Source organism: Rissa tridactyla, unplaced genomic scaffold (genome assembly GCF_028500815.1).
Source record: "Rissa tridactyla isolate bRisTri1 unplaced genomic scaffold, bRisTri1.patW.cur.20221130 scaffold_33, whole genome shotgun sequence".
In the NCBI taxonomy this organism is placed as follows: Eukaryota; Metazoa; Chordata; class Aves; order Charadriiformes; family Laridae; genus Rissa; species Rissa tridactyla.
In genome coordinates this window covers 2,872,899-2,944,610 of record NW_026529545.1, presented here as the reverse complement: position 1 = coordinate 2,944,610, position 71,712 = coordinate 2,872,899, and the positions used below count along the sequence as shown (strand labels likewise).

Here is a 71,712-nt window from a genome sequence, read left to right as displayed (position 1 = left end):
GGCCGCTCTGCACCAAGCCCCATGGGCACAGGGTGACATTGGGGACGTGACCTCACACCCTTCCTACTGCCCAAGCTGTGTGTTCGTGGGTTATACTGACGGTGACCTCACACTCTCCTACTTCTGCTGCCGTGTGCTCATGAGTGGTACCGACAGTGACCTCACGTCCCTCCTGCTGCCACCACCGTGTGCTCAGGGGTTACAGTGACCATGACCTCACACCCTCCTGCTGCTGCTGCTGCGTGCTCAGGAGTCCCGCTGTCACGTGTGTGTGTGTGTGTGTTGTGTACGGGCTTCTGATGACGATGGTTCTTCCAAAAAGCCATATTGGGGTGGGGTCCAAGTATTATTGTAATGGCATCAGAAGCGGCCACACAAGCCATATGCCTGCTCCTTGCCCAAAAGCTACACAGGCAGCGGTGAAATCACAAGAGCGACATTCACAAGCCACGTTCCTGCTCCTGGCCTATCAGGTATTCAGACACCAATGACGTCACAAACACCTACATAAACTACTGCTTGGCTCCCAACCTGTCATCTACTCGGGCACCCGTGACACCACAACACCCTACACCACCCATGTTCCTGCTCCTGCCCTACCAGGTACGCGGGCAGCAGTGACTTCACCAGCTCCTACACAACCCATGGGCCCCTTCCTGGCCTGTCAGCTGAGCGGTCACAGGTGACCCTGCAAACACCTACACAAGATGGGGGCTTAGTCCTGGCGTACCAGCTTCTCAGGCACCTGGGACCTCAAAACACCCAACAGAAGACACGTTTCTCCTGGGCTCCTCAGGCACCAGTGACATCGCAGAGACATCCACAAGCCAGGTGACAGCTCCTGGCCTCTCGTCTGCGCAGGCACCAGTGACCTCCAGGCACCTACACAATCCCTAGGCCTGTTCCTGGCCCACTGGCTACTCAGGCGTGAGTGACCTCATAAGCACAGACGCAGGGCGTGGCCTGCTCCTGGCCTGTCAGGTGTCCAGACATGAAGGGTCTCACCAAACCTACACGATCTGTGGGTCAGCTCATGGCCTGTCAGCTGAGCGGGACCTCACAAGTGCGTATCTGCCCGTTTGCCACGTACTTGCCAGTGAGGGACTCAGCCACCAGTGACCTCACAGGCACCTACACGAGCTGTGCACCTGGGCCTGCCTTATCAGCTACTCAGCCAAGAGAGACATCACAAGGACAAGCCCGAGCCACGTGTCTCCTATCAGCTACACCAGCACCAGTGACCTCACCAGCCCCTACAGGAGCCCTGGCCTTGCTCCTGGTCTATCAGCTACTCAGGCACCAGAGACCTGACCCCCACATCTCCCCCTGCTTGCTGTCTGCTCACCTCTGAGATACGACTCCTCACAAGCTCCTACACAGACCAGAAGCCTCCTCTTGGCCTGTTGGCTACTCAGGCAGCAGCTCCTCACAAGCACATACCAACCTATTTGCTGCGTGCTCGTCTTTTGGGGGGACCCAAGCCAGTACTGACCCCCCTCTCTGTCACTTGCTCACCCCTCCTAGAAGGGGGCCGTAGCCCCTGGGCATGTTCCAGCGTGTCCGTGCCCCACCACCTTTCGGGCACCCCTCCGCCCTCTTGAATTCCCCCCAGCCCACCCTGTCAGGGCTTGTTCTGCAGCCTGGTAAAGTGGGGGACCCCCACCCGGCCTTTTCCTTCTGCTTCCGTTCACATTTAAACTCTAATTCTTCACTACACTAAATCTTATAGAAGAAGGGTTTATTGAATTCAAAACTATAGCTCCATTTCAAATTTACAGTTATGCAAACTTTAGAAACAAAGATGATTAATTTAATTTCTATATGTTTATTAATGTTTACCTATGTAGAAATCTATACACATATACATAAGTACATATATAAAACTAATGGGTGCATTATTAAAAAAAAAAATCATTTCTAGAATTATACACTTCCTTTCATAGATATATAAAATATATGATTGTCTATAAATATTCTATTTTTATATCCAAACGAGGCAGGCGGCCCATCCCAGGGGCTGCCTGAGAACACGCGGGTGTGACGGTGTCAGGAAATGGCTGTTAGCCAATCACGGAGCTGTGTGATCTTTAACCAAATGGCAGGTCCCTGCCAGGGAATGGCGGCATCTCGGCATAAAATGGCGGACAAACCACAATGGCGGCCCCCATGCGTGTAGGGGAAGGGCCTTCCGGGTCCCATGCACTTCCGGGTCTATCCAGCCAGGGTGGCCGGTGCTGGCAGCCAATCAGAAGAGAGCAGAGGCCCAGTAGAGGAGAGGGGGCGGGACTTCTGCCAGAAGCTGGTGGGCGGGGCAGCTGTCAGGCCGAGTGGCCATCAAGAAGAAGGTGCAGGGCCCCAAACCTGAGGGCAAAGGCTCAGGGAGGCAGCGATGGGAACCAAAGGTGGTCAGTCACGCTGAGGGATAGAGGCGTGTGAGAGGGGGAGTGTTTATTCCAGCAAGGTCATCTGCGCGGGGACCTTGTTAATGGGGAAACGGGGAGAAAAAAGGGGAAAGCAGAAGCAGAGTGCACTGAGCCACAAACTTGAGAAAAGAACCATGGAGTCCATGGCAAGGAAGAGCTTTTGCCAGTCCCAGGAATTGGTGGGCCATCAAGAAAGTCCAGGTGGCACCTCCAGGAAGATCAAGTGGCCGTTTGAAATGAGAACGTTGTGAGTCAGAGGGAGCCTGGTCTGGGAGGGATGCGGGAATGAATAGAGCTGTGCAAAGCCCTGAGGGACATGCAGCGGAAGGGGGAGCAGGGAGGAACCAAGAGGGGGGAGGCAGAACACGGTGTAAAAGAGGCCAGTTGCATGTCAGACTGGATTGACCGGGAAAGGGATGGAGTTTTTAGGAAGAGAGAAGGGCCAGGGGCTGCTGGTGTGTTCGGAACCCACAGGGAAACGGCTGTGAAATGCTTCATAGGATTTGGGGTGTGTTCCTCTAAAGAAGTTGTCATGGTCAGTGGCCCAGCTGAAGTGCCTCTGTACCAACGCACGCAGCCTGGGGAACAAAGAGGAGGAGCTGAGCACCCTTGTGCAGCTGGAATCCTCACGGCTGGGGTTTGCTACAGGCCACCCGAGCAAGAGGAGCCTTTTGACGAAGCGTTCTTACTTCACCTCCAGGAAGCACCACACTCAGAGGCTGAGATCTACTGGGGGACTCCAGTCACCCTGGCAGCTGCTGGAAGAGCATCCCATGAAGCTGTGAGCAGTGCAGGAGACTCATGGAGTGTGTTGACGAAGGGATTGAGGGCAGCCCTGCAGAGAAGGGCTTGAGGATGCTGGGGCTGGAGTAACTGAACATGAGCTGGCAATGTGCGCTGGCAGCCCCGAACCATGCTGTGATTCTATGATTCGATGTCTCTATGACCTACACCCAAGGGAGCACATGCCAGTGGTGGTTACCCAGCGGATGTTACTCCAAACCTGAAGTGATCTCAATAAGCTGAGTTTCCCACAACAGGACACTCCTAGGAGTAGCTGCTGGCACTTGTGCTCCCTCAAATTCATCTCATCACACACATGAAATGTGTATTCCTAAGTCTGTGATGCAAGAACAAACTTCTGATGCAGTCATTTTGTGTCCCTCCATGGAGGGACAGATCAGCTCTCTGAGCTGAGGTGAGTGGCTGCTGCTGCAGCTGTGAGGGGCTGGTTGGTGACGATTACCGTGGGGCAGGTTCCCCGGGGTGTCCAGGGACCGTGGCACAGAGCAGGTCCTGCTCTGCTGGTCCTTCCTGTCTCTCCAGAAGGCCTGGCTGTGTGAGAACACTGCTGTGTGCACCCAGCCTTCACACTCACACAGCTGAGCTCTGCACTGGTGTTTTCCTCTCCCGAGCACTTCCCAGCTCAGCCCAGGTAAAGCCAAAGCTGCGTGTGTAAGCAAAGCAAAATAAAGCATTCATTCACGGCTTGATTTTCTGCTGCTGCCTTTATTTTGTTTCAAGTATGGAGGGAGTCTGGCTTCTCATGTACATCTCATCATTGGGATGCTAAAAATGTGAGCTTAGGAATAATATTATCACAAACCTAAAATAAGAGGAAGAGAGAAAAAGAGAAACAGTGAAAGAGAGAAAGAGAGAAAAGAAAGCAAGTAATATCGGAAGGAAAAAAGAAGGAAAGAAAGAAGGAAAGAAAGAAAGAAAAAGAAAGAAAGAAAGAAAGAAAGAAAGAAAGAAAGAAAGAAAGAAAGAAAGAAAGAAAGAAAGAAAGAAAGAAAGAAAGAAAGAAAGAAAGAAAGAAAGAAAGAAAGAAAGAAAGAAAGAAAGAAAGAGAAAGAAAGAAAGAAAGGAAGGAAGGAAGAAGGAAAGAAAAGAAGGAAGGAAGGAAGGAAGGAAGGAAGGAAGGAAGGAAGGAAGGAAGGAAGGAAGGAGGAAAGGAAGGAGGAAAGAAAGAAGGAAAGAAGGAAAGAAAGAAGGAAAGAAAGAAAGAAAGAAAGAAAGAAAGAAAGAAAGAAAGAAAGAAAGAAAGAGAAAGAAAGCAAGCACGTAAAAAGGTTATGAACAAAAGGTCGTCCTGCTATTTTCTGTGAATATGCTGGGAATCGTAGGAGAAAGACAGTTACCTCATTGAGGGTTAAATAGAGTATATTGCAATAGTTTCCTCAGGGCATCCCTGAGCTCCTGGTTCCTCATGCTGTAGATGAGGGGGTTCACTGCTGGAGGCACCACCGAGTACAGAAATGACACCAATAGGTCTAGATCTGGGGAGGAGACGGAGGTGGGCTTCAGGTAGGCAAACATGACAAAAATGATAAAGAGAGAGACCACGGCCAGGTGAGGGAGGCACGTGGAAAACGCTTTGTGCCGTCCCTCCCCAGACGGGATACTCAGCATGGCCCTGAAGATCTGCACGTAGGACACCACAATGAAAACAAAACATGCAAAAGAAAAAAAGGCACTAAACAGAAGAAGGCCAACTTCCCTGAGGTAGTCTGAGTCTGAGCAGGAGAGCTTGAGGATCTGGGGGATTTCACAGAAGAACTGGTCTAGGCCATTGCCTTGACAGAGAGATATTGAAAATGTATTGGCTGTGTGCAGCAGAGCATGGAGAAAGCCACTGCCCCAGGCAGCTGCTGCCATGTGGACACAAGCTCTGCTGCCCAGGAGGGACCATAGTGCAGGGGTTTGCAGATGGCAACATACCGGTCGTAGGCCATGACTGTCAGAAGATAAAACTCTGCTAAGATAAAGAAGGCAAAGAAGAAGACCTGGGCAGCACATCCAGAGTAAGAGATGGCCCTGGTGTCCCAGAGGGAGTTGGCCATGGCTTTGGGCAGAGTGGTGGAGATGGCACCCAGGTCCAGGAGGGCGAGGTTGAGGAGGAAAAAGTACATGGGGGTGTGGAGGCGGTGGTCACAGGCTACGGCAGTGATGATGAGGCCATTGCCCAGGAGGGCAGCCAGGTAGATGCCCAGGAAGAGCCAGAAGTGCAAGAGCTGCAGCTCCCGCGTGTCTGCGAATGCCAGGAGGAGGAAGTGGGTGATGGAGCTGCCGTTGGACATCAGATCCCTTTGTTCCCGAGGTACTGCCAAAGGAGGAAAGCACACTCACAAGTCAGGACAGCTCTGAGCAAATCTCTTCCCATTGCCTGCCCTTCCAAACCCAAGCCCCGGAAACACACTTTGCCTGTGTCCTTTTTTGTGGGAGCTTTCTGCATTGCCCTTGTTGGAGCTCTCATTGTTGCTGGCCAAGTGTGCCATGAGGAGCAGAGCTCTGCTTGTGGGCTCCCAAGGAGTCATCCCTGCTCCACAGCAGCGGGGATTGGGGAAAGGGGTTACAGCTTCTGCCATTCACTAGTTACCTCATCTGTAATCCACTTGTAACGCAGAGGAGCTGCTCAGCATATTCCTGCAGGAAAACCTCAAGGAAACTCCTGGTTGTCCTCAAACTGCAGTGACATGAGCAGAGCCAGCTCACTCCTCAGCCTTGTCGGGGGGGAAAGACCATGCAGCTTTTGACTCACTCCCCCCTGAACCCCTGCAGAGGGATAGGGAGAAGAGGGAGAAAAAGGAATAAAAATCTCATGGTTGAGATACAGACAGTTTGAAAGACCAGTAACGGGAAAGAAACTAACAATCATTGTAAAAGAATATAGGAAACCAGGAGTGATGCAGTACAATTGCTTACCACCCGATGCCCATCCCGAGCAGCAAACACGGATTCCTGCCGCCCGGCCAACCCCCATTTCTGTACCGAGCAGGACCAGCCCAAGGCATTTTATTGACCCCTCTGGTGGTTTTGGTGCTGAGTCCATGAAGCTCAGACCCAGGGGAGGCTGATGAAACCTCTCCGGAAGTCAATGTCAGAGGCAAACTCCAAAGTTTCTTGGAGTGTTAATGGGTCCCACTGAGGGACATTAGTGCCAACGGCTCCTGGGGGCTCGTTCGAGGGAAAACTGGAGGCAGTGAGGGCAGGTAGGCAAAGGCAATGGAGAGGTGTCTCTGATGCTGGCTAATGCTGAATGTGTGGGAGGAAGGCAAAGGGCCAAGCCTGGGAAGAGAGATCCTGCCCCACAAGCACAGCTCAGGGCTCTTCCTGGGGCATTGTGATGGGAGGACGTGCAATGCCAAGGGCAGAAAGACAGAATGACGGCTCCCGGGTGGGGAAGAGGAGGCGCTAAGGCCCTAGTGCTGTAAGGATAAGGTGTCTTCTGGTAGCCTTGGTGGCACCGACAACAGCCACAGCCAAGAGGAGAAAGACATAAGCACTGTTGGGGGCTTTCAGCCTTGCCAACTCCCTTGATCGTCTCCACCACAGGCGGTGCTATGGTGTCCCACATCTGCTCCTCTTCCCCTGCAGGCTGCAGACATCCCCCCTGCTTCCCGTCTTGCTCTCCCCTCAGCATCTCACTGCCTTTACTCATCTCTCTCCATCGTCCTTGGCTGTTCCTGAAACACAACACCTTGGGCTGATCCCGACTCCCTCTGGGTGATCTGTTGCAGCACAGCACTGCCCTTGCAGTGGCATTTCTTTCTCCTGGTGTCCAGTCTCCACCTCCCAAGCTGCCCTTTGTTGCATTTTTTCTTTCTCCTGCTGTTTCCCACCAAAGAAAAGATCCATTGTCTCTGAAACAACCCTCCAACCAGGTTCAGGCTATTCCAAGAGTGCCCAGAGCCTCCCTGCCACTGGGCCAGAGAAGCCCAGGTCCCTCAGCCTCTCCACCAAGCACATGTGCACTGGGCCCTAAAGACCATCTTGGCAGACCTCCTCTGGACACTCTCCAGGTCCTCTCCACTTCTCCAAAATGGGGAGCCGCACACTGGGACACAGCTGTGTGCGTTGGGCCACAGCAGTGCTGAGTCAAAGGGGAAGGTGACTCAAGTTGCCTGGGGGGCACACGCTCCTCCTCCTGCAGCCCCGTAGGCAGCCGGCCTTGTTCATAGTGAGCGTGCACCACTGGCTCATGAGGCGTCCCTCAGGGTGCCCAGCCCCGTCTCCGCAGGGTCACTGCTCAGCACATCAGGTCCCAGCCTGTCCTGCTGCATTCGGGTTATTCTTCCCCAGGATGCAGGACTGGACACTTCTCCTTGAAAGACTTCAAGAATTTCTGTTGGCCAAATCCCAGCGTTTCTCCAGCTGCCCCTGGATTCAAGCTCCGTTTGGTCAGCTGTTAATGTTTGTGTGCAGATGGTCACCCTGATGCTTGTTCCCCAGGGCTCGGTACTGGGGCCAGTTCACTTTAAGATCTTTATCAATGATCTGGACGAGGGGATCGAGTGCACCCTCAGTAAGTTCGCAGATGACACCAAGTTGGGTGGGAGTGTCGACCTGCTTGAGGGTAGAAAGGCATTGTAGAGGGATCTGGTGAGTCTGGATCGTTGGGCCAAGGCCAGTGGTATGAGGTTCAACAAGGCCACGTGCTGGGTCCTGCACTTGGGTCACACCAACCCCATGCAGCGTTACAAGCCTGGGGAGGAGTGGCTGGAGAGCTGCCCTGCAGGAAAGGACCTGGGGGTGTTGGTCAACTGCCGGCTGAATATGAGCCAGCAGTGTGCCCAGGTGGCCAAGAAGTCCAACAGCATCCTGGCCTGTATCAGGAACAGTGTGGTAAGCAGGAGTAGGGAAGTGATTGTCCCCCTGTCGGCACGGGTGAGGCCCCACCTGGAGTACTGTGTCCAGTTTTGGGCCCCTCACCACAAAAAAGACATTGAGGTGCTGGAGCAGGTCTAGAGAAGTGCAACAGAGCTGGTGAGGGATCTGGAGAATAAACATTCTATGGAGCAGTTGAGACAGCTGGGATAGTTTAGCCTGGAGAAAAGGAGGCTGAGGGGAGACCTTCTCACTCTACAACTCCCAGAAAGGAGGTTGTAGAGAGGTAGGGATTGGTCTCTTCTCCCAAGTAAGAGGGAATTGGACCAGAGGAAACGGCCTCAAGTTGTGTGACGGGAGGTTTAGGCAGGATATTAGGAAAACGTTTTTACACTGAGGGGGTTATTAAGCATTGGAACAGGCTGCCCAGGAAGTGGTTGAGGCCCCATCCCTGGAGGTGTCTAAAAGACCGGCAGACATAGTGCTTAGAGCTATGGTTTAGTGATGGCTTTTGTCAGAGGTATGTTGATGGTTGGACTAGGTGATCTGAAAGGTCCCTTCCAACCAAGCATTTTGATGTTCCTCTTTTCCTTTCATGCCCTTTTCCATTCTTTTTCCACTCTCAAGTTCTTCTCTTGGATCATCCTCATCCCCTCCCATACAAAGAGCCAACTCTTTTTCACCGTTTCCTTGTTGGCCCTTCCCTTGGTGTTTCTGAGATGGTGACAGTGGCACTTTCCACCTTCCTCATGACGTCCATGACACTAGTAATCCCTTTTCTTACCTCTGCTGTCCTACAGCTACTCGATTGTCTTGTTAGAGGAACCACAACTCAGCATGAGCCATCTGCACGTGCAATTTAAATGCTGACGTGCTGGAGCTTCAGTGCACAGGGACCTTGAGACACCTGGGGACGTGGCCAACAGAAACCTCCTCAAGTTTTTCTAGGAGAAGGGGCAAAGTGGGAGAGGACCAGGTGAGGAGTGAGTCTGAGCAGAGGGGCCTGGGCATTTTGAGGGATGCCATATGAGCCTCTGGTAAAGGCTCAGCACCATTAAGGCCAGCTGCATATGGGGTGGTGTTAGAAGGACCGTGGCCACCCAGACAAGGGCAGTTATCGTCCCCCTTGACTCAGGACTGGTGTGGCCACATCTGCTCTCATAGTGTCCCAGCATGCCATGGATTTGAAGGGACGTTTAAAGGTCATGTAGTCCAATCCCTGTTTTTTAGGGACATCTGTGACTCGATCAGGATGCTCAAAGACCTGCCCTACCTGACCCTGAAAACCGCCGACGATGGGGAAGTCACAACTTCTCTGGGCAACCTTTTCCAGTGTCTCACCACCCTCATTGTAAAATTTCTTCCCTATGTCCAATCTAAATCTACCCTCTTTCAGTTTAAAGCCATTGCCCCTTGTCCTGTCATTACTGGCCCTGGTAAAATATCTCTCTCTCTTATAAGCCTGCCTCATAGGTTAAAAGGCCACAAGAAGGTCTCCTTGGTGCTTTTTTGTTTCCAGGGTCAACAACTCCAACTCTCTCAGCTTTTCTTCCTCGGAGAGGTCTTCCAGCCTCCAATGATTTTTGGTGATCCTTCCCTTGACCCTCTCTAACAGGTCCATGTCTTTCTTGTGCTGGGTCCCCTAGACCTGGACACAGCATTCCAGATGAAGTCATATGAGATTGCAGTAGAGAGGGGGAATCCCCTCCCTCCACCTGCTGGCCACGCTTCTGTAGATGCAGCCCAGGCTATGATTGGCTTTCTGGGCTGCTGTCCTGGTTCCGGCAGGGATAGGGTTAATTCTCTCCAGGACACAGGCTGTTCTAACAGATGGAGCCCAGAGCCAGGGATGAAATGAACTCAACGGACACGTTGGAGGGATGGCCCATAGACTAAGGGCACTATATCTGCATGAATATATATACGTATGTATATACATGACAGGGGAAAGTGGTGGCAATTCATTGGAACCTGTAAGATGTGGGCATGGCATAGATGGTCTGGAATAAGGGGTGGATAATGTCCTGGTTGCGGCGGGGACAGGGTTCATTCTCCCCAGGACACAGGTATTCCATGCCATGTGAGCCATGCCCAGCCTGAGCTGCCGGGGGAGGGGGCAGGACTTCTCAGCTTGGAGCGGGCTGGGGTGTCCTGGGTCCGGTCGGGGAGGGGCGGGGAGCGGCGGTTCCGTAATCGTGTTTGTACATTCCTCTGTCCGTGTGATTGTTGTTGTTTTCTTGTTCCCTTTGCTGTTCTGTGAAACTGCCTTTGTCTCAACCCAAGAGTCTTGCCTTTTTTCTTCCGATTCTTCCCGTATTGGGAAGGCCCGAGCGAGAGGCACGTGGGTCTTTGTTGTCGTCTGAGGCTAAAACACACCATGGGAGCACTGGGACCATACTGGGAGCACTGGGAGTAACCAGAGAGTGATACTGGGAGCACTGGGAGGAGTGAGGGAGTCATACTGGAAGCACTGGGACAGCACTGGGAGCACTGGGGGGAGTAAGGGGATCATACTGGGAGCACTGGGAGAGCACTGGGAGCACTGGGGGGAGTCAGGAAGTCATACTGGGAGCACTGGGACCGCACTGCGAGCACTGGGGGCAGTGAGAGGGTCATACTGGGAGCACTGGGACAGCACTGGGAGCACTGGGGGGAGTCAGGGGGTCATACTGGGAGCACTGGGAGCACCCTGGGAGTACTGGGGGGAGTAGTTGGGGTCATACTGGGAGCACTGGGACAACATTGGGAGCACTGGGACAGCACTGGGAGCACTGGGGGGAGTCAGGGGGTCATACTGGGAGCACTGGGAGCACTGGGGGGAGTCAGGAGGTCATACTGGGAGGACTGGGTCAGCACTGGGGGCACTGGAGGAGTCAGGGCGTCGAACTGGGAGGACTGGGAGCACCCTGGGAGCACTGGGGGGATTCAGGGATTCACACTGGGAGAACTGGGACTGCACTGGGAGCACTGGGTGGAGTCAGCGAGTCATACTGGGAGCACTGGAACCACACTGGGAGCACTGGGGGGATCCCCGGGGGTCATACTGGGAGCACTGGGAAAGCACTGGAAACACTGAGGGGAGTCAGGGTGTCATACTGGGAGCACTGGGACCGCACTGGGAGCACTGGGGGGAGTCAGGGGGTCATACTAGGAGCACTGGAACCGCACTGGGAGTACTGGGGGGAGTAGTGGGGGTCATACTGGGAGCACTGGGAGCACCCTGGGAGCACTGGGGGGAGTCAGGGGGTCATACTGGGAGCACTGGGGGGATTCAACGACTCATACTGGGAGTGCTGGGAGCGCACTGGGAGTACTGGGGGGAGTGAGGGAGTCATACTGGGAGAACTGGACCGCACTGGGAGCACTGGGACAGCACTGGGAGCACTGGGGAGAGTCAGGGGGTCATACTGGGAGCACTGGGAGCACTGCGGGAAGTCAGGGCGTCGAACTGGGAGCACTGGGAGCACCCTGGGATCGCTCTATGCTGGTCCATACTGGGATCACTGGCCCGTACTGGGATGACTGATCCGCACTGGCCCGTACTCCATCTCCCATCATCCCCTGCGCCGGAAGTCGTCTCGGTTTCCGGCCGCGGTGGGCGTTGCCCTGTGACGCGCGGCAGCATGGCGGAGCTGGGGTCGCCGCGGGAGGTCGCGCAGGTCGGTTGGCCCGGGGACACCCTGGGGACACCCTGGGGGTGGGACGGGACACCGCTGAGACTCTCCCGGGACCCCCCGGCCCCCACCCGCCCGTGGGCGGCCCCCGCTACCGGGTCGCGCTCATCGCTCGGTCCCCCCCCGCCATGTCCGCGTGATCCCGCACCCGCTTCCGGGTCCCGCCACGGTTCTGGGTCTCCCCCCCATCCGAGGGTGCCCCCCCACTTTCTGGCTGCGCCCCCCCGAATATCTGGGTGCCTCCCCCCCATCTCTGGCGTCCCCCTCCCCGTATCTCTGTATGCCCCCCTCAGTCTCTGGCTACCCCCTCCCGATCTCTGGCGTCCCCCTCCAATTTCTGGGTGCCCCCCCATGGGTGACAGCCCCCCAGTCTCTGGGTGACTCCTCCCCATGGGTGCCCCCCCCAGTGTCTTCGTGCCCTTCCCACCTCTTCTCCCCCCCTCCATGGGTGGTGCTCCCTCCCCCCCGAATCTCTGTGTGCCCCCAAGGGTGACACCCCCCCATACTCTGGGCACCCCCCCTCCCCACCTCTGGGTGCCCTCCCCAACCCATGGGTACTGTCCCCCTGCAATGTCCGGGTGCCCCCCCTTGCCCAGGTGTCCTCTCGCATCTGGGTTTCACCACCACCACCCTCCCCCCGGGTGCCGCCACCCCTGGGTGCAGCCCCCCCCACGCCCCCCCAGGAGGAGCTGCCGCCCCACACCCTGCCCTGTCTCTGTCCTTCCTGGTGCCCGAACCCGAGGACCTGGAGGACCTTGACACCCGCCACAAGGTGGGTGTGGGCACAGGGGGTGCAGGCAGGAGAGGGTCCAGGCAGGCGGGCGGTGGGCAGGAGGGGGTGCAGGCAGATGGTGGGGGCAGGCAGGACCTCCCCCGACCTCCAGCTGTGGCAGGAGAAGCTGCAGCAGGAGCTGGAGTTCCTGGAGGCGGGGGAGGAGCACGTCAAGGAGGAGCAGAAGAACCTGAAGAAGGAGCTCCCGTCCCTCCTGCTGCCACCCCTGTGTGCGCAGGGGTTACGGTGACCGTGACCTCGCATCCTCCTGCTGCTGCTGCGTGCTCAGGAGTCCCGTTGTCACACGTGTGTGTGTGCTGTGTCCGGGCTTCTGCTGACGATGGTTCTTCCAAAAACCCCATATTGGGGTGGGGACCAAATACTATTTTAGTGGCATCATCTACTCAGGCACCCGTGACACCACCCATGTTCCTGCTCCTGCCCTACCAGGTACGCGGGCAGCAGTGACTTCACCAGCTCCTACACAACCCATGGGCCTCTTCCTGGCCTGTCAGCTGAGCAGTCACAGGTGACCTTGCAAACACCTACACAAGATGGGGGCTTAGTCCTGGCCTACCAGCTTCTCAGGCACCTGGGACCTCAAAATACCCAGCACAAGACACGTTTCTCCTGGGCTCCTCAGGCACCAGTGACATCGCAGAGACATCCACAAGCCAGGTGACGGCTCCTGGCCTGTCGTCTGCGCAGGCACCAGTGACCTCACAGGCACCTACACAATCCCTAGGCCTGTTCCTGGACCACTGGCTACTCAGGCATGAGTGACCTCATAAGCACAGCCGCAGGGCGTGGGCCTGCTCCTGGCCTGTCAGGTGTCCAGACATGAAGGGTCTCACCAAACCTACACGAGCCGTGGGTCAGCTCATGGCCTGTCAGCCTGTCAGCTGACAGCATTTAGTTTTAGGACCATCCCTATCCCACCCCAGAGGAGACCCCCCTCAGACCCAGAGGGCCGCCCCATAGAGCTGCCCCAGCCCCACAGGGCCCTGCACCGTGATGGTGACCAGGATGGGTTTGGGGTTTGGGTGCAGGTTGGGGTCCAGGGAGAAGACGCAGAACTGCATTGGGGAGGTACGGGATTGTAGGAATGTGTCTGAGAGAAAATGGCCATGTGAGCCAGCCTCCCTGCTGTGAGAGATTAGATTAAGGGCAAAACAGGTGGTAGAAGATGGAATTAGTACATGGGAAAAACGGGACTGAGAAGGCAGAAAACATGTTGTGCTAGTGACTAAGCAATTTACGACGCGAATTCTTGTAACCAATCTGATGTGTGAATGAACTGCATGCACAGCGCGTGGACAGTGTAACTAGCTAATCAGAAATAAGCGAGTCACGTGTACAGCTACAACGCAGGGTATAAAAGATGATGATCTGTGCTTAATAAACGGCTTCTGTTGATTCACATTGGATCGTCTGGAGTCCAGTTATTTCTCCTCAGATGGTGACCCCGATGTGATCTCGATGGGCGCTTGGCTTGAGCAACGGAACGCGAGGGGCGGAAGACCCAGAAGGAGATCCACCGGCTGGAGGATGGCTCAGCTGGACTGAGACCGGGCGGATTGGGTGGCAATCCGGAATAAACAGACAACGTGGCCACGGACACCCAGAGAGAGGTGAGCAGCCGGGGCAGGAGATGGGGCAACAAGTAACAAAAGAAGAAGGGGCTATATTAAGACTTCTCCTGCATATCCTCTCTAAGAGAGGGGTGAAATACGATGAGCGTATGCTCCGAAGGTTGTTAATATGGTGCAGAGAGAACAGATTCGCACCAGAGCCCCAGACAGCTTTTAAAGCAGAAATATGGGAGGCTGTTGGGAAAAAACTGTGGGAAGTGATAAGTAAAGGAGACAAAGAGGCATCACCGTTGGCGACGACATAGCGGTTGGTGTTATCGACCTTACAAGATATGAAGGCAGAGCGAGCCACAGCGGCCGGGGCTTTTGCAGCATTACAACCCACGGGAGGAGGATCGAACAGGCCAGGTCCGAAGGTTTGGGACGATCCCCTGCTGATCCCCTCTGCTCCACCTGAGGAAGTTCCAGAGAAAGAAGAACCGATGGAGGAGGACGTTCCCTGGCCAGCACCGCCACCCTCGGAAGCAAGACCAACGGCACCTCCACCAGAGTGGTACAACCCCAGAACTGGGTTTTATGAAGGTCCACCTAAGCCTCCACGGCAACATGTTGATGTGCACCCCAGACCACCTTTTGATCCATCACTGTACCCACCGCTTCCACCGTCGCCTCCCTCTCCCGCTGAACAAGAATTGCCGCAAGGCGCATGCGCGGCAGCAAAAACACTGCAACAGAAATTGGAACAGTTAGAGAGAGAACAACAGAGACCATGGAAACAAGAGGAGGAGCAAGCGATATGAAATATGGAGAGGTGACAGAGGGGTGAAAGCGGGGGGGTATGGGGCGGCGGTAACAGGAATGCGGGAGGAGAGTTGGGTAACGGGAACGTGGGAGGAGAGTTGGGGGGTGCGACCGCGGGCTCAGGGGAGCCGCCGGATCCGCAAGTGCATTGGAAAGGAATCATTCAAAATGCCTTGGTAGAGGGTATAATGTTACCAACAGCATTTCCAGTGATACTGGGGGGAACTACGGGAGGTCGAAGGAATCCCAATAGATGGGAGGGTCTTCCTTGGCCGATGGTAAAAGAAGCGAGAAAATTAGTGTATGACTTTGGCCTTAATTCTCCCTACACTCAGTCGTTTCTTAACAATTTTTTCACTACTAATATTATGACTCCTTTTGATAGCCGGACACTGATGTCCATTATCCTCACCCCAATGCAAGAACTAACGTGGAGATCAAGGTGGGAGGATGGTGTACAACGTGCAGTGATAGCGAATTTGAATAGAGTGGAGGGGGATCCGTTGCGGCTGGCAACCATGGAGATGTTATTAGGAACAGGTCCTTTCGCTGATGCTCAGCGACAAGCGTGGCTAGATGTCGCTATCTTACAACAGTCTGCAGAGTTGGCTCGCGAAGCACTGAGGACGTTGCCAGAGGATGGCAAGGTCACTCCCCCATATACGACGATAAAACAGGGCCCCAGCGAGGGATTCATGCAGTTTCTTGATAGACTAAGGAATGCGTTAGACCGGGGAGAACTGCCAGCGGCAGCCAAAGAGGCGGTATTTCAGTCATTGGCCGTAGAGAACGCAAATCCAGCCTGTAAGCGTATCTTGCAAACTTTGCCTCGACACGCCACTGTTACCGACATGATAGAGGCATGCTGTAGGGTAGGGACACCTGAAGAACAGGCAGGATTTTTGGCCTCCGCTTTTGCTGCGGCTGTCAAGCCCTTGATTAATAATCGTAATTTGGGACCGAAATGCTTTAAGTGTGGGAAGGTCGGTCATTTGAAGATACAGTGTAGAGTAGGAAAGCAGAGGGGAGAGACAGATATGACACCTGCTAGGAGCGGAGGAACGGGAGGATTTACGGGCACATGAAATCGGTGTCAGAAATTTGGACATAGAGCATCTGAATGCCGCTCAAAATTCCATAAGGATGGCACGCCATAGGGAAACGGGCTGATGAGCGTGGGGGGCCCGAGCGCGATGACACAAAACAGGCCTCAGGGTCAGGGTGCGTGGGTAGCGCAGCCTCTGCCCCACAGGGAGTGCCGGAGTGGACGTGGCAACAATAAAGGAGGTTACCCTTACAGACTCCCAAGTGCAGTGCATTCCTACTGATATGGAAGGGCCACTGGGGTATGGACTGAGTGCACTATTATTGGGACGATCTTCCATTACCAGACGGGGTTTGTTTGTGTTACCTGGGGTAATAGATGCTGATTATACGGGTCCAATTAAAATAATGGTATGGACACCCACTCCACCTGTGCATATCCCAGCGGGTACTCACATTGGACAACTAGTGCCATTTAAGGCCGCCGTTCCGACGGCTGGAAATCAGATAAGGGGGGATAAAGGTTTTGGCTCAACAGGTAATGCCGATATATATTTAGCCCTGAAATCAGTAAAACAAAGCCCTTGCAGCGAGTTGCCCTAAGAGCACCAGGGGGTCAAAAGTGCGTACTTGATATGCTTGTAGACACCGGCGCTGATGTGACTGTTATCAGTCAAGGTCGTTGGCCACCCTCTTGGCCCGTAGAAGACCCAGCTATACCCATAATGGGGGTCGGAGGAACTCAGACAACAAGAATAAGCAAAGAGGTGATCCAATGCCAAATGCCTGATGGTGGAGCTTGTTCAATACGACCGTATGTGACAGTAGCGCCGGTGTGCCTGCTGAGCCGGGATGCTTTAAGTCAACTGGGTGCTTGCTTAACGACTGGGGGGACGGGTTTTCTGGGGCGGCCATTGGGGAAGGGCGACCTCTCTTGAAATTGAAGTGGAAAACGAACGACCCGGTATGGGTGGACCAATGGCCGCTCAATTCGGAAAAAATCGAGCAATTGTGCAATTAGTACAGGAACAGTTGGAAAAGGGACATATAGAACTAACAACCAGCCCCTGCAATACACCCATTTTTACCATCCCAAAAAAGAGTGGCAAATGGCGGTTACTGCACGATTTACGAAAAATTAATGAGGCTATGGAGGACATGGGTGCTTTACAGCCAGGTTTGCCATCCCCTGCCATGATCCCTAAAGGGTGGGAGATTCTGAAAATAGATCTGAAGGACTGCTTTTTCACAATATCCTTGCACCCCGATGACTATCCGAAATTTGCTTTTTCCGTGCCAACAACAAATAAGAACGAGCCTATGTGCAGGTATCATTGGGTAGTGTTGCCACAGGGAATGAAAAATTCACCCGCCTTGTGCCAGATGTACGTAGCATGGGCTTTGGCACCAGTGCGGAAAAAACACCCTGAGTGGATAATTTATCATTATATGGATGACATCTTGACAGCTGGACAACAATTAGAGTGTGACAAGGCTATTGAGGAGCTGCAGCAGGTACTAGGGAAAGCAGGGTTACAAATTGCACCAGAAAAAGTTCAAAAAGAACCACCCTGGAAATATTTAGGATGGGAAATATCTAAAACTACAGTTAGGCCACAGAAGTTGGAGATTAGAACGCACATTTCGACGCTGAATGATGTTCAAAAACTTTTAGGAGATCTAAACTGGGTTCGTACATTGTGTGGTCTTACGAGCGAAGACTTAGCACCTCTCATGCGCCTGTTGCAAGGAGGCGGTGGCGTTGATGCCCCCAGACAGTTATCCTTAGACGTGCAGAAGGCGATGCAGATGGTCAGTGATAGGGTCGTCTATGCCTACGCACATCAATGGGACCCTGATCATTCGATAGGTTTATTGGTTATAAATCATGGCGAACATCCTTTCACTTTAGTAATGCAATGGGTACAGGAAAGGGACCCGCTACAAATTTTGGAGTGGATTTTCTTATCTGGCCAACCAAAGCGTACGGTTACCCCGAGGATAGAGGCGATGGCGCAACTCATGATTAAAGGGCGTCAGAGGATCGTTGAGATATCCGGTCAGGAACCTGAATATATGGTAATTCCTTTAGTAGCTGAATACTTGCAGTGGGCCTTACGACACTCTATGGCGTTGCAGATTGCGCTTTTGAACTATGCTGGAACAGTTAAGGTACATTCGCCTCCGCACAAGTTTTTTAGTGTGCTACAAGTAGGACACATTGAGGAAATTCCCGCGTTGTCTCAACGACCTGTCCAAGGGCCGACAATCTTTACAGATGCCGGGGGGAAGACACAGAAAGCAGCAATAACATGGTACACGGACAATAAATGGCATGATATTGTGATCACGGACTGTAAAGGGTCCACACAAAAGCTAGAATTACGCGCTGTACTAGAAGGGTTTGCAGGTGGACAAAAGGAGGTATTAATATCGTATGTGACTCCTTATATGTGGTTGGAATCGTTCAACGAATGGAGCGTGCTTTGCTGAAGGAGGTCAGTGATGAGCAGCTGCTCACCCTGCTCCATGAACTGTTGCTCCTACTCAGTGAACGGCACGATCCTTATTTCATCACCCATATTCGCAGCCATTCGGGGCTCCCAGAAGGTTTAGCTGAGGGCAATAGACGAGCTGATAAACTTGTGGCTCCTGCATGGGCCGCACCACCTCCAGATAAGTTTGTGCAAGCACGTGCCTCTCATACATTCTTCCATCAATCTGCACGAATGCTGCGCAGACAATTTGGGATCTCGGAGTCTGACGCCCGAGGTATAGTGCAAACTTGTGCTGATTGTCAACCATTTATACCTAACTTCAACCCAGGCGTCAGTCCCCGAGGGCATGGACCTTTGGAGTTCTGGCAGACTGATGTAACCCATGTGTCAGAATTTGGAAAACTGAAATTTATACACCTGAGTGTAGACTGTTATTCAACTGCAATTTGGGCAACTGCGCAGACTGGTGAATCCAGTAAACATGTACAAAGACATTTGCGATGCGCGTTCGCGGCCTTAGGCGTACCGCGTGTGATAAAGACTGATAATGGCCCAGGGTACGTAGCCCGTTCAACAGAGGTATTTCTACAGCTGTGGGGCATTACACATGTGACTGGCACACCACATTCTCCGACGGCTCAAGCCATAGTGGAACGCATGAACCAGTCTTTAAAAAATTTGCTTCAAAAACAGAAAGGGGGAGAGCAAGGGCTGAGCCCTTTAGATCGACTGAACAAAGCCATTTATGTCCTGAACTTCCTACGCCTCCCTCAACACTGCCTTGTACCTCCAATCGTGCGGCATGGCGCAGGCCTGCAGAGAGACCTGGGGGATTTTAGGCAGGAAAATGGCATGGTAGCAGTTAAAAACAGTGTGACGGGGAAGTGGGAAGGACCGTGTAGACTATTAACCTGGGGTCGAGGATATGCCTGTGTCGTTACAGATGCCAGAACCAGATGGGTACCAGCCAAGTGGATAAAGCCCTGGTTTGAGCAGACGGATTCAAATGAGTTACCCCACAACACCAACAACGATGGTGAGGGCTGAAGAAGTGCAGTGCCCTAGGTGTGGAACTGTGACCCATGGATCCTTGTGCCTTGTGAGGATTGTTGAGGCTGGTGGTGGTTTGAAAGACCACGTGCTGCGGCCCGGTGTGCTGTGTGTTTTAATTCTAGTGTGCTGTGTGTTTTTATAAGGAATTAGGTAAAGTGATAGGGTATGCTGTCTGTTTTTAATCCGGTGTGCTGTGTATTTTAATTCCGGTGTGCTGTGTGTTTTAATAAGGAGTTAAGTAAGGTGACAGGGTGTGCTATGTGTTTCAAATCCGGTGTGCTGTGTATTTTAATTCTAGTGTGCTGTGTGTTTTTATAAGGAGTTAAGTAAGGTGACAGGGTGTGCTATGTGTTTTAATCCGGTGTGCTGTGTGTTTTAATAAGAAACTAAGTAAGGTGACGGGTTTAATTCGTTTAGCTATTGCAACAGGGCATATAGAGTCAGGTTCACCTCAACACGAGCTGGCTGAACGACAGGAGATTAGGGAAGCCTACCATTCACAAGGACTGGCCAGGGTGTGTGACATACAGTGCCGTTACACGGTGCTGCTGCCAGAGGTTTGGTCGGTTCCGGAGGACCAGTGGGAACAGGTGGTACGTCACTGTAGCAACAGGTTCGGTCATCTACAGCGCAGAAAGAAGGGCAAGGGTACTGATATTTGAAGATGCCACTGGGAATTAGTGTCGGGCTTATCCTCGTGATTGGAAGTTGCAGCTGAGCACAAAATTGAGAACCCTTGGTATTTCGGCTTCTTTTAATACAGCAGGATTCAATTCAGTTTACCCAACATTTAACACGTCCCTAGTGAACTTTTGTGGAGACACCACAGGGGTGATGACTGATTTCTGCTGTTGGCTCAGGGTCATGGATGTGAAGATTTTGAAGGTATGTGTTGTATGAACCTTTCTGAACACTTATCATCCATTCATAAGCAGTTACGGGAGCTGAAGGATAACATGTCCAAATTAAAAGTGGTTAAAAATGGTTTTGATGATTGGTTAAGCTCATGGGGTATAACGGGATGGTTCTCAGACTCACTAAAGCAAGGGCTCATGCTATTGTTGGTTATATTATTATTGATTATGGTAGCCTCGTGTGTTCTCCGCAAAGTGACTGACATGATAGAAAATGCCATGCATAAGGTCTGGCTGGCTCAAGAAGAAAAAGGGGGTATTGTAGGAGTGTATCTGAGAGAAAATGGCCATGTGAGCCAGCCTCCCTACTGTGAGAGATTGGATTAAGAGCAAAACAGGTGGTAGAAGATGGAATTAGTACATGGGAAAAATGAGAACCGAGAAAGTAGAAAACATGTTGTGCTAGTGACTAAGCAATTTACTATGTGAATTCTTGTAACCAATCTGATGTGTGAATGAACTGCATGCACAGCGTGTGGACAGTGTAACTGGCTAATCAGAAATGAGCAAGTGGCGTGTACGGCTACAACACAGGGTATAAAAGATGATGATCTGTGCTTAATAAACGGCTTCTGTTGGTTCACATTGGATCGTCTGGAGTCCAGTTATTTCTCCTCAGCAACCTCTGCCATGTATCTGAGCTAGTAAACTACATATGAAACTCCTGTCACTGCTATCGCCTCGAACCATCCAGTCCATCGAATGACCGAGGGGTGGAGCAGAACTCCTCCTGATTCTTCTAGACAATCTGCTTCTCCATTATGGACATGTCGAGCACTTACCTGGAAAATGAACGCCTGCGCTCCTTTTGCACCTTTTGTATTCCATCAACTCCTTAGCAAAAGCATTTGTTTGACCTTTATTACAATTAGAGTTTGACCTTTAGGACAAAACGACACCAAGAAACAAACCGTGCCCAACGTGAGAAAACGTATACTGCACGCAAGCGCAAAAGGTGCATGTCCTATTTAAGCAAAACCAGTTTAGAATTCCTGTAAGTTGAAGGGACAGTTTTAGAATTACGTTTGTCTTCTTTTAGTTTTGCACGTTTGCCATCTGCAAGAAAAAAGCCTGTTGAAAAAAATACTATGTCATTTTTGCTTATGTCAGATGCACTTCAGTGTAACTGCAGTCCAGTACGCTCTCAAAATACAAAAATGAAAAAGAACAAACACAACTTCCTTGAGCCAAGTACTTGCTCCTCTTCCAGTCGCTGGTGTTCTCTGTAAAACTCCTCCCTAGATAAAGGAGGAGCTTGTGTCACTGGGATGGGATCGGAATGCGCTGTTGGTACTGCTGTTGGTACCCAGGCTGATGACGTGTTTGCAGGAGCTGGGGGATATCCTGGAGGGGAGTCAGTGTAGCTGGCAGATGGCGGCTGACCAGGTGGAAACTGGGGAGGAAACTGTGGTCGTAGTGCCCCCGGTAGAAGAGGAAGTGCTTGGGGTGGTGGAGGGTACAAGGAAGGCGGAGGCGCTGGCACGAAGACGGCTGTTGATGCTGGTAGCGTTGGGGCTTGGGTCCTCTGGGTACGTTCACCACGCAGGCGTCCTCGACTGGAACTTCTAAAGAAACCCAAATACACGTGTCACCGTTTGTTACACTCTGCTCTGATTTCAGAGAGGAAAGCGAACGAAGCCGGAGCGTGGTGGCGAGCACTGCGTGTTCTCAGCCTAAGCATTTTTCTCCCTGCTTCCATTTGAGACTACGCTCATTTCTTGATCCTCACACTTGCCTCCCACATCCTCACCCCCAGCAGTTCCCTCAGTCTTCTCTCCCTATACAGAATTACAGAATCACAGAACCTTAGTGGTTGGAAGGGACCTCTGAGATCATCGAGTGCAACCACAGAAAAAAAAAAAAAAAAAAAAGCACCCACCTACTAAACTCCGCACCCAGAACCCCACACACAACACCCCACCACAAACAATAATCTTGGGCACTAGAGCATGCCCTGAAGAGCCATGTCTACACGTTTCTTAAATACCTCCAGGGATGGTGACTCCACCACCTCCCTGGGCAGGCTGTTCCAGTGCCTGACCACTCTTTCAGTAAAGTCATTCTTCCTAATATCTAATCTAAATCTCCCTTGCCGCAGCTTCATACCATTTCCTCTGGTCCTGTCGTTATTCCCTTGGGAGAAGAGGCCAACCCCTGCCTCTCTACAGTTTCCTTTCAGGTAGTTGTAGAAGGCAATGAGGTCTCCCCTCAGCCTCCTCTTCTCCAAACTAAATATGCCCAGCTCCCTCAGCCTCTCCTCGTAGGACTTGCTCTCCAGACCCCTCACCAGCTTCGTGGCTCTCCTCTGGACACGCTCCAGCACTTCAATGTCTTTCCTGTAGTGAGGGGCCCAAAACTGAACACAGTACTCGAGGTGAGGCCTCACCAGTGCCGAGTACAGAGGCACGATGACTTCCCTACTCCTGCTGGCCACGCTATTCCTGATACAAGCCAGGATGCCATTGGCCTTCTTGGCCACCTGGGCACACTGCTGGCTCATGTGAAGCTGGCTGTCCACTAACACTCCCAGGTCCTTTTCTGCCAGGCAGCTTTGCGACTGTGGATGGAGGCTGCCCCTGCTTAGGAGAGACTCCCACGTGCCAAGTGCCCACCGCTCCTCTACCAATCCTTGATACACCTCATACTTCACACTTCTGACCTTCAAAGTACTGCACAAATAATAACTAATCTTCTCTCAAACGTCTTTGGACTTCTTCCACGTACACTTCCTATGTTGCGGACTCACGATGATGTATTTGGCCTGTTCTCACCCCCAAATTGTTATTTTCTTGCTTACTGAATTTGAGATTTTTAGATAATCTGTGGCATGGACCCTGGCTTTTGTTTTCATTTTTCCTCAAGATTTTACAAACACAATGCACCCTTAAAATCTGTCTAGAACAAATATATACCAAAAGGGAGGACTCACTTGACGCGGCAGTAATAGATCAAACAGACTCTTCTCTCTCCCTCCAACTGAGAGAAAGCAGCTTGGCTATTTGAGATGACTAAATGGAAGGAATTCAAAATTGTCATCATATAAGAACGTTGACTTTTCCAATAATTTGCTCAATCAGTATCAACTAGGTTGTTAAAAAAAGAATGCTGGAGGCCGAATTCTATGGGGAAATCAATTTCTTCAGCCCGATTCAGCCAGTAATCAAGAGGGCATCTTTCCACCTGATTCTTCAATTGTATTTCATTTGTAGATGTACTTACGGTTTCCTCAAAAAGTGTTAATTTTTCAGAGTCCTCTTTTCAATCGTGTACTGGAGTTTTACTTTAAATCATCTTAGTGCCATCACATATGCCCTTTGTCAAAGACAATTAAAATCAAGCCATTTCAAAACTAATTAGAATCACAGAATCATAGAATGTGTTGGGTTGGAAGGGACCTCTAAAGGCCATCTAGTGCAACCCCCCTGCAGTCAGCAGGGACATCCACGACTAGATCAGGTTGCTCAGAGCCTCATCCAGCCTGGCCTTGGATGTCTCCAGGCATGGGGCCTCCACCACCTCTCTGGGCAACCTGGGCCAGTGTCTCACCACCCTCACTGTAAAGAACTTCTTCCCCATGTCTAATCTAAACCCCCTCTGCTCTCGTTTAAACCATTGCCCCTCATCGCTACATGCCCTTGCAAACAGCCCCTCCCCAGCTTCCCTGTAGGCCCCCTGCAGGTACTGGAAGGCCACAATAAGGTCTCCCAATTACCACTTGTATTCTACACAGCTATCTGGGCACACTTACCTCATTATAAATCAGCTGTTATCTAAGTTACGTGCTACGGCCTCATTTAACAGGTTACGAGCAGTAATATACTGAATTTCTGCAGAACACTTACAAGTCCCAGCCTGGTCTGCCACCCGCTGAGCGAGGTGTACTGGCTCTCATTGGATGACCTTTCAGAGTGGGGAGAGGAAACAGAAAAAAATCCCGTTCAGTTTATCAGATGATAATTTCCGAAAAGAAATTCTAAAGTTTTAGTTACTTACCAGTCGTGGGCATTGATTGCCCTTGGGGGCCCAGAAGACTTGGTAATGCTGGTTGTCTTAGTACAGGAATCTGACAGCCCTTGTGAAAAAACGCAAACAGTTGGAAAATGAGCTCTACTAAAATACAGGACTCGCTGCATATGTTGAAATAAAATTTACCTTCTCTTCCAACAAACTGCTGACTGACAGAGAGGAAGATCTAGAAAGCTCAGCAGCAGTCACCAGAGCACCAGGAGGTATAACAGTATCAGCACCGCTACAAAAAACATGAATTTTTGTTATTCAAACAGTGTTTTGATGTGCTACTGGAAGTATAAAGTCCAAGGTGAGAAAAGGCTGACTACTGTAAATGGAAACAAATAAAGAAAAAGTAATCTTCACCAGATCTACCAATCGGAAGTTGGGCGATCCCACATGAAGCCCTGAAGAGAAGTCTACGTGGAATACTGGCATTCAAAGAAACAGCTCACTGGAAACAGAATTTGTTAAGCTGGCTGCACATGGGAGGATTAGAGTACGTATAACCCACATGCTGAACCTCAGTTTTGGATGATGCAAGAACGGAAATTCTATTAGGAATCGGCTGTGTTCTAGTTCGGAGGCTGCCTGAGAGGTTCTTTTGAATTGTGAGCCCCTGTATTCAACGGTACGGCGGAGCCTGACAGCCTTCTGGACAGAGTGGCTGTTTGCATTCAAGGCATCGAGCTGAAAGAAGATAAACCCTAAACTAGAGTTCAGATTTTTCACGTGTTTTCATATTAATTCACTGGGTTGCAAAGTTAGACTGCCATGTTTGTAAATACTTCAAATGTAGTGTTTCAATGTTTGTTATCCAATCTGCATGCATCACTGACTACCCTGTGACTACTGAGGATGGCTCTGACTTATCGTCCCATTGATGGCAGAAATACTGTAGGAAAAAGTAACATGAAAACACCTGATCAATGTTACCTCCAGCTGTTTTACACTTTTCATGGGAACATGAGATCCTCAGTACTACACAGAAATGAATGCACTCAAGAAGGTCTGGCATAACCGAATGGTTACTTTAGGAATTCCTAGCCACTTCAAATCAGAGGGCTCCTGGGGAAGAAAGGTTCCTCTCTCGGGGTAAACCTGGACTGAACGACTGATAGGGGAACCAAACAACAAATACTTCTGAGAAGCTTCTTGCATGAGGTGTACTTCCAACTTATCAAAGTGTCCTCACTCAAAGTAAAAAAAAATAGCTGGAACTGTCACTGATGTCACTAATGAATGTCACTAAACGTCACTCGCTAGCAGAGGAGTGCAAGAAGAAGAATCTAACTTCAGCGTTTCATATTCATGTTGCTCTATAGCTTTACTTACCGAGAAGGTCTATCTGGCTTTTCAGCACGGAGAGGTAGGGGCACTGCTGGAGGGAGATCAGGGACAATGACAGAAGAGGGACTTACTGGCAGCCAGGCTGCCACAGGTGACGGACCAGGGGCCAACGATGCCAAAGCAGAAGGAGAAGCCAGAGAAGCTAACGAAATCATTAGTGGCGCCTGCTGTCTGGACATTTTTGGCCGGAGCAGAGGCTGCAGGTTGCGGGTTATTGCTTGTCTCACGAGTGGTGGTGAAGGTGGTGGCGGTGGCGGCTGCCGCTGCTGTTGCTGCTGAATCCGCTTTCTGTAGCCAGTTCCACTTTTGAAGTTGTTCACAGCCTAGAGGCAGAAAAACATTTACAAAAACGTACTACGAAACGTCAGTAGATAGGCGAACAAAAACCTCCACAGAGTAAAATTACTGGTGTATTCCTGGAAATGCCACCAACCCTGAAATAAATCAACGTGCGGATACACAAACACAGGACGTTAAACAGTGTCAGTAACAATTGGCACCTCAGAGTATCTGCACTTAAAGTAATTCTGTGTTAACATCGAATTGGAAAGGGAGGCAATCACGTTAAACAAAAGTGTGACCCGAATTTGCCAGACTGTCTCTAAAGGTGTAAGCTTCTGTAATAACAGATGAAGCATTTGAAAAGTAAATTTAGCCTCATTCAATTTAGCCTTTCTTAAGGAGACGTAAATTATTCTTTTCTTCCCTTTCAGCTTTTTACAAACAGACTTTTCATGCAAACAGTTTACATCAAAGTCATCACGTTACCTGGCGTAGGCACTTGTTGGCAACTAAAGCATCAGGAGAAACATCTGCCTGATGACATGCTGGGCACGTATGTTCCTCCGATTCCAGTAATGCTGTTCTAATACCTGCGAATCATTAGAATCACCAAAATAGTTTTTAGCCAAACTAAGGAAATGTTGAGGGTTCTAATCATTTATAAAAAGACGTATATGCTGAATGGGTGAATCTGCTCTTGCCCTGAGAGCATCAAGCTATAAACGTTCCAGAGTGTAAAAAATTCCTAGTATGCAGTAAATAGCTACGCAGTTTTGGTACTTCACTATTGAACATTTGAAGATGTAGGGCAGGCTGCGTCTTGATGGTTCAACTCCTCTTTTTTTCCAGGCTCTACGGTGACAAGTCACCAACCTCAAGGTTCTTGAAAAAAACTCATCTCAAAAAAACGATAGTAGGGTTGAGTTCTGCCGGCTTTAATCAACTCTCCTGTGGAGAAGAATGTGGATTAAATGCCTAACTATCCGCTTGTTGCAGACCACAGCAAGTCACCAGAGTTGGCCACATAATTTTGTGTGAGAGAAAGACACTAAATGCATTCACTATCTAATCCTGGAATCACCTGCACAATTACGCACTCTTCTCATAATCATTCCTCCGTGTGTAAAGAGGATTTAACTACATGCATAAAAAGCAAAAAAAGCTTTCTGCCTTATTTTTCTTTCCTTTATGTGAGAAAATTCTTTTCCTACTCAGGGGATACATAAGTAGTAAATAGAAGTGGTAACACAATCATTCAGTTCTCTCCTATTTCTGCTTTCAGAAGATCAGGTTTTGAATCAACAATCAGGGGAGTAACACTTACATTCGCCACAAAAACTGTTTCCGCAGCAGGCAATAACAACTGCATCGGTTATCGTAACTCTACAAATGGGACACAGCAACTCATCTGGAATCGGATCATCAGAGGATGAGGGTAAAAAGGGCGGCTTTTCCTTCTTTCCTCTAGCAGAAGCTTCCCTGGAGGGTGGGGTGGGGAAGGAAAAAGAAAAAAGTTAAAGATGTGGATATGAAAACTGTTCCAAGCTTTTAATTTTATCAAAGGAAGATAACAGATGGAATTATTCTCACTCCGCATTAGCCTTCTAAAATGCAGGCATTTAGTTTCAACTGCCAGAGAAGGGAGGGGGGAACAATTTTCCTTCTGCAGAACTCTACCATTCATTGGATCAACTAAGAAATTAGCTCAGACTTAGAAAAATCATATTTTGACGGCTAGAAATCAGGGGAAATGAATCCCAGCCCTCCTTTGCCAGAGGGTAAATATAAATTGCAGGCTCAGGATAGAGTTGGCCTTCGAGTAATTGCACTTTATAAGTGAACGAAGTCTATGTTACAGCTCCTACCAAAGGAGATCCGTGACAGAAAAACAGAAGTGCTACCGATTCCTTTTTAAGAGAACCACTCTTGTCAGCACACAGTAGCATTTTTAGTTTGGAGCAACAGGAAAACTTCAGTCTGTTTCACACGTGAGATTTGATAAAAGGCAGAGGGGAAGGAAACCTCAGCCCAATAGTCCAATTTGATAAATTTTGCAAGAAGCCTTTGAAACATAAACCAGATGCAAAACGAGCTTTCTGATAGAATGACTCCAAGTGTAAACACTACGGAAATGTTTTGCAGAAATAGATTCTCAGCCTACCACACGTTTAACCAACTTCCAGGGGCACGAACAGTAGGACCACCCTGTTTTCATATTAGAAAGTATGGCAGATTTTAAGGTTAAGATACGGTGACAATGCTTCCTCCCCTGCAATTACAGATGCCGGCCAACTCGGCTGCATTGCCACTCAGACATTCACTCGTGGTTTCTCTCCTTCGGTTTTTGGTCAGTCCAATTAATTCCATACTTACGCATTAATAGTTGGTACGGCGTATTTTCCAGTGTTTGTCAGCATAGCACCCTTTGTTTTGGGATCTTTCACCTCCATCGTGAAACTCCTTGGAATTCCTGTGCTCTTTTTAATTCTGGGAACAGACTCCAAACTTTTGTCCTGCTAAGAAAAGAAATGCAGGCACGTCTCATCTCAAGACCCACACTTAAAGTGATCTGTCAGCGATTCTGTTAAGCGGCAAAAGCCTTTCACCCTCTCCTTTTACCCAGCAGAAGGGTTGCTTGACTCAAATACTTATGTTCCTAAATGAAGATAGCCAGGATGTTCCAAAGGCTTGAGCAGTGGTTTGAACTCATCTGACATCCTTTGCCTTAACTTCAGGTTCCTTAAGGGTGAAATATCCCTTAGCTCACCATCCACTCCGAGAAGAGACACAAATCCGCTCCTCCTCCAAAGCACAGTTCAGAGGGAGATCTCAGTTCAGGGCTCTGAGCCAGTCACTGGGGAAACTTAGATTCACCATCTCTGTAGGAAGGCCGAGTTCATACCTCACGCACATACGTTCAGTGACTAACGTTAAATGGCATGAATACGCAACCAGAGGCTTGTGTAATTAAAACATGCAAATATTCAACAGATGACGTCAGGGAATTATTTGACAGGCACATTAGAAACACAGTTAAGCTCACACAGATTGTCATATCGACCTTATGCAGAATCAGTTTTTCAAATTATTGAAGCCATCTGATTAGTAGAGACGTATTAGTTCAAATGTTCAAATTACACACTAGTCCAGATACGAGCAGGGTCTAAGGGAGTGACTCTCAGTGATCCGGACCTTCAAGCACCTATCGTTCAGATCAGCCACTCATGGTTTTGGTTTTAATGGCATTCATGCACAAAAGCAGCCAACTAGTTTCAACATTTTCTTAAATGCTTGTTTCACATACACAGCTTTTGCTCAACAGTGACATAATCCAGATCGACATCTATGAAATCACTGCCATTTACATTTCCAGAAAACTTTAGAGATCATTGACTAATTTGTTTGAACCCAAACGGTTTACAAAACACGTCCAAAACCCACAAAACATTACTGGCAATACACCAACATTCAATTATGGCGTTTAATGCACAGTAATAAAAAAACAGAGAACTCTGAACACCTTGCCTCCATGCTAAGCCAGCCTGCACCGAAGAGGTTAGAGTAAGTAACGGCTTTGACCTGCTTTATGGTATGTTCCTGCATTTTTCTGAAATAGTTAAATTCTCTCAAAAGCTTAAATGTGTACACCGCTTGGACGGTTTTTCACTTTTTCGAGCAAAACTTCACAGGAGTTTACAGAACCAAGGACACGTTTAAGGACAGCACTAACGGAGACCAATTTCTTTTGATGGCTGCTTTCCAAACTATTTTTTTTTCTCAATTGTACACAATTGAATTTCTGCAGTGAGAGAGGGAAGAAGTTACCAGCAGGAAGAGACCTCTCCTTCTTGGAAATGAATGCCGGTCTTTATTTTCAGAAGAAAGAACTGTCTCCTCTGCATTAGGCCCTGCCTCCTCTAATCTTTGTACTCTTTCAAGACGAGTAATTTCATTGCACAGCACTACGTCTGTGCACCAAGGGCCATCACTAGTGCTCTCCCGGCCAAAGTCACATGTTATTGAGCCAAAAATGCAAGCGATTCCATAGCCAAACATGGCATTACAACAGTTTCAGAGGGACACATCTGCTATTATGCCACACAGACACATTGGTATAATCTTAGAAACAACTGGGCACATTTTCACAATTCACAGTTTGTGTTCAACCAAATTAGATTGCGCTCTCCACTGCACATATACCACAATTTATGAAATTGTGCAGCATTCAAAGAATGGTTCCGTGACTACCATCACTAGAAATTCAAAAACAGGGATGCAATTGTCCACGTTACAGAAACGCTTCTATTTTGGCTGTTCAAAACCCCCCTTAAATGTCCACAGCTTACAGACAAATCAAGCCTTCCATAAAAATTGTGTTTGTTTCCAACGCAAAATTAACAAAACTTATCAAAAACGGTAGACAGCTGAAGTGCTGCTCCTCTGGGTCCTGAAGAAGACCAATACTACAACATCACCTTGAGGCTGATAAGGTACTCTGCTTTTATCTTCCAAAATGGGAACTACTCTTTACAGGATGGTATCAAAACATACACACATTTTAAAGTTAAAATAAATACTTTAAATTAGTAGAAATTTTAGTAAAGTTTTGTTCAAATTACAAGTGCTAGCCAGATACAGATGACAGTATAAGATTTAAAAGTACAAAGAAAATGCTTTTTTATTTTTTAAGTATCTGACGAGAATATTCATATACCTTAGTAAGCTGGGCCACAGAAATAGATGCAGGAGAGTCACCAATCTGTTCACAAGAAAAGAAACACGTAGTCGAGTTCTACAATCCAAACACGGCAATAGCTAACCTCTACTGTAGTCCCAAAGCCTGCACTATAGCCTCTGACTGTCACTGAAAGCGGCATTTCCAACCCACTGGAACTTGTATTTGTTCAAAGCAAAGCCCAGACCTACGACAGCTTAAGAGTGTGGTTAATGAGGTTAATGAGAAGAAACTACAATTACCAAACCCGTTTGAGATCAGCTTACTGCTCCAGAATATCTCAGAGAGGGACCCTTCTCAAATGTTCATGACTGCTTAAAAGTCAAAGGGGTAAGGAAGCTGTCAATTTACAGCTAAAGAGCATTTAGAAAATAAATTCAAGTTTATTCAAGAAGGAAGCAGCACTACAGGAAACTTATCTTCAGTGTAGTTTGAAAATTAATCAGTTCATGTCTCATCATTTATAAATGCACACGGTTACACTTGGATGAAGACAGCAGGTGCCTGTCAAAATAAAGCACCGGCATATCAGCCCCGAAACGTGAACTCTGCCTCTCCTGTCACTACGTTTAAAAATGCCAAACCCACCATACCCCACGAAACCCAAATAAAAACACCAGTCCAAAACATCAGCCATAAAAGTAACGCACCACCTAGTCTAGAAAAAAATTTACTGCTCCAATTATTGAAATAAAGGTGTTTACCAGGACAGAGCAGACACTGAGAAAACTGATTCCTTGTATTTTATTAGACCACAAGCCATACTACCCAAATCAGTTTGGGAAGTGTGAGAAATTAGTCTAGTCTGCCAATGAGTCGCTTTTTGTAAAATATAAAAGCTTACAACGTGTAAGCCAAGGTGTGCTGGCTTTGTGGAGCTCCCCCCAGCCCCCACCTCTGTGCAGACACGAAATAAACACCCGTCTCCACTCCGTGTGTGGCTCAGCTCTTCGCACACCCAGATTTGGGCCAACAGCTTCATGCTCCGTCTGCCACTCTCTTTCCCATGCGCAAAACAGGCCCGTGCTCTCTCACGGCAGGCACAATCACCACCGTTTTGCAGTTTTTCAGAGAGTGGGAAGGTGCTCTCTTGGAGTCTAGCATTAAACAGTCCTGTACTGACCAGGAACTGAAACATAACCGTTCATAAACTATTAAGTAGTTCCGGTATTTTTTTAGGGAGCAGTTATTATATGGCCTGCAGGCAACAGTCTGATTTCTTAAAGGTGGCAATAGCACTCCTTTCTACTAAACAGTTATCAAACGCAGGCGATAGATAATTCGTGTACTAGTTAGTACATCTGCCCAACAGCCATCTTCCTCTTCCAATGATCCTACATTCTCGTGACTTTTTTTTCCCTCTAAATTTCTACTGAAGTATTTCCTGCCAGTCCCCCAAATCAATCAAGCAGAAACAACACCTCCATGAAACTTGTACACAGCCCTAAGGTAATACTGCAGAAGAACTGGGGGGAAAAAATCCAAACCCAACCAGCCAACGCAACCCTCAAAAACCAAGAACCGACAGTGAATTTATAAACTCCCATTTCAAACACAAGACTAGACAGAAACTCACATGAAGCACGTGGGAAAGGGCACCAAAAACAGGAGGAAAAGGCTAGTCTCACTGCTGGAACGTTACGTGTAAATTACAGCGGTTTCCTAAAATCCGATTGCTTGGCTAAACTAAACATTCAGCCAGGAAGGATCACAGTTGTGCCTGACGGTGCTAAAACAATGGGCCTGGCGCTGCATTTCTGCAGCCTTTAAGGACAAGCCCTAACTAGAAATCCTCGCAGTTACCGCAACAGTAATACTAAACCAAAACGGAGGCACTTTCTTGCTTTGGCTGTAGTAACAGTAGGACAGCAGCGCAAATTTGGACGTATAGAATGACAGCTGATATAAGAGCGAGACAAGGAAGAAATACTCAAAGTAAAACCTTTTGTGCATCCTGTTCAGAAAAATCATGACTAATTTTAATTTTGCTGCTTTACTGTTCAACAGTGATTGGCAAGCTTTTTGGTGATTTCTTCCTCCCACACTAAGATCCAGGTTCGTCTTTGAAATACATGCAGAAATACAGGTATTTAAAAACCCAAACCGAAACAAAAAGCCCACGCTTTGAACCAAGAGTGAGTTAGCTTTAAGAATAAAGTTAATTGTGTCTCCAACACAAGGCTGCAGTGCTTTTACAGGGAGAGAGAGAGAGAGGATTTGTAAAGAGCGATGCAAGGCTTCCACCCTCCCCACGGCTACCCACAACCCAAATCAGGTCCAGGCAGAGCAAACTAGAAGGGAACGTTTCTGCTTCGTCTTTCATTTACTTTAAGTAGTTCTAGCTAACGCTGAGGCTTCCCTCCCACTCCAGGATTTTTCCTTTTCTTGGAGACATCTGTGCTAGCGGATGGCGAGATGCTACTCAGAAACGTGACACAGACACGCCAGGGAAGACGCGAGGCGAAAAGAACGTTAACCTTCTAACAAGAAAAATAACCCTTTTCAAGAAATAAAAACTCGTCTGAATTAGATGAAATACTATAAACGTGGTTTACATAAATGCATAAAATTAACTACTTGGGTCACTGGGCCAGTAAACTAACTCGAACTCACAATGCGAGGCATTCATGCATTCATGGCCAAAAAGGAATTCGAACCACTCGGTGACAGAATTACAGGTGTCAGATTAAGACGTAGTGGTTTTAGACCTACATACAAAAAGCTTACAATTTTAAGTTGATCAGATACTATTCCATGAGCATCAGAGGCTGCATTCTTCACAGAACACAGAGCCAGAGTTCATCTGTTTCTAGATTTAGGTGATCCTACCAGCTTATCAAGGCATCAGATCCAGCGGTCCAGGGCTAGTGTAATGCCTCACACCACAGCAGTGAAGTACTTAAAATAAAGATGAAAAATAAAACCCACCAAATAGTGATTTTTATACTGTAGGGACTATTTTGAAATGTGTAGTTACGCATAGCATTCAACCCAAGTGGCAAATCAAGATCTAGACCATTACCAGTCAAGTATTTCCTTGTGTTACTTAATTATATTTCAGCAGCCGAATGACAGTGTTTTCAAACCTGAAGAAAAATGCTGCACCTTTTCCAAATGTAAAAAAGTGAGACTGTGATTTTACATACCGCTTTTGATGTTCCACTCACTGGCTCAGTTCGACTTCTAGAAGAAGAAAGAAAGGTGGTCAGAATTTAAAATAAAGCACTTGTACCCAGCATCAAGCAGCAAAAACAGATTATAAAAACGGATTGTCAAAACATTATGTTCTGATAGTCTACTGAATGTGGAAATTTATCCGTATACATAAACTGTTCTCTCTTGTACACTCAGTGCAAAGAAAAACAAAACCCAAATCACATTTCACCTTTGTCACAAATTACTCCAAGACTTACAGATACAGAACACAACAGCACAAGAGGAAGTCCTCAGGTATTTTGTCTCTGCTACCTAAGTATCAAAACCATGATGTCTGTACTATATTTTGTGTTCTTAAATAATCAACCATCAAAACAGGAAGGTAACGTTAGCCAGTCTGTATATCCCTAGTATCACAAATAGGGCCATACACAGTACTTTAGTTTCTAAGCAAGAACGGTGATGGTCTAGACACTTCAAAGTGCACCTTTCCTTAAGCGAACCAGAAATCAGTCATCCGACAAAGACATAACAAAAATGTCAGCAGCAGAGTCTTTACGAGAGCGTTTCTTTGTGGAAGCCCAAGCACTGTGCTCAGACGGCTACCATATTTAGCCACTAAACGTGTTACATATGCTATGTGGATTCAAAATAGTACTAGAAATGTCACCTGACAGCAGTTTCTAGAATTTTGTTCAATTGAGGAGTCCCGTGACAAAAGAAAATAGCGGCCTCGATTGCCAGAATTTGTTTTAAGATGATCTTGAAAATGCTACAATATTTTAGGAACCATTTATTACGTTTGAAAACTTGCTGAGACTCCACATACTCATTGATCTGTATCGCAGAGGCAATTCAAAGGCTGCTGTGGAATTCACGTACAAAGAGAAAGGCTCGTGTTTCCTGCCACTGCTAGACCACCACCAGGCTCACAATTACAGCCACACAGCTCCCGAAGGGGAGCAAGTACAAGGAAACACTGTCAATGACCACCCAATGGTTTCTTCATCCACTTACCTCGAAGAACATACTACAAGGTGAGTAACGCATTTTTGAAGGCCTCTCCACCCTTACAGCATACGTTCATCATTCCCAAACTTTAGCCACTCTGCCAGTGGCTTCTGCAATGTTTCCAGCTGGAGGAGCAGAAAGCTCATCTGCCTGGTGAATTGTCAATGCTAGAACAGCAGTGCCATCCTTCCCTTATCCCCACATACAGGTATTTACCTGATCTTTGAAGCTAGCAGCATCTATCCTCTCATTGTGGGGCAGCATTACAGTACCAGGAGAGGGTGCCGTCCAATCAGAAACAGAGGATGCACTGACAACGCAGCACTAAGCATACACGTTTTAATTAACCCCCAGTGTTCAGAAGCACAACTCTGTGGCCTCCAGAATTACTAGGGAGTACCTGAAAGCACTGCAACAACTACGGCAGTAACATGCCCAAAGCTGACATGCAGAGCCACATAAATTCAGGGGGTTTTGCTTGCAGACACTTCATGAGTACCAGGATGCTGCTGTACTGTTGGTGCGAGACACGCTGTAACTCATCACTCTACTCTGTTGAGAACCAACAGTAGAAAGACATGGCAAAACCACAATTTAATAACATCTTTTAATTGTGGGGGAGAGGCATGTCTTTAAGAAGGCCGGAAAATATGACCATTCAAACAACGCTAATGTAGCTGACATAGAACGGGTCTGTATGAATGCAGAAATGACAGCAATAATCCTGTAGTCGGGAGTGCATTTGAGCATCTGTAATTTTAATCAATACACCCGATTCTCTGTCCTCCGTAAATCTTAGGAATACAGAATTAAAACCTGGAGCACAGACATCGGCTTAGGGTAAAAACAGACTTAGAAAGATAACTAGTAACATTTGGTAACCTGCTCAACTGCTTACTGAGTTTCAAGTTTGGAAAGGATTAACTATTCCTTCATCGTACTCACACAAAAGGCTTTAGGACACTGTTCTTTTTCTCTGGCCTTAAACGGACATTGTCTTTAGGAAACTACTAGGAATCCTTTATGAATGAAACTTCTTGTTTGCATTGCTCGCCAGCTGGCAACCCTGGGTCTTTCCTCTATAGCTAGTATGCAAAAAACCCAGATTTGGGCCGTAAGAATACCCTCCAGCCCAAATGCAAGAAATAGTCAAACACTGAGACGCAGGCTCTTCTGAGATGGGAACAAAGCCTAAGATGACACTACAATGTGTATCTGCCTGTACTATAAAAGCAATAAAAGCAAACACATATAATAAGGAATTTCTCCATATGGAGATCCATGTAGAGACCATGGGTCTCGGAACAATCAGCCCCGAGAACAAACCCAGTAGAGGCATCTGAAAAGTTACAATTGGTGGAGTGTGAACCCCATGTCCCAACAGCACTAAAAATGTCAGCCTGCTTTGGGGCAGATACATTAAAATCTAGCCCATGACAACAAAAATTAACAGCAGCTTTAACAAGAAAGATACAAGCTGAAAGCCCCTGTAAACTAGTATAAATTTAAAAAGCTATCACACCAAAACCCCTTAGAAAGAATACAATGGTTTATGGATACTTACCTAACAGAGGTTTTGCTGGTAGCTTTAACTCCTCCAACAGGGATTCTTCTGACAATCACCGATGAGTTCTTAGGAATCAGGGCATTGTCATCTGTGTATTCTGAAAACAAGAGAAACACAGGAAAAAACCCTAGTCCATTCATAAGGATTAAGGATTAAGTATTAATACGTAATTACACAGCACTTCAGAGAATCCCTTGACAGATACAAAAGCAAACTTTTGTATGTCACATCGCGCTTTTATCGTCTCAACACACTAACAGTACATTGCAAGAAATCTTCAGGTTTGAGAACCAAACACATGCAGCAAAATTTGTCTCCTTTTTTAAAAAAAGTTGGAATGCCAACAGCAAAACACTCTCAATGGTCTGCTAATGCATGAGGTTCTGTCCTGATCTAACTCAAGTTGCTTTTGCTTCTGTTAGGCTACAAAGCCAACAGATCTTCGGAGCAGAACAACCCACAGCAAAGTCTCACCTGCATAAACCAGAGTCTACAGTCTGTCTAGCTTGCCCTGCAACAAAACAGGCACCGAGCTAAAGCATGAAAACGCCATTGCTTCCATAGCTGTTAACTCAAACGATTCACCTAATGCCACCAGTGCTCAAGACTGACGGAACGCAGAAGAGACCCTGCCATCTCTGTCTATTTCTTGGAGCATCTTCCACCAACAACCACACTTCTCGGCCTCTCAGTGCTTTACATTTGAATGGAACCCAAACTGGCAGTGCTAGAATTTGCATCACAGAACTTTTGGCCTTTTTTGAGCTTGCTTTCACAAGTAGGGCAGAATTGGCTCAAACTAAAGTGGTATCTCCCCTCTGAAGCTAATCATCTCCTTTGAATTAAACGTGAAGGGACGTGAACTCTTTCAATTCCCTTCTTGCAGAGCAGAGAGACTCAAACAAAACTACATACGAAGACAGCCTCTAAAAGCCTTTAGAAAACAGTGTGTGCCTGATGCTACCCGTGCTTTGCCTTGGCTTACACCCTATCAGTCTTTTGAAACGGAGGAAAGCCTTCTGACCTTTTACATACGACCCAAAAAACCCCGCCCTTACTACCTGAGACACTCGGACTGAGCAAGCTTAAAATGCAAAGCCCTTCCCATGAGAATGGTTGTCTATTGTACTTACACCAGCTGGATATGACTAACTGTTTTAAAGCACTACCAGCAGCCATTCCCCGTAATCTGCCTACAGTTTCAAATGCTAAAAGCCCTTACCTTTGCAGAACGATGGCCTGAAAACCAAAGATACCGGATATCAAACCAAGCTCTGTCAGGGAGATTTTGCTCAGGGATCAGACCCAAAATAGGAGTAGTTCACAATTTAGGCATCATTTTTCAGTATATTCTTCCTATGGGCATGACTTCCTTTGGAGTTAGCGGGAGTTTGTTTTGAAGACATCGCATCACAGCATTACTAAAACCGTCAAGTGCGTGCTGTAACACTGAACTCGAGCAAGTTCCGAGCTGCAGAGACAGTCTTAGAAGAGCACTCTTCTTCCTTAAAACTAATCACCCAAGAGTGTTCAGAGTCCCATTTTTGGTTTTATACTTTTTTGTCTTTTGCCTGATATCGGAATAGCACATTCTCCAAGGGGTTTGAGACAGAATGTTACAGGGCAGGAAAGAGTACTCAAGAAACCTGAGTTCTGGAGTTTACTGTTCTACCATGATATTGTGAGAACATCTATGATAAGAAATTCAGATCAAATTAAAAGGAGGCAAGTTTAAATGCGCTATTCTTGAGTATGGGCTTTTTGAAGGGAATTCTGCCCTCACAGAACACGCCTCTAGAGTAAGCGTGGAAGAGGACATCCCCCCACCCCCTCTGTAAAATAGGTCCCAACCATCCCTTTGCCTTCCCGGCGTCTCTAAAAGCATCATCTCATATTTTTCCACTGAGCTTTCAAATCCTGTTTACTTTTACCTCATACTAGCTTTGCTTCTATTACTAGATTTCCATTGTGAAAAGTGGCAGCTACAGAACTGTAAGAGCTTGGAGTACTCAGAAAAATCTGAACAAGGAGGCCATCTTCACTCAAGCTTCACTTTGTTCTTTCCAAGACCATTTCAACATTTTGTCAGGACTGCTGCACAGACAAAGGTATAAAATGCAATACTGTATGTCCGCATATAGGAATTCCAAACATCCCACTGAGGCAGAAAATCCCGGTCTGTTTTTTTTTCCCTTTTTTTCCTGAAGGTGAGTTTAAGCATCTACATCTGACGAATAACAACTGGAAGTAACGGTTATGCATATAAACCAAAAAAGTTGGCATTCATACATATTACACCAAAACGTATTCTCTAGCTGTGCTCTGAAAACCACTGGGGTATTTTGGTGTTTTCGCATGGAAAACACCCTTACCTTCACTAAGTCTCTGTGCCACCAGTGTACCAAGTTTAAAAGATTACACTCATTTTACAAAGGTCAAATTGTAACACAACCTACCTAGAGGAGGATCGTGTCACTGCCACACACGACTGATGCTCTTTGAAGCAGGAAAGTTAGCCCCTTTCGGCCCTTTAGGCAAAGCCCCTTTAGGCCCTTTAGGCAAAGCCCCTTTCGGCAACCCCACGTTTAAGGGAACCTAGTGAAGCACATGCTTTTTCCTCACTGCCCTGAGGCCCCGCGCCCCCACGCACCTTCGTCGGTCTGGGCGTTGCTGATCTGCAGGTCACAGTTGGCCGCCTTCAGCTTCTCACGGCCCATGATCCGGCACTTGAGGTCGCGGAGGGAGATGTGGAGGCCGTCGAAGGTGACTATATCGTACTTCAGCTTGGAGAAGAACTTATAATGCACAGCAGACATGGTCGGGGCCAGGCGGTGCCTGCTACGCAATGGCATCTACCACAGCAGATGGCGTCATGGCCTCCACACCGCGTCAGGGCCCACGGCGGCGTGGGGCAGGGCCCACTGAGGGGCCGGGGCCAGCAGCACAGGCTGAGGGCGAGCGGGTCGGCAGTGCTCAGAGGCTGTGGCGCTCTGCCATGGCCAGGCCCTGCAGCCTCAGGCAGACTCGGCTGGGGGAGGCCTCAGGAAGGCCCCGCCTCCCAGCCCCACAAGGTCTCCAGCCTGGGGCTGTCAGCAATGGTGCTGGGCTGTGGCGGCGGGGCCAGCCCGGCTCCTCCCGGCAGCCCAGGCGGAGGGTGGGCGAGGGGGAGCGGCCCCCGTGGCCCTGGCTCGGCCTCCCCTCCCTCTCTGGCAGCAGACAAAACCAGTATCTGATGAAACACAACAAATTTATTCCATGAACTGGGTGCGGAGAGCACAGCCCCGCAGCTCGGGGCTGGCACTGGCTGGGGCTTTGCTGGGAAAAACCAGGCGAGAGTCACCCTGACATCCCACACACGTACCTCGTGCCGGGACCTGCCAACTCGTCCCTTTGCCCAGCGCCCCCACGGGATGCAGAAAGCAGCGCTGCTGGCCCTGGTGTGGTCCTGAGCCATGTCGCAGCAGACGAGTCCTTAACCAGCAGGCCTATTATGTTAAACTGACATTTGAGAAGTGATGAGACCCTAGTGGTGCACGAAAGCCTATTTTAAAAGTCGGGTTCTGTACAGGACTGCCATGGAAATTGACTGTTTGGAAAACAGTCTGTTCCCCCGCTCAATTTGCCAGCAGTCCAACAAACCCACGCTCGGATTTCTGTGCCTCGGCCTACCTTCCTTGCCCGCTGGAGTCTTGCAGTGCATTACCAGCTCAAGTGATCTAGCCCCAAAGGTAACCCTACTGAGGCGAGATCTTTCTATGAGAAACAACATCTTTCAAGGTCTTGTACATAATGGCACAGGAGGGATAAAAACCTTTTCCCGTGTCTAATTGAAAACACCTGGGTAAGTCCGGCTGCTGGCAGGAAATGCCCCAGAATTGCCTCTAGATTTTCAGCAAATCAACAGTCAGGGATGGAGCACCAGCCACATCCCTTGCCTTTGGGGACTCACAAAAGCCCAAGCCTGCTGGTGAAGTCGTTACTCACAGGAGTCGTTCCCCATTGCGGCCATGGCTCCTCGTCAGGAACAGAACAGAGGGGAAAGCTCTGGGTGACAAAGGATGCCAGGACGCGCTCCAGAAAGAGATCAGCGCCAATCCCCTCACCTGAGTGCAAAGAAATAGTTGCACCCCAACAAAATAGTTAAAAAAAGAACCCCAAGCCAAACCCACAGCACAGCATCCCCCTCTACAACCGTTTCAGCGGTAGTTACAACCGCTGCACAGCTGCAGGCTGATGGCCCTGCTGGCCCTGTCACAGGACTCTCACTGACAGCAGTTACCAAGGCCCTTTTGGAAGACTGCACTGTGCGTCACCTTCACTGGAGAGGACCTGCTGCTTCCCTGTGGCTGCCTTTAGCAGCAGAGCCCTCTGGTTCTCCAGCCCACACTTTCCCACCTTGGATGCAGGAGGGACCGGCTTTCAGCCGCTGCTTTAACAGCTGCCTTTGCTGTGCTCCTCTGCTGTCTCCCTTCCCACCGCATCAGTCAGGGTGGGCTTCTTGTCATTCCGGACTGAGCCCCCAGCACATGCTAAAGAAACAACAATTAGCAAATAGGAACTCTACCCATAGCGCATACCTGGACAGCCTATCGAGGTGTAATAGCTCATCCTACCCTTCCCAAGGTAGAGACCAGCCTATACTTTGATCCCGTATCTACCTACTGTACCATCTCTCCTAAAGCTCAAATCGTAATTACCTTTGCAAGAGGATGGCCGTTGAGGAGCAGTGGGCAGTAAACCATCAATGGTTGGAAAAAAGTAGCCAAGCAAGTGGCAAAGGAAGGAGCCGAGTTATCCCAAAGGCCAGCTCAGCCCAACAAAGCTCAGGGAGCTTTGGTCCTCTCTGTCTCCCTCGCAAAGCTAGAAATGGCGCTTTCACTATCCTGTGGGATAGAAGGCAAACTTTTCAGGCAGCAGCTGTGTCCTGCCGTGTAGGCTCTGAACTAGCCCTGCTGAAAAAGCTGACCAGCACATTGGGCTACAAAGAAGCAGCTCCTTGGTAAAGATGGCTTCCGAGACACGCGCAAGAGAACTTGACCAGCAGTGAGCTCATCTATGCAAGTGGGTCTGTTGTTAACAAGAAACCAGACGGAAACGAGCTGAAATCCACCAAGGTGCAACGAAAGAGTGCAAACTCAGCTACTAAATATGAATTAAGCGTGCTTGCAAAGCGGGTCACGTCAACAACTCCTCCAAAGTGAATGGTAACAGGCGACCTCATGGCCAAGGCCAATAGGTCTCCTAGACTGTGACAATGCATATGTGAATCGCCTTAGGGTGGCACATAAGGGAGCAAGAATTGTAACACGGGGTCCTTCTCGGGCTCCCAGCCGAGAGGCGCCTTTATTGCTGGCAAGAAGAAGGGGGTTTAGCTAATGTGTACGTCTGCTGCCTTCTTCCCTGTACCCACGCAGGAACTAGAAGAGAAGAAAAGTGTGAGCGTTTTACCGTTTCTGTAGAAGTTCAGGTCAACATTTAAACAGCCAAAGCTCTGAAGAGGTACGCTGACCCTTACTTAGGCACTTCTTTTGTCTCCCTTTGAGAGATAACTAAGCACATTCCCTCCTAGCCACAGTCTAGCATCCAGAAGCATGCAGAACACGCAGACAAACCTCCACCATTTTTTCAGGGATGTTTTGAGTCATGCGATACTTAGTGCAGGAGTTCACCAAATGTCACTAAACTCAGAGACTTTGACCCAGCCAGCCACGGCCATGGGGCTTTAGCTCACCATTTGTGTGTCAGAGCCATCAGATGGACGACCCCGTCCTCCTTGAGACACCCCTTGGGGCAGCCGTACCCAGCGCCGGGTGGCTGGATATGGCCTTTGCTCCATGGGGAGGTGCTTCCTGGGAGCAGGATCTCTCACTGGGGCACTGGGAAGCCCTCCTGAGGCCTGCATGCCTGAGGGACAGCTCTGCACTGCTCCCTCGCTCACCAAAACCAGGGGCGGAGGAAGGCTGCCCTGGTGGCCTCCAAAAGAATCAGCTCACCTGGGCTCCTCTGCGGCCACCGGGCACCTTTGCTGTCAGGCGGCTCTCCGCGCTGCTCTGCCAGCTTAACCAGCATCTCTTGCCCTCCATCACTTCCCGCTCCTCACCAGCACTTCTCCTCCCTCCCCTCCCTGACCAGCTCCCCCCTGCTCTCCCCGGCCCTCTGGCCCTTCCCGCCCCTCTCCCCCCACCCCGCCGCCCTCTCCCAACCTTCTCTCCCTCCCTGACCTCCTCCTCCCGGCCCCAGCCGTGCTCCAGGGCCTGGCCCTGGGCCAGGGCAGCCCCGGGGAGGCGGCCATGGTTCCCGCGGGGTCAGGGGGCAGGAGGGGGCGCCCCGGGGCACGCTGGGAGTTGTGGACCCGGCACCGGGCTCCCGGCGGCCATCTTGTGTCGGCTGAGGGGAGGCTGGCACAGGCCGACAGGACAGATCTGCAGAGCCGGGAGCTGCGGTGAGTCCTGGGCCCTTGGGCTCCTGTCAGCCCTCTTCTGCCTCCCTGTTCCTCCCTGCCCTTCCCCTTTCCCTCTGGGTCCTGTTTTTCGCCTCCCTGTACCTCCCTTCCTCTCTCCTGCTGTGCTCGGCTCCCTGTCGCCCTTTCTCTTCTCTCCAAGTCCCTCTCTCTCTCTGTCATCCTTCCTCTCCCTCTACTTTCCCCGTCGCCCTTCTTTCCTGCTCCCTGGGCCTCTTGGTTTCTCTCTCTCTCTTCTGCACAGAGGCCCCAGGCTGAGTGTGCAGCTTGCACTGTGCAGTGAGGTCAAACCCATGTGGCTACTGGACAGACCTCTCTCTCCCTGCTGAGCACAGAGTAACTAGGTTTGGGGGTTTTTTAGCTGCCTCAGTTAAGCGACTCCAGTTAGATAGGATGAACCCTGGCTTCAAAGTTTTACTCTGTGACCAGTTAATGAAGATATGCCACTATTATGTACTGGTAAACAGTGGGTCCACTCATTTGTCTTCCTGTTATGTCCACAATGAACAAACAGGCTCTATTAAGACTAGCTATATAACATGAGCTTGACAAAGTAGCTTGACCAGTCACTGTGAGCCAAATCATGCTTGCTTTACTTACAGGATTGTCCCCCCAATCATTCTGCTTGCATGAGAGGCCCTTCAGATGAGCTTCTATTTTTGCATTTTCCCTGGGCTATGCCATTAGCTGCGATTTGTTTTGTTAAGTAGAACATTAATGTCAGGCAATTTTAACAGGTAATCTGATCTGGAATACTTGTTTACTGGAGTTGTTTACCCAATGGTAGATCGTGGACAAGATCAAATGATTTTTTGTTCTATTCAAAAAAAAAAAAGGTTCTGAATGTGAATGGAAAACCGTTTTCTGTATTCACTTACCTTTCTGTTCTGATGTATTTACTGATGCCTGTCTGTTGGAGTGGGAGACGGACCCGGAGTAACGATGGAGTCTCAATATGAGTATGATCGTTCTCCCTTTATTCAAGTTTCCACAGAGTATATATAGACAGGCAATAAGAGCACGCGCTAGCGGCAGCTATATGATTGGCTTACAGTCTCTGTTCACGCACTGTCTGTGCAGTTCATTCACAGATCAGATTGGTTACAAGAATTCACATAGTAAATTACTTAGTCATTAGCACAACATGTTTTCTACCTTCTCAGTTCCTGTTTTTCCCATGTACTAATTCCATCTTCTACCACCTGTTTTGCCCTTAATCTAATCTCTCATAGTAGGGAGGCTGGCTCACGTGACCATTTTCTCTCAGACACACTCCTACAATACCCCCTTTTTCTTCTTGAGCCAGCCAGACCTTATGCATGGCATTTTCTATCATGTCAGTCACTTTGCGGAGAACACATGAGGCTACCATAATCAATAATAATATAACCAACAGTAGCATGAGCCCTTGCTTTAGTAAGTCTGATAACCATCCCGTTATACCCCATAAGCTTGACCAATCATCGAAACCATTTTTGACCGCTTTTAATTTGGACATGTTATCCTTGTTGTGACGCTCTTAGCAGGTTATATACTAAACACAATTAAAAACAGAATCAAAAAGAACCCTGCTAAGGCAATAAATACCCAGATTCCTAAATTTAGCCCAGAAAGCCAATTTCTTTGGATTTACCCACGAGAAATCCTTTTGTAATATTTCAAATACATTGCGGTTGCTGACAGCACAAGCGACCCTGGAAAAACAATCGCGGTAACATTTCGATCATCATAGTTACCGGCTTTGAAAAGGTATGTGGCAAAAATACCCACTCTAATGTAGTCAGGCTCTTTGCGAGTGCATCATCCCACTGTCCTATCAGGGCATAAAGTTGACATTCTTGTAGGAAGGTGTTCAGTGCGTCTTGCAGCAGTAGTAGACTATATCTTATCTTTCAACATGCTGTAATGCCTTCGGAGCTGTTGGGGTTAATGAACATAAAACTTATGGGGGGGGCGGGGGCAGACACAGTGCTTCAGGGCATCCCCTGTACCTTCAAAGTGTGCTCATGTCTCTCTCCCCCTCTCTGACCCGAGACAGCCCCCTTATATCCTGCACTGGATTGAGTGGAGAAGTACAGGCTAGAGTCGCTGCATGCATGGCCAGTGCACGCAGCGAGTCCCACCAGACTCTCCTGCACTGGATCGAGTAGAAAAGTACAGGGTAGAGTCGCTGCACACGTGGCCAGTGTATGCAGCGAGTCTCACCAAACTCATGATCCAGCTTTGCTAACAGCAGCTGTCTGATACGTGACTACATTGTTGTAATCCCTTCTTGTTATCTTCTTCTGTGAAGGTCGGGTTCTCATGGATACACACATAGTTTTTAGAGCAACATATTCTACAACTCGTACAAGGGTACGATGCAAAGCGGCATTTACAGCTGATCGTATAATGCTTATTAAACACAGCAAACAGCATACTAAACATAACAGACAAATTCCTTCCACACAGGCGATGAGTATAATTTGCTTCAACCAACCCCACCCCCAAGTCCATCCAGCAAAGAGATTTCACCCAGTGGTCTCCACAAGTTGCTGGTTCGGTCGGTGCAGTTCCTGCAACTGGGCATGGATGGATTTGGAGTGGTCACTTAGATTCCAACAATACAGTCCTTTAAAATCTTGACAACCATGTCTGTGAGCTGAAAGCAAAAAATCAGTAGCAGTTCTGTTTTGCAACATCGCATATCGAATACTATCTACATCTAGCAATAACTCAGAAATAGCGGTACTAGTAGCATTGTTAAACTTATCCTTGGCAGCAAGAGAGTCCTTGTTATCACGAATCCTTGGCAGCAAAAGAGTCCTTGTTTGCTAGAGCGCATGCGGACTCCCTGTTCTTGCTGGTACTGTGCTTTGATCTTCTTCCACAACAGGCCAAGATTCTCAAGCAGCTGGATAAGGTGTCTGTGAGTCCATTACAGGCTTATGTCATCCAAATGTTTTTCTTGCAAGCACCCGAGACTGAATAACAATTGGTGTGATATATGTGTTTTCCAGCACCCAGTTCCGAGTCCCTTGTGTGTATTTACAGTCCTCCTCGCCGATTTTCCGTTGCTTTCCCATATTCCACCCCCTTGCTCAAGAGACCGCTTCTGCTGGGTTCATTTTAGTCTCGCAGGGTATAACACAGAGCAATCTACTAAGGCATGCAATAACATATACACATATAGGAAAAAAACAAAACCATATCTCTATGGTACTGCTTTGAATCAGGTGTCCTATTTCTCTTTTTCTGATGCTTTCTCGTAATGCGTATGGCATACTTTTGTGCTGACGTGGCACATTTCCCATCTAATTGTTGCTGTTTGGTTTCTTTTTGTTTTTTTTTTTTTTTTTTTTTTGGGGGGGGTTTCCCCTCTTTTTTTTTCCTGTTTTTTGTTTTTTGTTTTTTTTTTCTTTTTTTTTTTTCATCACTTACGACTGACATAAAAGTCTGCCTTTGCAACAAGAGCTCAGTTTCTCATTTTTCCTTAAGTTTCTCATTTTCCTACAGAGCATCCTATAGACTTTATCTCAACTCCTTTTCCCAATCAACCATGATCTTATAGACAAACAACAAACAACCAGCGATACGCCCTGCACGGACGAGCCATTCCCGAGACCTTAAACGTGTCGGCTCGTGAAAACTCCCCCAATATTTCAGGACTTCCATCGGTTCTACAGCCCATCCTGGTGTATCTGCCTGGGGCGCGCTTGCCTTACGTCTAAACATTGCGTATATACAAACTTCTTCACTTGACAGAGTGTCAGCCCTAGATGCATACGAGAACAGTACCACACCGGGCAGAACACCTGCTCAAGGGGAGTCACCTAACGACACTGCACACAACAAAAAGCAAACAGTAGCACACATGCTGATCAGCAGGTATAAGCTGGCGCCCACACACACTTACACAGCAGACATACAAAAACAGCACTTTTATCTCAGGGAGACGACTGGGGAGGGGAGGGGGCAAGGCGGGCAATGTCAGGAGCAAACAGCTCCGGCTCTGTCCTTCTCTGCTGACATTCTGCCTCCTCCATCGGCCTCAGGTGGAGCAGAGGGGCTCAGCAGGGGATTGTCCCAGACCTTCGGACCTGGCCTGTTCGATCCCCCTCCCGTGGGTTGTAATGCTGCAAAAGCCCTGGCTGCCGTGGCTCGCTCCGCGTTCATATCTTGTAAGGTCGATAACACCAACCACCATGTCGTCGCTAACGGTGATGCCTCTTTGTCTCCTTTACTTATCACTTCCCACAGTTTTTTTCCAACAGCCTCCCGTATTTCTGGTTTAAAAGCTGTCTGGGGCTCTGGTGCGAATCCGTTCTCTCTGCACCAGGTTAACAACCTTCGGAGCATACGCTTATTGTATTTCACCCCTCTCTTAGAGAGGATATGCAGGAGAAGTCTTAATATTGTCCCTTCTTCTTTTGTTACTTTTTGTCCCATCTCCTGCCCCGGCTTAATCAGTTTGAGCAACAGTTTCGCTGGTGTTTCAATCCCTCTCTTAGAGACGGATCCCAGCGAGTAGCGTGGCCGCAGCTTCTGTTTCCATAGCTGCACCTGGGAGGTGAGGAGCGACCTCACGCCGTTGTCTGCTCCCGCTGATGCGCCCAAGCAGCACGTCTCCCAGCCGAAGTTTCCCACTCCCCTCCTCTAGCTGCTTACCACAGTCTCGGAGAACTCAGTCGCGCTGAACCATCCTCTGCTACCAGATGTCGGAGGATGTCGGAGTGGGAGACGGACCCGGAGTAACGATGGAATCTCAATATGAGTATGATTGTTCTCCCTTTGTTTAAGTTTCACAGAGAATATATAGACAGACAATAAGAACAAGCGATAGCAACAGATATATGATTGGTTACAACTTATGTTTAGGTGACTAAGGCAATTATTCCATTGGTACACGTCCTGTGTCCACCCCTGGCTATGAAGCACAACTTTCTTTCTCTATTCATAGATGTGGTTCCTCTTATCTTGTTTACCGACTTGTTACTTCTGCTCCTTGAGGAATTTCAAGGATAGTTCATGGTCACATTCCTGCTTGCAGTTAAACAGGCTTCTCCTCAAGGCTCATGTGAAAGGCTGGATTGTTCATCGCAATCAGATCATGTCCCTTCGAACTCAGCCATTCCTCCACAGACATGCTGGGAAAGAAGGGTGGGGGACTTGCCCTTTACATGAGAGAGCAGCAGATCACAGCCCTGGACTTCAGGGGAGCCGACCCTGGCCTCTTCAAAGACCTGCATGGAAGAATCTGATGAGAGACTGTCCTCCAGGGAAGAAGGGTCAAGGAGAGCTAGTTGACAATCAAGGATCCCCTCCTCCAGGCTCAACAACCAGACCATCCATCAAACACGAAAAGGAAGCATACAGGAGGTAGAAGCACAGGAAGGTGTCTTGGGAAGAATACAGAGATGCTGTCCGAGGGCAGGGATCAGGTTAGGAAAGCCAAAGCCCAACTGGAGTTGAATGTGGTGAGGGATGTGAAGGGCGACAAGAAAGGCTTCTCTAGGTACATCCCCAGCAGAATGAATAATACAGAAGATGTGGGCCTGCTGCTGAACGGGAGCAGGGGCCTGGTCACAAAGGACATGCAGAAGGCCAAAGTACTGAATGCCTTCTTCACCTCAGTCTTCACTGGTAAGACTGGCCTTCAGCAATTCCAGGTCCCTGAGAGCAATGGGAGAGTCCACGGTAAGGCAGGCTTATCCTTGGTGTTTAAACAAATGGGACACAGGTAAGTCCGTGGACCTGGTGGGATGCAGCCACGAGGGCCATGGGAGCTGACTGGTGTCACTGCGAGGTCACTCTTGATAATGTCTGGAAGGTCATGATGGTCAGGGCAGGTTCCTGAGGTCTGGAGAATGCAAATATTGCCCCTGTCTTCAAGAGAGACAAGAAAGAGGATCCAGGGAACCACTGATGTACTTTAAGAAGGTAGAATGTACTTTTAAAAAGGTAAAATATATTTTAGAAGGTAGAATCTCTCATTAAGTAAGTAAGAATAAAGAGCTGTAAAAAGGCCCTGTGAAACCAGACGCTTGGTATCAACAATAAATGCCTTCCTAATGTATATACCTTTGAAGAAGAACAGAAGGCTGATAATAAGGAACATCCCATCACAGGGGGTGCCGAAACCGTCTGAAAAGCAGACAGCTGCTGGATAAGGCATAAAGTCAACAAAAATTTGCAGTAACTGGGGGGAGAGGTAAATGTGGCAGTGGGAGATCGCGACCACCAACTCAAGTGGAGACTGGATTGGACCCCAAGGTGCTGGAGCATGCACATAGCAATGAAAGGACCTTGTTACTCCAAATGAAAGCGAGAGACTGTACTAACCAATAGAAATTGTTATGATAAGGTACTAACCAATTATTATAATTAAGGGCATGTATTTCTGTGTTTTGGACCATATAAATATTCGGAGGAGTTTGTAGGCCAGTGTGCTAGCTTTGTGGATCACCACCCAGCACTCATCTCTGCAGACATTAAATAAATAGCTCATACCTCTACTCTGTGCGTATATTGGCGTCACACACCAGGTAAATGACCCCACTTTGGGACAATACTCTAGGCTGGTCAGTCACCTCCATCCCAGGAAAGGTGATGGAGCAAATAATCCCAGGAACCAATTCTGATCACAGGAAGGACGGGAAGGTGACTGGAAGGACTGCATGGATTTGCAAAGGGCAAACCACGTCTGACCAACCTGACAGCTGTCTTTGCTAAAATGAGTGGCTTGGTGGATGAGGAGAGAGTACTGGATGTCATTTATCTGAACTTCAGAAGGGATTTTGACACTGTCTTCTGCAACACCCACTTAGACACACTAGTGGCTAGGAAAGGCTAGGAAAGCAGACATGAGATGGATTTAAAACATTTTAAACCGGCGGAACGGCTTGACTCAAGGTTTGTGGCACTGGGTCCACCTGGAGGCCAGTCACCAGTGGGATACCTCAGCGATCAACACTGGGGCTAATACTGTTCAACATCTTCATTAGACACCAGGACCAAGTGCACCCTCAGCAAGTTTGGAGGTGACACAAAAGTAGAGGAGTGGCTGACAGCCCAGGCCTTGGCTCGCAGGTACAACTGCACCGATGGGGTCTGTGCTGCCCACAGCAGAGCCTATGGGGAACAGAGACGGGCAGGTGGGCACCTCGTTCAGAGAACCTTTTCTTCTGGGTTGGGTTTTAAAGCTTCCTTGGGCAAAGGTATCCCAAGAGAGTGTCCCCACCAGCAGTGACTGTGACAGAGAAGCATGGCTGAGAGCGCACAGCCCAGCAAGAGGAACTGCCTGGAAACACTGAGGCATGTGTTTGGAGATCGATAACTGTAGCCATGCCCAGGTAGCCAGGAGTCACACAGATCAGCCGACAGAGGACTGTGGTAGTAGTGGAAGGAAATGGCAGGGGCACTTTCTCTTTGAGCATTTCCATGAGTCTTTTCACTCCTGTCAGTGGCATGTTTTTGAGATACACCTGTGGATTGGCCCAGTTGTTGTGCTTCGTTTCACCCTGTGGAGCAGCCTCAGAGGGTGGGAACTGGGTGCCTCTGTGATGAGCTGGCCCCAGAAGTTCTACTCTGGGAGCACAACTAATGCGCTCCGGCTGTCTGTAGGCTTCCAGTCCATAGCACAAGCCCAAAGGTAAGCCGAAAGGAAAGCAACCCAAAACATCCCAAGAGTGAACATCAGGCCCTCTACATCAGCAGTTTTGTTCACAAAATCAGAGAATGATAGGGCGTGGAAGGGACCTCTGGAGATCATCTAGTCCAAACCCCCTGCCAGAGCAGGGTCACCCAGAGCAGGCTGCACAGGAATGCGTCCAGGCGGGTTTGGAATGTCTTCAGAGACGGACACTCCACCACCTCTCTGGGCAGCCTGTGCCAGGGCTCTGCCACCCTCACAGGAAAGAAGTTCCTCCTCATGTTGAGATGGAACTTCCTATGCTCAAGTTTGTGCCTGTTACCTCTTGTCCTGTCCCTGGGCACCACTGACAAGAGCCTGGCCCCATCCTCCTAACACCCATCCTTTAAGTATTTGTAAGTGTTGATGAGATCCCCTCTCAGCCATCTTTTTTCCAGACTGAAAAGACAGAAGTTCCTCAGCCTTTCTTCATAACAGAGATGTTCCAGTCCCTTCATCATCTTGGTAGCCCTTTGCTGTCCCCTCTCCAGCAGTTCCCTGTCCTTCTTGAACCGGGGAGCCCAGAACTGGACACAGCACTCCAGGTGCGGCCTCACCAGGGCAGAGTAGAGAGGGAGGATGACCTCCCTCCACCTGCTGGCCACACTCTTCTTGATGCACCCCAGGATGCCATTGGTCTTTTTGGCCACAAGGTCCCATTGCTGGCTCATGGTCATCCTGTTGTCCACTGGGAGTCCCAGGTCTCTTTCCACAGAGCTGCTCTCCAGCAGGTCAGCCCCTAACATGATGCATGGGGTTATTCTGTAGGAATGTGTCTGAGAGAAAATGGCCATGTGAGCCAGCCTCCCTACTCTGAGAGATTAGATTAAGAGCAAAACAGGTGGTAGAAAATGGAATTAGTATATGGGAAAAATGAGAACTGAGAAGGTAGAAAACATGTTGTGCTAGTGACTAAGCAATTTACTATGTGAATTCTTGTAACCAATCTGATCTGTGAATGAACTTCATGGACAGCGCGTGGACGGTGTAACTAGCTAATCAGAAATAAGCAAGTAGCATGTACAGCTACAACACAGGGTATAAAAGATGATGATCTGTGCTTAATAAACGGCTTCTGTTGATTCACATTGGATCGTCTGGAGTCCAGTTATTTCTCCTCATTATTCCTCCCCAAACTCCCCATGTATCCAATGTCCCAGCTCTTCTCTTCTTGCAAATTTGGATGCAACCTTTCATCAGACCCATCTTCTCAATAATTCCTGCTGGTTCTTATCCCCAACCATCCTTCCCACTACTTTGGGCCCATCATGGTACAAGGCCTGTACTTGGGCCCTGAAATTTGTGATGGCAGCCCCAGGGCCAAGAAGGCTGTGGGGAAAAAGGACTGATGGGAGAGGGAGTGTTAACAGCATGTGAAAATCCCTAGGGAGCCCTGAGTCCCTCACTACAGCCTCTCCAGCCGGCAGGAGGGATGCTTCAGCCCCTCGCACAGCAACTGCCCCCCAGTGTCTCCCACAGACTCGGGCTGGCGCTGAGCACGGCAGCCAAGCTGGTGATCTGGCACCACTGCAGTCTGCAGGGGAGGGACACAGGAGCTGTGGGACTGTCACAGCCACCAGGAGACAAGCCATACCCACCCACCCACCAGCCTTCCCAGTTCAGTCCCACTAGTCCACGACCCTGAGCTTCCCCAGTCACTGGGCTCTCCCCAAGGCTACAGACAAAACAAATTTAGAATTTCTGGGCACTTTGTTTTGTTCACAAAGTCCTCTCAGTGGGCACCCACTAAGATCCCACCAGGGAAGCAGTAATTGTGCCGCTCATTCCCATGGCTTGGCAGAGCACTCTAGAGCCACAGGAGATGCCCAAAATGGCTCAAACACCCAGGCAGAGGTGGCAGAGATGGCACAGGGCCTGCACAAGAGCCCCAACGCTCAACACAGCAGCCAATGTAGAGATGGGAGTAAAGGCAAGGACGGGGAGGGAGCCTTGTGGCCCAGCCCAGGATGACTTGCCCATGGCAGAAGAGGGACTTCTCACAAGGATGTGTCCTCTGCCCTCCTCTGGTGCCTGCTCACGTGGGACTGAACACCCCGGGCTCAGCAGACACCAGGTCTGGGGAAACAGGCACCTGGAAGGGCACCACTTTCACACACTCCTCTCGTTCCCCGTGCAGGCAGGTGGGGAGCATGGGATGAGCAGGGAGCCAGCGCTGCAGGCTCACCTCCATGGCAGCCTCTCCCCATCCCTACGTCCCAGCTCCAGTGCCATCCCAGACCCCATCAAGGGAAATGCCCGGGAAATGCCCCAGGGGGCCCTGGGTCCCTCACCCCATGATCTCCAGCCGGCAGGTGGGTTGCTTCAGCCCCTCTCACGGCAGCCGCACCCCAGCATCTCCAAAATAATTATCACCCAGGTGCAGCTCCCGCAGACGTGGGCTGGTGCTGAGCATGGCAGCCAGGTCCCCGCAGCCGGCGCTGGTCAGCTGGCAATGTCGCAGGCTGCAAGGGAGATGCAGGAAAAGGAGCCACAAGACCATCACAGCCACCCGGAGAGATGTAACCACCCACGTGCCTCTCAAAGGGCCTATGCCCACACACCACGGCCAGAAACCCTGCCCACACTCATGGGATCCAGTGCTTGGCCAAGGGCTCGGCGCTGGAGCCACCGCCTGCTCCAAGCCCAGCCCTTGGCCTCCTCTGAACCCATTTCTTTCCAGAAGGGAACAAAGGGCTCTTCTCAGTGCTGCCTAATGGAAGGATAAGAGGCAACAGCCACGAGTCGCAACACAGGAAACTCATTAGACTTCAGATCTCTCTGTCCCCCGTCCCTCCACCATAAGTGTGGTCAAACAATGGAACAAGACCCCGGAGGGACTGTGGGATCCTCATCCTTGGAAACATTCCTAACCCAGTGGACAGGACCCTGAACAACTCATTATGGCAGCCCAGCTTTGAATGTGAAGAAGTCCTACATGACCTCTGGAGGACCCTCCTACCTAAAGTACTTTATGATTCTGGATCTGGGCAAGACCCTGCTGGTTAACTGCCCTTCTGCAAATGGCTGGAGCTGTGGAGAGTCTGGAAAACAGGCCTATTCCTACAATCCTTCAGACCCTGCCTGCCTTCAGGACATACACGTAAGGATGCACTCCTTCAACTGAAAACGTGACAACACTAACTCCCCCTTTGCCAACCCAACCCTTACTGCTGGGCTTGCTCATTCATGGCAGGGTTGCAAAATCCCGCCATGCAAAGGCTGATGTAAAGACCTCCACTGGCCTCTCCAGGACATCCTTCTTCTGCCCAGCTGTTCTTTTCCTGCATGGAAGAGAGGGCAAGCAAGACCATTTTAGTTGTCCAGTCCACCTGCCTGTGTTTTGGGATCCATTTCCTCCCACATTAGCTCCATGCGACCACCCTAGCTTCAGCCATGTCCCCTGTCCCAGTACAACAGTGGGGACCTCAAGCTCAGCAGCACTTTCACCCACCCCATCATCGCGGAAGAGCTGCCTTCCCTCTTAGGTGTTATATCCTCTCTCAGCGCACCTCTCTGATGAGCACCATTTGGGAGACACCGCTTCCATCTCCACATCCCAGCTGGCAGAAGCAGCTGCCCAGCCCCAGCCCCAGCCCCACAGAGTGCTGCCCAGGGAAATACCCTGAGGAGCTCCGGGTCTCCCACCACAGTGTCTCCAGGCAGCAGGAGGGATGCTTCAGCCCCTCGCACAGCAGCCGCAGCCCAGTGTCTCCCATCTGCCTGTCTTGCACGTCCAGCTTCTTCAGGCTCCAGCTGGTGCTCAGTGCTGCAGCCAGGTCCCTGCACACGAGGCTGGTGAGCTGGCACTGCCACAGGCTGCAGGGAGACGCACCAAAGAGGGGACGGGGGTTATCAGAGCTGCTGGAACAGACACACCTCTCACAGGGAAAAACCACAGGGGTCGAGTCCAGCCTGGTATTGACAGCTGGTGCCATGAGCAATAGCCCCAGTACAAGGGCAAGAAGCTACCTCAGGAAGGCTGGCTATGGGATACAGCCCGTGAGGGGCTGTATCTGACCAGGTCTGTGGACACTCAGAGCCCCAGCTGGCCCAGAATCCAGGTGGGCATGCTGTTTGGGGGTACCCATTCACCAGCCCCACACACGATCACTGCAACGTGGAGCAGGACAACAGACCTGTTTTCTCGCACTGCGCTTGCATCTGACTTGCTTGTGCTGTTGAGGCATTCTTCACCACACTTCCTCGGTGTTGGGGAGGGAACTCTGGGATCTCTCTTCCTGACACTGATGGGGAAACAGGTGCAGGGTAGTGCCCAATACTACCACACCTCCTCAAACTCCTCACCAGTCCCACTGCTGACCTTGGAAGTGCACCTACAGTGCCGTGAAAGAAGACTGTGCTTTGATAGTGCCCAATGCCACAAGAAAGCCTCACCACAATGAGGAGGTTGCACCCCACAGAGGAGAGGGGATAGAGGCAAAAAACATGCTTTTACAGGGGTTATGGTTTTTCCAGTACCAAACTCCTGAAAAGCCTTCTGCAACATGAGACATCTCTTGCCCCATCTCAGGAGTCCGGGCTCGTTTTCTGCTGTGCTGAGCATCTCTTCCAGCTCACTCAGGACTCGTGGGCACTTGCCTTGCCATACTGCTGAGAGGTGAACAGATCTCTCCTAGCTGGGTACCAGAGCCCTTTTCCCAATCAAGCATAGCACTCTTGTGAGCAGATCTCCACCACAGACTGCCAGCCTGCACGACGCCAACAGAGTCAAGTGCATCAAGGGAGAAGCCTGCAGCTTAACCCCTTCCAGACTCAAACAGGGTGGTCCAAGCTTTTTGCTCTGCTTCTCTGCTAGGTCCCTGTCTGAATCCAAGTCAAACCTTCCAGCCTTTCAGACCAAGGGCTACAGGGAAAGGGGTAGTGAAAAAAAAAAAACAGGTTTGCATTTTCAGAAAGTGCAAATGAAAAGGCTTTTAAAAATATCTTTGCAGTGCCTCCCTCTACTAGGGCAATGTGGTGGAGATAAGCACCTGTATTTCCTGCAGAGGAAAAACCACTCTGGCTTGGTCCTTTCCTGGGCCTAGAAGAGGCTTTGTAGAGACAGTGGATGGCTACACAGCTCCGCAGGTCCTTTATGGAGCTGCTCACATAAGCAGGTCTCAACTCCATCAGCATGGTCTCCACAACAGCCTTAGTCAATCCGGAATAAAATGAGGAAGGGGTCGGGGGAAGAGTTTTGTTAATAGGAACGTGAGAAGAGTCCCTTCGCTATAATAGCATTAGTTTGACGGGAAAGCAAACTACCATTTTTCTAGCATTTTTAGTTATTAAAAAGGGAGAGAAGACCAACTTAGTGGCTCAAGGAACTTTGTCACTGTGGTGGTCAAACAATACAATACTTACAAACAAGGTCTCTCTGGGGGTCCTGGAATAACCTCATTTTCATGGTCTTCCCATGTAAGGAAGTACCATTCAAGATGAAGGGAGTCCAGTCCCTTCCAGTGTTTGACACAGAAGGAGAAAACCCTTTGATCAGGGTCAGGCTGATGTCTCTCAGAGCAATCCCCGTGAAAGGCTCCAATGCACGGCTCACAAATGTTTCGTCTTGACTCTCGAACAAACAGTGAAATATAATCAAGTCATAAATCACTCTATCAGAACCTGATGCTACTCCTTGGCTTATCTGAATCCACCTCAGCAAATCTTCCTCAATTTGAGGTGAAGTTTCACATCCAGTTATTTCCTTCAGCTTCTTCTTTAGTTCCTTGTTGAACAGGCCAAACAGGAATCACACCACTATCAAACGTGTTTTACATTCACTCTCATTTTCAAGCACTACCTTTATTGTCTTCTCAGGAGTCCTTGAGTGTCCCCTTGCATCCCCATCATCCCCCAGTGCATAGAACAACACTGCAAAAAACTCTTGAAAACTCAGATGAATGAAGCTGTAGACAGTCACGCACTCCCAATCTTTTCTCAGAACACTCTCATTCATAAAAAGGGAGGAGAGAACTGGGTGATTTAAGACATGTTCCTCAATCTCCTTTTCCTCAAAGAGCATCTCCTGCTTCCAGATTCAATCAGCAGCCAGGCAGCAAAGTCTGCCCAGGAACTTCTTCAGATCCTGCTTCAGATCTTCTTTCCCACACTTGAGTAATCTGGAAAGGTAGGACACCTACAGCTCTGTGATTGTTGTAGGAGCCTGTGAAAGATCTTTCCCTTCATCAAGTTCTTGTTCAAGAACAGCACAGATGGTCCAACACGCGACAGGTACAAGGCACATGGTAAAAAGAATGTCATTTCTTTTGACAAAGCTAATGGCTTTCCTTGCTTTGTCTTCATCCATGAAGAACTTGTGGAAATATTCCTCCCTCTCAGCTTCCTAAAACCCCAGTATCTCTGCAAAACACTCTGTCTTTAAACACTGCTCCAGGCTTTGAAGAGCTGTTGGTCTTGTGGTGATGAGTAAGGAGGACTCTGAAAGGAGAGTCTTCTCCAATACGCTGCTCAGAATAATTTCCATGGGCTTCTCTTCCTCAGCACTTGAGCATAAATTACATTTTGGTTGTTCCAAGGAAAACCTCATTTCATCAAAGCCATCAACGATGAACAGAAGCTTCTGGGGATTAGCCAGGATGTCTCTAAGCGGTGCCTGTCAATCAGGACAGCAATCTGACATCAAGTCACCCAGACTCAGCATGTCCTCCTGCTAGGAAAGGTTGATCTCTACAGCTTATGTAGAAAGCATAGTCAAACTGCGCATAAAGGGCTCTGTTTGCCCAGTCTAACATGACCTTTCTTGATGTCACCGTCTTTCCAATCCCTGCAGCTCCCACTAGCACAAAGATCTGTGGTATTTGCCCTCTTTTATCAGGCTGAAAAAGAGTTTCCACAGTGATGGTAGGGTCAGCACCTTCCCTACTGGCCTCCTCATGTCTCATGTCAAGAACACAGGACCTTGTGGTCTTGTTCAGTTCTGTTCTGAGTCTTTGCAACCTTCATCAGCTTGGCATATCTCCTGCTTAGAGACATGTTCCCAGCCTGGCGAGTGTTCACCTCTCTAGAAGTGCAGAACTCTCTTGCTGCATGGTCTCTGTACTTCTGCCTGTAATCTACACCAATGAGAAACATGAGCACCACCTTCTAATAAAGGCAAACTTCGCATTAGCCTCTCAAAATTATTCCCACAACACATTCCCAGTATGCAGCACTTGTTCTACACGACGGTTTTAGATTTCCAAAGACCTTTACAATGGCTTGCACTGAGTAACCACCTGAGCAATTCTATCTACCTCTTATTTAGGGAAGGTGGGGGGAACCAGCTCCTCCTCACACGGCTCCATTAAGTTTAACCAAGTAGGGCAGAAGGAACCCAATGGAGGAAGAACACATTCGTGGGAAAGACTGGTGAGTATTTACTTGGAAAACAGTTGCTAAGCATGCTCCTCTTTCCGTAAAGCACCCTGGCTTCTCTACCAAAGCAGGAGAGGACTTACACCTTCGTTTCTCAAATGGAAGACACATGGTTAATGGTGTGTCCCCTGGCCCAAATCAGACTCGGAGAGCAGAGCTCCAGCCAACCTCCACTGCAATAAGCGGGTGATACTGTCGGTTGCTTAGAGAACACCCACTGAATCACCTCTCTTCTTCAGACTCTGACAGAAAAGGAGGATCTGATGTGTCCCTTGTATTCCCTACATGCACAGATGGCTCTGCACCGTTATCTCCTGGCTGAGATAGCTGCGTGTAGCATAGTAGCTTCTGCTGAAATGTCACATACTGTCAGCTGATGTTCCGGGACTAGGAGCTGAAACTGCAAAATGAACATGAGTATTACCATAGCGGTGTGGCAGAGTCCCGGAGACAACACTCAGTGGCAGCGGATCCCTCATGAGCCTGCCCAAAATCCTAGCAGATAAGGCAGAGTTCTGCTACTGGTAGTGCCACACGAGCACTGTGAACGTTCCCTGTCCTCTGCAAATCAACCTGCCTTGACATTGGGAAGGAGCCCCCTCTCCTCCCGGGGAGCCCCAGGTCCCACAGGGGGACATTCTTCCGTCCCAGAGCAGAACAAATTACCTGAGCTGCGGGCCACAACCCACCCCACCTCATCAAGAGGGCACATAGAGCCTCAGAGCAATCGTGGCAGCAGTCCCCAAAATGGGCAAGGGTGGCATTGGCAGGAGGGGGGCCCTGCAGCTTTCCCCCCAGCAAGGAGAGCACTGGCCTCCTCTCCTTCTCCCCTTGCCCTAGGACTTGAAATCTGCTCTCAGCCTTTTGAGGAGGAGCGAGCTTCATGCTTTTTCCAGGGAGCAGGCAGAGAAAAAGAAAGAAAAGCTGTCAGTAACCTCCTGCTTCCTCACCTTCTTCTTCCTTCTGCCTCAGGTGAGCTACCATGTCTCCCTTCCAGCACATGGACGGCCACCTTCATCCACTGCAACCTCTGATCTGCAGCACTTGTGCACGCCCTCAACTGCGTCATCAGTGTGGGGCGGGTCTCAAAACACCAGAGGGTGAAGGGTTAAGGCAAATACCCCGAACCCACAGACCTAGCAGGGCAATTGTCACTTGCCTGGCACATAAATATTTCTTGAGAGACGTATGCAGCCATCTGTCCAACCCTGGATAAGCTCAGACCAACAAAAAAGAAAATAAAGAAAAAGAAGGAAGAAAAAACTCTTCTGTCAAGGAAGGAGTAAAAAAGTGCAAAAAGGGAAGTGGTTTGGGGAAATCAGTTCCAATGGTCTGTATCCCCCCAACCACATGTGCTGGGGGGGTGTGTGTGTATTCACTAGCAAACTTCAGGAGCAGGGGGGCCTCGGGTCCAGGCTGGGGTCGCAGGTGGGCAGGAGTCAGTGCTGGTAGCTGGGGGGACCCGTGGATGTTGGGTGCCCGTGGGACGGGGGTGCGAATGCTGCCTGTGTGGAGCAGCAGCACCGAGCTGGACCCATGGGGTAGGTCAGGGACCCATGGGGTGGGTTAGAGGGCTGGGGTCCGGGCAGGGGTCCCGGGTGGCAGAGGCGCCGTGCTGGTGCTCAGGGTCCCGAGCGTGCCCGTGTGCCTGCAGGAGCGACCGTCTGCTGGTGCTTGCCCCGGAGGAGGAGGGGACATGGCTGCAGGTGCTGGTGTGTGATGGGGGTCCTGTGTGCGGGTGCTGCTGGCGGCAGTGTCTTGGCTGTGTCAGGCTGTGTGACCAGCCATGTCTGTGTCCTCTCTGTGTCCTGCGTCCGTGTGTGTCTCTGGGAGACGTGCTCAGCTTCGCCGCTGGTTGAAGCAGCAAAGGGGAAAGCAGCAGCCCTGTCCCTCGTCCTGGGCAGAGACCCTGGGTCCCTTGGCACTGGGACGACCAGGCTACAGTGGCCAGGCAGGAGGCGGCCACTCCTGACATCCCTTAACAGTTTCACAGTTGGCAGGATCTGGTCCAGCCGTGAGCATTCCCGAGATTACTTCGTTACTTGTCTATAATGATTATGTGATGGGGGACTGATCCCTTGCTAATGTGCCCGCAATGATATACTTGTAACCAAACTGTTAGAAGGTTTCTCCCTTTGTAGAGCACTCTCAGCATCTTCCACAGAGGGACGACATCGGCACTGCGAGGAGCTGCAGGGGCTTCAGCCAGGCAGCTCCGTAGCACTCTCCTGCCCGACGGCCTGGAAGCTGCAGAGACTTGATTTTACACTGTTTGAGGGCTTGGGGACTTTTGCTCTTTTCTAGGCAACAGACAAGTCAAGCTGCTGAACTACAGCTTTTTAATGATGAAGGAAGAACAGTAATGTTTATTGAGAGCTTGCTCGCCATCATGTTATTGATAAATAGGTAGATAAACAGGGTACAAACAGGCAAATTTAACCTGCAGCCAGGCACTATGTAAAAGTATTGCTCAATATTTGCAGCGCGATTACCGGGATCTGGGGAGAAATCAAACACATAAGTTAAATGCTGTGAGTTTGTTTTATAGCCTCGGTGCTGTGATGGCCATGTCACAGTGAGCAGGAGGGCAGTTGTGCCTGTGTCCCCATGGTGTCACAGTGAGCAGGAGGGCACCAGTGGCTTGTGTCCCCGTGGTGTTGCAGCAGGCAGGAAGGCAGTGGTGGTTGTGTCCTGTTCATGTCACAGCAGGCAGGAGGGCAGAGGTGGCTGCATCTCCATGGTGTCACAGCAGGCAGGAGGGCAGCAATGTTTGCGTCCCCGTGGTGTCGCAGCAGGCAGGTGGGCAGTGGTGGCTGTGTCCCTGTGGTGTCACAGCAGGCAGAAGGGCAGTGGTGGCTCTGTCCTCGTGGTGTCACAGCAGGCAGGAGGGCAGTGGTGGCTGTGTCCCCGTGGTGTCACAGTGGGCAGGAGGGCAGCGGTGGCTCTGCGCTGAGGGAGGGGTGGCCCCCGCATCCTGGGACTGGGGTCCCATGCTGGAGACTCACTTCATTCTGCTCCCCCTCAGAGCCAATGGAGCAGCACCCAGAGGAGATACCCCCGTGCTCATGGACAGGGTTTTGGGAGCGCTCACCATTGTCCGTGGCTGCACCCACCATGAAGATAAAGCCCTCAACGCCAAGGAGGAGGGTGAAAACTGAGCAAGCCCCCAACACGGGGGCATCACTGGATGTTGGGGTGCTCTGCATGCATCTGTGAGTAGTGGCAGAGGGAGCCAGGAGCCCCTTTGGCCACAGGGAAGGGTCTGTCCTCCCCTTACCCATGGGCCTGGGGTCGAGGTGAGTGGCTGCCTGGGAGCATGAGGGTGACAGGACAAAAGGGCCCAGGAGTGGAGAGGAGAAGGCAAGGGCAGGATGGGGAGGGGGCTTCTGGGGTCAAGAAAGGAGCTCTGATCTTTGGGTCAGTGGAGCACTGTTAGGAGCCAAGCAGAGCCCAAAGCTGAGCCTCTTTCACCCTTCCAGTTCTCTCCCCCATCCCACTGGGGAGGGAGTGAGTGTGTGGCTGCATGGTGCTTAGCTGCTTACCAGAGTTAAAGTATGACAGGCTCCAATTCAATTCCAGCCCCTCCTCAAGCTCTTACTCTCCTCTGGCCCATGCTCAGACACCAACTCGGCTATCGGCCCTGCTCAGCCTTCAACTCAAATGCAGCCCCTGCTCAAGCTCTTACTCAGCTCCAGCCCATGCTCTGGCCCCTTCTTGGGCTTCGACATCTCTACTGGTTCATGATGCCACTCAACTGAAGTCCCTCCTTGGGCTCCCACAAGCTGCTGCCACTCCTTGCTGTGCACTCAGCTCTGTAGTCCTTGGGCTCCAACTCTGTGCCAGCCTCTGCTCTGGCTGCCACAACCTTCAGCCCCTATTTGGTCAGCCACTGGTCTTTGATCTGTCTCAGACAGTACTCATTCAAGATTGTTACCAGAGTTTAGGGGCTGGAGCAAAGCTGGTGAAATGTCCAGAGACAAGTGGATGCCACAACAGATGCCAGCTCTGAATGGCCATCAAAGCAGGAACTGGAGCTAAGGAGGTAATAGCTCCCCAAGGAAGATGCAGAGACAATTACCTGCTCTATCTCTTGTATTTAGAGCAGGTGCAGTAGTGCTGCGGATGCCTAAACAGGGGCCAGAGACAAGCTGGAGCCCCAGCAGGGGCGAGAGCTGAGTAGGGGCTTGAACAGGGTCTGGAGCTTAGTTGGAGACCAGTAGGTTCCAGATCCAAGTAGCCTACTTGGACAGATACTTGGCTCTTCCTCCTACTGCAGGTGCTTCTCAAATCAAGACCCTGTTCAAGACATTGCACCCATTTTCAAAAAGGGCAAGAAGGAGCAGCCGTGGAATGACAGGCTGGTCAGCCTTATCTCAGCCCCTTGGAAGCTGATGGAGCAAACCCATTTGTTTGATTCCTTTGCCTACATCCAGCAGCTGTTAGCGTCCAAGATGCCCTGGGGTAGCTGAAGTATCAGTATGCTGCTTGGAAACCTGACCCAGCACCTATGGGAGCTCTTCTGAAGCATTAGCTGGTCACCAGTTAAAGTATTTCCAAACACCTCATTTGAGACAACTTCCTTCTCTCCATTAAAGCAAAGTCTAGACTAGTTGATTAGAGATGGATATCTGCACTGAGGTATCTGGTGTTTGAGGAGACCTGTCTCCTCCCTTTCTTCACCAAAAATGGAGTCCCATATCATTAAGCCAACGGGAGTGTGCAAATCTGGCCACACAAAAATGATGTTTCACTGAAGTTGGTCGCCCTGCTTCCCAGTAACAGGTAAAAGATACTGTGAAGAACCCAGCTGGCTGACTCACTCTTTAGTGAGTTGTGGAATGCACACTGCTGGGACGGGAGCGTTTTTAGGGCACAGGTCTCTGCAAGAAGCAAAATGCTCTTTTTTTTAATGATGCAGTCCTGACTATAACAGAAATGTTTTGAAAATGTCAAGAAAAATGAAAAAATCAAGAAGGATAAGGGGTTGGGGCTTTGAGCAACAGAGAAGAGCCAGGAACTGCTGGTGTATTTGGAACCAACAGGGAAACACCTGTGAAATGCCTCAAAGGAATTAGGGTGTGTTCCTCTAAAAAGGTGTCATCGTCAATAGGCCAGCAGAAGTGCCTCTGTAGGCACCCTGCACACAGCCCGGATAACAAGCAGGAGAATCTGGAAGCCACCGTGCATCTAAAAAGCTACAATCTAATCAGTGAAACATGGTGGGATGAATCACACGACTGGAGCATTGCAAATTATTCAGAAGTGACAGTCAAGATAGGGTGGGTTGGGGGCATTACCCTCTTTGTAAAAAATGGATTGACTGCCCAGAGCTGCCAGAGAAAAGAACGAGGAACAGGTTGAGAGCTTCTGGGTAAAAACTAGGGACCAAGATAACAAAGGAAACCTCGTGGTTGGTGTTTACTACAGGTCCCCTGACTAGGAGAAACCTGTAGATGAAGCATTCTTCAACTACAGGAAGCATCACACTTGCAGGCTCTGATCCTGCTGGGGGACTCCACTCATCCTGACATCTGCTGGAAAAGCAGCACAGAAGATATAAGCAGTCTTGAAGAGAGTTGAAGATAATTTCTTGATCTAGATGACAGACAGTCCCATCAGAGCAGAAGCATTACCGGACCTGTTGCTTACCAACAAAGATGAACTAGAGATGTCAAGACTGGTGGCAGCCTGGACTGCAGTGATCAAACCCTGGTGGAATTCACAGTCTTGAGGGATATGGGCTTGGTGAAGAGTAGAGTCAGGACCCTGAATTTTAAGACAGCAGATGGGACCCCCTGGGAAACTGCCCTCAGGGACAAAGGAAGCGAACGGCCGCTGGCAGCTCTTGAAGGACATTTTTCAGAGCACAAGAGCTCCCCCCGGTGCCCAGCCCGTGGCCAGCACTGCTTCTATCGTGCTCTGGGGTCTGCCAGGGTCTGGACTGGGAGAGGAACCAGGCAGGATTGACTATTCACCTAATACAGGCACTGAAGCCCAGAAGGAGAATGAAGCTGATCACATCTCAAAGAACAGACCTCACCTGCTCTGTGATCAATGGCCAGGTCTGGAAATGGCTGATATAAGGGCTTGGGTTTGGAAGGAGCGTCCGGGGCAGTCTCTTTGCCTGTTCAAACAACAAGAAGCTGGGCTGGATCTTTGAAGTCAGGGATCATGTTTGAGGACCCCTATGGGTATGACAATGCTCTACAGGGCCCCAGAACCTCCTCCACATGCTCCCTTCTCCTGTGGGGCTCCCAGATGCTGCCAGCCCTGCAAAGGGTTCAGGAGAGGACTTGTCCTCCCTGTGGCCTGGCTGAGGAACTTCATCCCAGCAGTGTCATTGGTTATTTTACACCTCTATCTCCTATGGAAAAAGTGCTGGGAGCAACGGCGATTGGAAGGGTTGAGGTCATCCACTTCGGGCCTAAGCAGGCTGACCTGTGCAGCAGAGGAAAGATTAAAAAGTTCTCAGGGAGGTTTTAGAGTTAGTGCTGCTATCGCTAATAACAGTAATGGTGGAATGTACATCTTCTTCATTAGATAACCAAAGTTATCTACTTTTAGTCTTGTCAGCCATTCTTACCTTAAAAATAATAAATAAATAAATAAATGCTGTAACTTCAACATTTAGCTTCTTGCATGGGATTTTTAGAATAATGCCTTTTCTCTTGGTATTATTTGTTTGGTATCAAACAATGTCTACACCTGACAGCATTTCTCTCAGAATTGCCAGGTTTATTCTCTGAGTTGTTTGTTTTGGTTTTTTAAACATAAAAGGTGAAGCGACAGGTCCAGGTGGTGTAAAAACACAAGGGAGAGAGCCAGCCAAATCATCCTGGGGTGAGCAGGATGCCAACTGATACACAGGAGCCCAGGCCACAGCCATGTTGCTGCCGTGCTTCTACAGCCAAGAGCAGAGGGTGCTCATCACGTAGGGGCCACGGCTGGGCAGCTGGGAGGGGAGACCCTTCAGTAGGTGTTAGATATTTGTAAGGGTTTGGGATTCAGCCTCCCTAACTATAAGGCCTGGACTAAGTCACTCAAAGTGAATATTTACATTTACGTGGTTATTTCTCAAAGACACCATGTGTGGTTCACTGTTTCTTTATCTTGGCTAACAAGTTTTGTCACTTTTGCTCTTCTTATTCTCTGTGGCTTGGGAAGAGCCCACTCTGGTCCAGGGGAAAAGTATGTGGAGGAAGAAGCGGCGGAGAGGAACTGTTATGGACTGACTGAAACCCTCCATTCCCCATCCCACTGCGCTGCTCAGCAGGGAGGAAGTAGAGGAGTCAGGAATGAAGAGTGAGGTTGTGTCTTGGGAAAAGAAAGGGGTGGGGACAAGGTGTTTTAGTTTTCTCTTTGTTTCTCACCGCCCAACTCTATTTCTGTGGGCAACAAATTAAATTAATTTTCACCAAGTCAATTCTATTTTGCCCATGATGATAACTGGCAAGTAATCTCCCTTTTAACTCCACCCATAAGATCTTTTCCATCTTATTTTCTTGTCCTGTTTGAGGAGGGATAGTGAGAGAGCAGCTAGGTTAGTGTCTGGCAGCTGGCCAGGGTCAACCAAATACAGGCTGCCACTGGCTGCACTAGAACATGATTCCTCTGCACAATTTTTGGTCTAGGACATTCTCAAGCAGATCTCACTCACCCTGAGATGTCTGCGTGGCAAACTTTTCCACCTTACTTAGCCATGCCAGGCTCCTGTTCTGGCGGAAGGGTTCTTACAGGCAGCCGAACAGCCACATTTCTCTGATTGTTTCCAGACGTGTCTTCTGGAATGTCATGTCTCTGTTCCTGGAGGGCTCAGGTTTTATTGGGGCAGATCTACCAGCCCCTGCGCCTTGGAGGTATTTCAGAGACTTCCAGTGAAAGCAGAAACGCACACTGAGGTCAAATTCCTGCCAGTCTCCAGCATCCGCACTGGCTACCTCCCCTTTGACTGTAGTGTCACTTCAAAAACCTGTTTCCCGCACCTACTTTTATTCACACCCCCTATATTTAGGAGGACCCCACATCGAAGCAGGTGGATGTGCCCTGAAGGAAGCTGCAGTCTGTGGAGAACCCACGCTGGAGTAGGCTCCTGGTAGGTCTTGTGACCCCATGGGGGACCCACGCTGGAGCAGTTCATGAAGAAATGCAGCCTGTGGGAAGGACCCACATTGGAGAAAGTCATGAAGGACTGTCTCCCATGGGTGGGACCCCACGCTGGAGCAGGGGAAGAGTGTGAGGAGGAAGGAGCAGCAGAGATTGTGTTATAAAGGAAGGAGCAGCAGATGAAGTGTCATAAACTGATGGCAACCCCATTCCCCATCCCCCTGCACTGGGAAGGAGGTAGAGAAGTCAGGAGTGAAGTTGAGCCTGGGAAGAAGGGAGGGATAGGGGGAAAGTGTTTTTAGATTTGTTCTTATTTCTCATTATCCTGCTCTGTTTAATTAGCAAGACATTAAATTAATTTCCCCAAGTCAAGTTTTTTCAGCCCATGAGGGTAATTGGTGAGTGATCTCCCTGTCCTTAACTTAACTGAGGAGCTTTTTGTCATATTTTCTCCTCCTGTCCTGTGGAGGAGGGAGAGCGATAGGGTGGCTTGGTGGGCACCTGGGGGCAAACCAGTCAGTCCACCACAATAGAAATGACAAATAGAGTTGTTTTCTTGTAAGAAAGCTCTATAATAGCTTGAATGACTCAAAGAGAGACACTCTCTTCTGTGGACAGTGTCTGCTCAGCGTGCTGCACGTGAGTTGGAGTCATGTTTGATACTGCACCACTCCAGGTTCCCAGCACCTGAAGGGATGTAAGATTATCTGTGTTCTCTTATTCTTCTGATAGCTCTGAGAAATAGGATTGTGAATGACACCTAACAGAGTCTGGGTGCCTTTGTTACTGGGATCACAATGAATCCTCACCTCCTGCTGGAAATGCTCAAGGCTAAGCCTGGCAGGGACCTGGACAACCAAATCTCTGTTCATGCTTACAACAGTGTGCTGGGACAGAGGATCTCCAGAGGCCCCATTCCAGCGGGAACTCATTTATGAGCCATTGTTTGTCTTGGTATTGTAGGAGGTTTGGAAGTCACTCGTTCAGGCCAAATCCTCAGTCCAAATCCAAGATAGGACGATGGGCGAACCCAAGAAAAGCAACTTGAGGTGCTGAGGATCATCTTTGCAAAGATAGTTACAGAAGAAGCACCTCTTCTCCTCAGCTTTGGTGGAAGGATCCCCATGGAGGTGTCAACCATGCTCGAGTGCCTTAGTGGGCTGGTTTTGGCTGGGATAGACTTAATTTTCTTGACAGTAGCTATTATGGGGCTATGTTTTGTATTTGTGCTGAAAACGGTGTTGATAATACAGGGATGTTTTCACTCATGTGTAAGCTGAGCACTGCTTACAGAGAGTCAAGGACTTTTCAGCTTCTTATACTGCCCTGCCAGCGAGGAGCCTGGGAGTGCACAAGAAGACAGGACAGGACACAGCTGGGACAGCTGACCAGCCTACCCCTACTGATCAAAGAGATATTCCATGCCATGTGATGTCATGCTCAGCCTATAAAGCTGGGGTAAGGAGAAGGAAGCGGGGGTGTATGGAGTTAACGGCATTTGTCTTCCCAAGTAACCATTGCATGTGATGGAGCTCTGCTTTCTTGAAGATGGCTGAACACCTGCCTGCCAATGGGAAGTAGTGAATGAATTTCTTGGTTTGCTTTGCTTGCATGTGTGGCTTTTGTTTTACCTATTGAACTATCTTTATCTCAATCCATAAGTTTTCTCATTTTCACTCTTTGGACTCTCTCCCCCATGCCACTGAGGTGCGTGTGAGCGAGCGGATGTGTAGTGCTTAGATGATGGCTGGGGTTAAACCACAAAGCTTTTGCTTTCCTTGCAAATCTGGCTGGTGGCCATGACTGTGGATGTGCTGCCTTCTGTGCTTACTGGGGCTGCTCAGAGCCACTGTTCCACCATCCTGCCCTCTTGGGCTGCTCTTCTCATCTGTTGGAACCGTCAGGCTCCTTGGAAGTCATGGTGATGCATTCAGAGAGACAAGATGGACAGAGACTAAAATCTCTTGCTCACTGAGGGTGAACCTGTAATTCAAGGGAAAGTTGTTCTTCCCTCTAGACAGGGTATCTTCTCCTTGCAGTCCAGGGAGCAAGCATACAGGGAGCCACAAGTGGACATGTTTTCAAGAGTTTCCAGGAAAGTCTTGTGAGAGCCTTATATTACCTGGAGAATACAGAAGCACGGGTGCACCTCTGACCATAAAGTTGAGTGAACTCAATCCCTCCTGTTCACAGAATCATAGAATGGTTCGGGTTAGAAGGGGCCTTAAAGATCATCTAGTTCCACCCCCCTGCCCTGGGCAGGGACGCCTCCCACTAGACCAGGTTGCTCAGAGCCCCGTCCCACCTGGCCTTGAACACCTCCAGGGATGGGGCAGCCACAGCTTCTCTGGGCAACCTGGGCTAGGGGCTTACCACCCTCACAGCAAAGAATTTCTTCCTAATCTAAGTCTCCCTTCTTTCAGTTTGAAACTGTTACCCTTCGTCCTATCGCTCCATTCCCGGATAAAGAGTCCCTCCCCATCTTTCCTGTAGGCTTCATTTAGGTACTGGAAGGCTGTTCCTGCACTTCAGGCTCCTCTCTCCAGCCATGCCCAGGAGGCTGGAAGGTTGACATTTCCTCTAGGTTGGAAGGGCAACTGGTAGGATGCCTGCACATCTGTCCTCCTTCTGGTGAGTCAAATGAGGGGACAAGGTCTGGTGATGGACAGCACTGGACCAAGAAGTACAGACCAGTTGTGGTGATGGCTGCAGGGGTCAGCCGAGAGCCCAGTCAGTACTCAGTAGGTCAGTCATAATGGGACAGGTTTGAGGTGGGTTGTGAAAGGCAAGTCAGGAGGTTGGGATCAGGGCCAAGTCAGTGAGGAATGAGACCAGGTGGGACCGTACCTGCAAGAGGGAAAGGGCAAGGGGAAAACCTGAGCTGAAAAGCAAGTGTCTGAGTGTGGATTGGCCTCTCTATGGGACCTCTCTATGGGGCTGGCCCTGGGCCCACACAACCCACTGCCCCCAGGTGGGACAAAGGCGTCTGCCTCAGGGCCCTTTGCAGTCTGGACTCTATGGGGCACCAGCTGAGTAAAGGAGGCCCTTTCAGGGATTTTTTTCATGCTTCTTCCTTAATGGAAAGTGTCCAACAGCTTGGGGTGAGAGGACCTCATTTCCCATGTTCAGTTATTCCCTGTGCTGAGAGGTTGAAAAAAGAAATCTCAGTTCCAGAAATATCCTTAAGTGAAAATATGTCATACCATGTTTGGGGAGCAGAGAGGTCCAGCTTCTAAGGGATGGAGAACTGTGAACCCAGCACAGGAGCACAGCCACCAGGGCAGGGATCTACCTAGCAAGAGGACTGGGGCAGGCCTGGAGATGGCGGCCTGGGTCAACTGGGAGTCCAGATCATCAGATGGCTTTGTGGTGATGCGGCAGGATCAAGATCAAGACAGGAGCACAGATGAGCAAATCAGGATTAGATTCAATGAGGGTAATGAGGGTCAGAGAGAGGCCAGTACTCAACAGGCAGGTCCACAGGGACAAGGCAGGTCCCAGGTCCTGTTATTGCCCTTGGGGCCCTGACATCAGCAGGACTGGGAGCAGCTCTGTGGAAAGGCCCCTGGTGCTGTGGTGCACAGCAAGGTGGCTGTTAGCCATTTGTGTGCTCAAGCAGCGAGGAGTGCACACAGCACTGAGGGCTGCATGAAGAGGAACATGGCCTGGGGGTGACGAGACATGATCCTTGTTCTCCAGTCAGCACCTCAGAGAACATAACATCCCTTCATCCTATCACGCTCCAGGCCCTTGTGCCTCAGGGAGAGGTTCGGAGGCCCTCTTCCAACAGGGAACAGAGCCTGTCACCTGAGGAGGACTCAACCCATCCAACAGGGCAAGTCTCTGTGGCTGGAGAAAATGCTCCTGGCTCTGGCTCTGCCTCTTCCTCCCTACTGGCCACTGGAACAAGCTGGAGGGACCAGCTCAGGCCACCAGGGCTGTATTAGTCTAAAAGTCAATGACAGCGCAGTCATCTGTGAGGAGAGGGGCTGAATACCATTTCTGGGATCCCATCGTGTCTTGTGTTCCCGATAACCAAGTTCAGACATGCCCGTGCTCACTGCTCTGCCTCACTTTCCCTTTTTGAAAGAGCAGGTTTCAAGTCTACCCTAGAGGTTTTAGGGGAGCTCAGCCCTTTCTTGAGATGTTTATTAAGAGTAATCCTTAGGGAGAGCTGAGACACAGAGAAAAAAAACATGTGGGAGACTGAACACTGCTCTAAACCCCAGGACACACTGGAGAACAGGAGCATTTGGGTGCTGCTGAAAAGTCACTGCAGGAGCTGCTGGGGGAAGACAGCAAGGGCAGAGACAGGGTTTTGACAGGGCTGAGACACTCTGGTTTGCAGAGAGCCCAGGGAAAGGAACAGCATGGTGGAGAAAAAGCAGAGAGTGAGACCCTGACCTCAGTCCTCATTTCCAGCCACTGTCAGCACAGAATTCACCCCTTCATGCTGAGGTAGGTGCTGAAGATGCTGAGGGTGGAAGGGTGGAATCATTCTATGATTCTATGATTCTTAGATTCTAAGTAAAGTCTGGGTGTTGTTGATGAAACTGCTGGATCTTTCAAAAGAAGAAACTTGTAAGGGGAGAACAGGGTCCTGTCCTTTCCTGCATGTCTTCCAACCCCAGCCCTCTCCTTCCCCCAGAGACCCTGAGTCCAGGCACCATGGACCAGAGAAGCTTGGGAGGAGCTGGTGGTGCTGGGTTACAGCTGGGCTGGGGTGTGTTTGACCATCCCTGGGCACTCACTGCCTTGGCTGGGATGGAAGACGTGTCTGGGCAGGGTGTTTTCAGCCAGACTGCCTGTGACCTTCATTTTGCCACGCAAATTGCTGCTTTGTTTCTGTTTTTTTTTTACTTTTTCTCTGATTGTATGATGATCATGTAGGTTTTGATCTACAGTGGTCATGTTTCTCACTTCTAGTCTGTGAGGAGGGCTGGAGACATTAGTGACTCTGCAGTGACTCTAGTAACCTCTCCTAATGGTGTCTGTCATCATCACCTGCAGAAGCAATTCATCCAGACCAGGAGATGGGATTTCAAGGGATCCCTCTTCCAGGGAGTGCTGAGCAGAAGGATGTTTCTCAGGCATGGACTTCCCCTGGCTGCACTCTCAGGCATGTTCTGTGCACTTTTACACGCCCCCGACCCTGCTCTTGTGCCACCTCACCCCCAGGCACCCTGGGGACACCCTTGCCAGTGCCCAGCAATGCTGGGCAGTGAGCCCTGTGAGCACAGATGGCTGGGATGACCTCATGAGGTCCTGCTACTGGTCTGGGATGTGTAGGGAGGCAGCCCCAAAGCCCTCAGGAACCACCAACGAAGAGGGAAAGACATGACTGAAATGATCCTCCCTGTCCCTTTCCCTTCCTTCCTGCACAGTCTCTCCTGTTTCCCGATTCTCTCAGTTATGGTTTTCCTCCTGTTTAGTTTTTCAACTTCTGTACCAGTTTTTCCTCCATGGTTTGATACACAAAGTGATTTTAGGCATCCTCTCAGAGAGTCCCACAGCATCGACAGCCCCACCCTGCTGTTTCTCCAAGGCAGGAATTCCAGACTCAGTTTGCCAGTGGAAGTGATTGTTCTGGGTCAGTGTGGGAAGTAAGTGGCTTTGGGG

General features: G+C 49.6%; 1 long non-coding RNA gene and 1 pseudogene across 2 annotated transcripts; one reads left to right on the top strand and one right to left on the bottom strand.

Annotated features, from left to right (window-relative positions):
* Nucleotides 1-11,626: 11,626 nt before the first annotated feature.
* Nucleotides 11,627-19,491, top strand: LOC128903412 (uncharacterized). 2 transcript variants are annotated; one of them, XR_008464076.1, is made up of 4 exons: nt 11,675-11,689; nt 12,388-12,476; nt 12,601-14,879; nt 19,355-19,491. It is a non-coding gene; the product is annotated as an uncharacterized LOC128903412 (long non-coding RNA). The 2 variants fall into 2 exon arrangements; XR_008464077.1 differs by lacking the exon at nt 12,388-12,476 and having other exon boundaries at nt 11,627-11,689; nt 13,933-14,879.
* A 33,457-nt stretch (nt 19,492-52,948) lies between these two features.
* On the bottom strand, nt 52,949-57,518 carry LOC128903434 (NACHT, LRR and PYD domains-containing protein 3-like; annotated as a pseudogene).
* Between the last annotated feature and the right edge of the window lie 14,194 nt (nt 57,519-71,712).